Source organism: Spodoptera frugiperda, chromosome 14, assembly GCF_023101765.2.
Source record: "Spodoptera frugiperda isolate SF20-4 chromosome 14, AGI-APGP_CSIRO_Sfru_2.0, whole genome shotgun sequence".
NCBI lineage: Eukaryota > Metazoa > Arthropoda > Insecta > Lepidoptera > Noctuidae > Spodoptera > Spodoptera frugiperda.
Window position 1 is genome coordinate 6,490,795 of NC_064225.1, and position 72,089 is coordinate 6,562,883.

General features: G+C 36.9%; 5 protein-coding genes across 7 annotated transcripts; 2 read left to right on the top strand and 3 right to left on the bottom strand.

Moving 5' to 3' along the window:
* The first annotated feature begins 14,380 nt into the window (after positions 1-14,380).
* LOC126911396 (putative nuclease HARBI1) lies at positions 14,381-15,783 on the top strand. The gene has a single exon (XM_050698441.1). It carries the CDS (start codon positions 14,687-14,689, stop codon positions 15,755-15,757), a length of 1,071 nt encoding a protein of 356 aa, XP_050554398.1. The 5' UTR covers positions 14,381-14,686; the 3' UTR covers positions 15,758-15,783.
* A 6-nt stretch (positions 15,784-15,789) lies between these two features.
* Positions 15,790-18,227, bottom strand: LOC118270101 (uncharacterized). The gene is made up of 5 exons (XM_050698232.1): positions 17,609-18,227; positions 17,268-17,514; positions 17,095-17,187; positions 16,889-17,017; positions 15,790-15,927 (listed from the first exon to the last, which is right to left on the bottom strand). Exons 1-5 carry the CDS (start codon positions 17,878-17,880, stop codon positions 15,790-15,792), a joined length of 879 nt encoding a protein of 292 aa, XP_050554189.1. The 5' UTR covers positions 17,881-18,227.
* A 9,135-nt stretch (positions 18,228-27,362) lies between these two features.
* Positions 27,363-33,092, bottom strand: LOC118279294 (protein lifeguard 3). The gene is made up of 7 exons (XM_035598946.2): positions 32,756-33,092; positions 31,995-32,136; positions 30,984-31,037; positions 30,040-30,127; positions 29,499-29,621; positions 28,494-28,649; positions 27,363-27,639 (listed from the first exon to the last, which is right to left on the bottom strand). Exons 1-7 carry the CDS (start codon positions 33,090-33,092, stop codon positions 27,490-27,492), a joined length of 1,050 nt encoding a protein of 349 aa, XP_035454839.2. The 3' UTR covers positions 27,363-27,489.
* Positions 33,093-33,269: 177 nt separating this feature from the next.
* LOC118279293 (uncharacterized) lies at positions 33,270-41,948 on the bottom strand. Of its 2 annotated transcripts, none has more exons than XM_035598944.2 (7): positions 40,916-41,948; positions 40,246-40,447; positions 39,666-39,722; positions 36,636-36,723; positions 36,135-36,257; positions 35,309-35,464; positions 33,270-33,432 (listed from the first exon to the last, which is right to left on the bottom strand). In XM_035598944.2, the coding sequence occupies exons 1-7, from the start codon at positions 41,343-41,345 to the stop codon at positions 33,283-33,285; spliced, it is 1,206 nt and encodes a 401-aa protein (XP_035454837.2). In that variant the 5' UTR covers positions 41,346-41,948; the 3' UTR covers positions 33,270-33,282. The 2 variants fall into 2 exon arrangements, with proteins under 2 accessions (XP_035454837.2, XP_035454838.2); XM_035598945.2 differs by lacking the exon at positions 33,270-33,432 and adding an exon at positions 34,774-34,943 and having other exon boundaries at positions 40,916-41,947.
* Positions 41,949-54,786: 12,838 nt separating this feature from the next.
* LOC126911393 (RING finger protein 17-like) lies at positions 54,787-69,279 on the top strand. 2 transcript variants are annotated; one of them, XR_007705944.1, is made up of 4 exons: positions 54,787-55,121; positions 57,004-57,086; positions 57,293-58,607; positions 69,066-69,279. XR_007705944.1 is itself a non-coding variant. In XM_050698412.1 (3 exons), exons 1-3 carry the CDS (start codon positions 55,035-55,037, stop codon positions 58,515-58,517), a joined length of 1,395 nt encoding a protein of 464 aa, XP_050554369.1. In that variant the 5' UTR covers positions 54,787-55,034; the 3' UTR covers positions 58,518-59,998. The 2 variants fall into 2 exon arrangements, 1 of the variants encoding a protein (XP_050554369.1); XM_050698412.1 differs by lacking the exon at positions 69,066-69,279 and having other exon boundaries at positions 57,293-59,998.
* The last annotated feature ends 2,810 nt before the right edge of the window (positions 69,280-72,089 follow it).

Genomic DNA, 72,089 nt, shown 5'->3' on the forward strand with positions numbered 1-72,089 from the left:
ATAACATAAAAAACGATGAGAAGATATTATATTTATATGGGTATAATTTTTGTAACTCGATCGTTCCTTATTTGATTTATTCAATGTTTGTTACGTATTGTTTTTTATGTTTACACTTGTTTTTATTTATATTTCATTATTGAATTAATGCGTATACCGTCACGAAAATGATATTTAGTATAAGTGTATGCGTGATGAAACTGTGTGCGTAATAGACGTTTGGCTATTACGTTTGTTTTTATGCACATTACTATAAAATTACCCACACATGTAAAGGTATTGCATAGCTATAGTTATGTTGGCTGTATACCGATTAATGTTGCTCGGTGTACTTGGCTCAAAGAAAAAGCAGTGTTTTTTTATTAGTTTTTGTTGAATTGTTATTAGTTTTTTTTAAATTAAAATTAATATATTCCGGCGCATCATGAATAACCAAACCTCCTTCAATGAGAAACCTCTTTTCATATGAGACGTGAGAATATCATCGCAATGTCTGTCAATTTTGACGTTTTGTTAAATACGATACTATGCATGGTAGTGTGTGTAATGTTTTATTTATTGATTTAATGTACTTTATAAGCATTATTTTTGAAAAATATTAGCATTCTGCACTTCTCCTACACGTAAACTATAAGTGTACCAAAGTTTATGCTCCTACGCCCGCGCAATTTTCGTAAAAAGCGATACAAAGTTTTTGCATCACGTATTAATATATAGATAAATAAATAAAATAAAATAAAATAAAATAAATGTAATCTCATATTCTTACAGAATTCAGAGTATAATTACAAAACATATCCTCGTTCCCAGCCAACAACAGGTTTCATCTTAAAAATACATACCCAGTATCACAAAAACTTCTTCAGATATTACAACAAAAGTGCAAATATCATTTGTATGTATTTATTTCCATTATGGTGAAGCAGTTCCATTGTCAGCGGAATGACAAAAACCTTGTCCCTTCACAATAGGAAATGAATTAAGCGAGGACGCTCAGAGGGCGAGGAAAACGCTTGGAAGTAATCTTAATATAATATGATTTAGTAAAATTAATTTTGTATTTATACTTATACTCACTGCTTCATTTGAAAAGGAATCTTAATCTGATATAATTAGAAATGCTTTTAGTATGCGTAGGTACTTATGCTAAGTTATTTAAGAAGTCAGTATACAGTAATTAATACAGATGTATTAAAAAAAATCACCCTCAATTGAAAAGCATTCGTGAAGAGATTGATAAAAATTTAAATGAAGCTAAAGAGGTATGCCAGAATCGTGTCCTTTGACTTTCTATTGTCTCTAATGGCTTATTCACTGCGTTGTGGGCAAGTGGTCAAAATTGCAACCTTTGACAGATACGCTGCAGATAGACTATGGGCTTTATTTACACTCGACTTGTCATAATTTCAAGGCCTGTTTTTTAAAGGGGGAAAATCATCCAATGACTTCTCTCGTCTTGAGCAAAGCAAGAGCAATTATCAGACTCCTACTGACTAAAATGCACCCCGTTCGTACTCCAGCTTTTCGAATCGGAGCCGTAGGTAACTCGTTAGGCAGTCCGCAGCTCCGAGTGTAATCTCTAGACTTGAGCTTTGGAAATCACACATTCAATGGCTCAGGCTTATCAAAGAGTATTGCTGTCTGGTCTGTGTAAAATGTATAATCCTTCACTCAGCTCTTAGGACACCCGCAGGAAGACTAGGGGTACTGACAAAATATATTTTGTCGTCCCAACACGACTTACATAAAGCACAAAACGGGTTCTTTGTATTCATCACACGAGGATTTCGTCCCACACTGAAGAGTTTTCAAGCTTAATGATTTGCTGGAAGGCAGGGCAGCCTACGCAACGCCTACGTCTGAATTGTAACAATTTTTCTGTAAAAGGACCACTACGTGAAATTGGATGTTTGTTTTTGTGTCCAAAAATTAATTCAACAACTGTTTGTACCGAAACTCTGATGGTCTTATTTGACTAAAAGTTTTGAGAAATTTAATATTTAAATTGCATTATATAAAAGGTGGTCTGCCTCGTAATAAATATAGTTGCAGAATTAAATTTATACTGATATTGACGCTTTATGTTCTATTTTCAGGCCAGGAGAAGTATTCACAGAATTTTTTGATGTATTAACACTATTTTTACTGATAATAAATACAGATTCTAACACAAATTTTTGGATTATTTTTTTGTCGAGAATACAATAATAGAGTATCATCTGCAACCTTAGTATAAGTTTGCTTTGCGCTGAACGACAAGTGAAGTCGGCGTTCTGATTGGCCAGCGCAAAAGAACGAACCAATCAGAGCGCCGGACACGCTCCCGTTTCGATAAAACAAAATCGTACGAGGGCCCATATAACGCCGTGTGTGATAAGACCACCCATTGTACTCAATTTACTATTACAATGTTAACCTATTGTATGTACATATATGTGCAACAAAGTATAACATAAAATAAATAACAAGGTTAACATAACATAACATTAAAAAATATACGAATAACATCTTAACAAAATAATGTATTATACTCCATACAAGTGTGCGCTAACCCGGGACGAAACCATTACAGTAATGGGTCTAAGAGACCAGTAACCCTTGCCCGCGATCCGTTTAGACCACTCACAATGATTTCGCCGTATTTGTTTTATTGAATACTAGTTACTCCCACGCGGTTTCATCTGCTGCTCGGCTCCTATTTTAATGAAAAAAATAAAACGTGATGCACGATCTTTTATTTGGTCCCAAATAGTCGACATACCAATTCTTGGCCAAAAATTGTAGAATACCCCATACAACATTTTACCCCTATTTTAGGAAAATGGGGGATTTGAAAGAGAAAAAACACAGATTAGGTCACTCACCATCCTTTCAACTATCTTCACTTAAAAATCACGTCAATCCGTCGCTCTGTTATGCAGTAATAGACGGACAAACAAACAGATACATTTTTGTATTTATAATATATATAGATGTATTACATGTACAGTATTTAATGGGATTGTATGCTATTGGATTGCTTTGTGACGTGACTTAGTGACGAATGTATTTTGTGGTATTTTTAGGAGATCGTGACGAGGCGAAAAAACGTCAACTGTTGTAATAGAAGTATCTTCGTGACGTACGATTATTCGATTAAATGTATTTTAGTTTATACAATGACAGTTTCGTAATTATGAAAGATATTTTAAGTCATGATGAAGTTTATCGAATTAAAATGTAGAGGGAGGAGGATTTTAGATGCCATATCTTATCTCTCTGTTGCAACCTTTACTAAAAGGATCTAGAGTTCGAATTCTGAGCCCACTCCAGGAATTTAAATACTTATTAAATATTCTAAGTTATAATACTAGCCCAAAACTAGGACTGTGCTCAAGATATAGTAAAAGGCTCACCGCCCCATTACTTCATTTCGTAATACAGTTGTATTAGGAAACCAAAGTCAGTAAATTGAAGTCAGTTGACTTCGGACAATATTTAACCAAAGATGAGTCACAAAATAAAGGATCTATTCCTTAATTTAATTTGTTAACACCCTCAGGGAATAAAAGGTGGGATGTACATTATATGTGTACATAGTAATAAAATAAATGAGATAACATTCTTCGGATAAGTAGAAAATATACAACGACCATTACATTAAAACATATAAGCTAAAATATACGAGTATAAGTAAATAGACGTAGCGCTTGTAAATGCATATGTACGCTCGTAAAATATATTTCTTTCTGTCTGGATACATTAGAATGTATTGAAAGAATCGCCAATACTCGTATTTAAACATTAAACTGCAATACGAGGTATGAAAATGCCAGATACAATTCAAACTTTATGTTCGGAGAGTTAAATGAAATGTAATATTAAAAAATATTGTAATAGTATTAGTTTTGTAAAGTCAACTTTATCGTTTATCAAATACAGTTTATAATTAGTTTAGTAATAAGAAACAGAAAGCATTTTCAATCTGGTTTTCAAATAACTCTTTATAGCGGCAGCGTATTGCTACGCCGTAGTCTTTGCACCTACGTCGTAGCATCAGCGTCTACGCGCCGTAGCCTAAACGCTACGCTACGAGTCATTATGGCGTTATCACTTGTCTAATCGAGTGAATAGAACCCCAATGTAACTCTTAGACCTGTACCTCTACCATGAGAGTAATAGTATTTGTCGATAGTCGGTAGGGACGACGTAAATATTTTGTATGTCAAATTTTACTACGCCTCTATCGGTCACCTGTGAAATGATATCGACAAATACTATCGCTTCAAACTCATGGTACAGGTACTGTATATTCTATTCACTCAATTCGACTAGCTTTGTAATACCATTTGTCTAGCAACTACGCTACAAACCAAAAGAGCAAACTACTACCATTTATAGAAACTACTACAAATCTATTTCACGTTACCAACTTGACAAACCCTACTTGCACTATGTTTAGTACGACAAACACCTGCACTGGTCTATTGTAATTCAGCGCACGGCGGTTGTAAACTGAACTGCATTGGGCTATGTTTGACGCTGTGCTCTACGTGGTTCAGTGAAAAGTAAATGACGTTGGACTTTGATTTGAATTCCATGAAAAGTAGATAAAAATGTTTTCTTTAAGAAAAATAGTTTTTTAATAAACATGTTCACAATAATATCAACACTATTTATATAATATGAAATGAAAAGTCAAATGAAAGTCTGTTTGTCCGTCAATCACGCTGAAACTACGGAACGTATTTTGATGTTATTTAGTATACAGACAGGTATGAGTTGACTTAGGTGGTAGGATAATTTTTATCTTATGGAAACGTAGACGAAGCCACTGGCAGAAGCTGGGATTCAAGTAAAACAATTCTTCCATCTTAAAATATTTTTTTATCAACTGACTTCTCAAAATGGAGGAATTTAGTACTTTTTTTTTTTTTTTTGAGGGGAGAAAATCATCCAATGACTTCTCCCGCCTTGGGTGAGGCGGGAGGGAGTGTCAGACTCTTACTGACTAAAAACCACCCCGTTCCTTCTCCTGCTTTGAGCCGGAGCCCCGGTAACCTTTTACGTTGTCCGCAGCTCCGGATCAGGCATCAGCCCAAGTAGGCCCCATCTGTGGTGGTCTGGCTCTTTGAGGCGCGCGCGGAACGCGACGCGCCGTACGCACGGGTCTGGTTGTGGTCGGGCGGCGAGCTACCCTTACTCGCCGTCCGCAGACCCGCACTTACGGTGGCCGGAGATCGTCACGCGATCCCCGACGCCCGGAGTGTCTTCTGCGGCGGCTGGGGCGTGAGGAGGATCGTTCCCTCACGCGCTCCGCCTCCTCCTTAGCTAGCATGACTGCTTCGCAGAAGGAGGAGACGGCGTCCCATTCCCCCTCGCTCCGCACCATGGCCTGAACCAAAGCCGGACGCGAGAGGTCACCGTCGCTAATCACATCCCTGAGGACACGGCGGTGCTCAGCCCATGCAGGGCACACCGCTACTGTATGCTCCACCGTGTCCTCTGGGTGATCCACGCAATGCCGACACCCGGGCGTTTCCTCCCGCCGAATCCGAAACAGGTACCTACCGAAACTTCCGTGTCCGGTAAGCACCTGCGTCAGGCGGTAGGTGAGGACGCCGTGACGCCTCTCTAGCCACTCCTCAAAGAGGGGACTTACCGCTGCTATAACAGCGAGCCCAGGAATTTAGTACTTGGCGCCCCGATTTCTAAACTACCAGAGGCTAGACACATGCAGTACAATGAATTATATTAATTTTTTGGTTTTTAGTTTATGGAAGTCGTTTTTTTTTTAACGTAGTTTTTGTACTTCTACCAACCACCTTTATATTGCATCTTATTCCCTCAAATCTGTATGACAACAAAAAAAGCCATGCAAAGTGAAGTCAACTTTATCGTAACGCAAAAAAAAACATGTATTACTCCAAAAGCAACTTTTCTTTTCTTTTATAAAGAACTTCCTTCACCGCCCAAAATGTTCCAGGTCAGTATACTAAGTAATAATTTCTATGGACCCACAACATCATCAATCAAGTCTGACGTAATTAATCTCAATAAACCTCTATAGCCAACGCTAAACAAAGCGAACTGTGTAATAATGCCTTTAGATGCCGACAGCATTCAGATCACCGTCACCTCCATTCGAAGTCTAATCAAAACAATCATTTTGATCTCAATTTAACTTTCCAATCTCACATATACCACCCCTAACTCAAAGCAATAAAGTCCAAAACCCCATAACATTAATTTGTCAATGGCTTATAATATCTCGCTTTGATGAGCAATTTTGAATGCTATGTTTACAAGGATAAGGTTGTGTTTAATTCAGTAGTTTTGTGTACACATAAATCGATGTTTTCGATGATTCGTTAGTATTCATGTCACGTTATGGAAACAGAAAGTTGTTAAAGTGTAGGTATAGATTGCGACAAATCTAACTAGCCTATCTGGTATAACTTGAGCTCTATGTTACGTACTATGTCTTTGCAATCAGGGATCAGGTTATGATGGTAATAGTTAGTACTATTAATATGTTTAACATAGGATGAATTAGTTTGATATCTTTTGATTAATGTATCAATATAGATATTGGATTAGAAACGTGACCATTAAGATAATAGCTACGTCAGGCCATTAATTTTTGCAGAACATAACAGGATTTATCGTTTCTGTTTGTCTGTAATGTTAATCTTTCATTATCTATAGCACTGATCGAGTTCGGATGAATTTAAGACAAAGGTTTTTGAAGAATCCCAGATAGTCCAATGTAGGGAATAGGCCTAAGTTATAGGGTTTGCTATAACCTCCATAAACTTTTTTCAAGAGAAGAAAATCATCTAATGACTTATGCTGCCTTTGGCGAAGCAAGGGAGAGTGTCTGATTCTTACTGACTAAAAACTACCCGCTGGGTAGTTCGCGGTCCCATACCACGAAAAGTTGCCATCTGTCCATATTTTATTGTGCCATTTTCTGGGCGCTTATCACCTATCTACACCTTTTTACCCGACTGCGCCAGAAGGAGGGTTATGTTTTTCGAGTGTATGTATGTATGTATGTATGTATGTATGTATGTATGTATGTATGTATGTATAATTGTTTGGTTGTATAATTGTTCACGCTCTGCAGCCTAAACGGCTTGATGGATTTTGACTTGAGAGGTGTCGTTAGATTCGTATTTACTGTGAGAGTGACACTGGATATATCAAAACTAATAAAAAAACAAAATGGCGGATTTAGCGCCAAATTCGAATATTTCTCACTCTCTAGCCTAAACGGCTTGACGGATTTTGACTTGAGAGGTGTCGTTAGATTCGTATTTACTTTGAGAGTGACACTGGATGTATAAAAATAATAAAAAAACAAAATGGCGGATTTTTGGCGCCAAATTCGAATATTGCTCACTCTCTAGCCTGAACGACTCGATGGATTTCCGCTTTATAGGGGTCGTTTGATTCGTATTTACTGTCAGAGTGACACTAGATATATCAAAATGAAAAAAAAATAAAACTAAAAATAAATAAATAAAAAAAGTAATTTAAAAAACTAAAAAACCCGACTGCGTTTCTTTATAATATTAAAATGAAAAAACCCTAAAACAAGAAAGTAATCGTAAAATTTAAGCAGTCGGGACCCATTCTAAATATAAAGACTTTGTGAGGGCACATACGGCTAGCTTTCTAGAATGGGTCCCGACTGCTTAAATTTTACGATTACTTTCTTGTTTTAGGGTTTTTTCATTTTAATATTATAAAGAAACGCAGTCGGGTTTTTTAGTTTTTTATTTCTTATAATATTGGGCAATGCCGATTTTTTTGTGTCACAACGCACAAGCACATTATGGCATCTCCTCTCTATCCTTGCTTCATGATAACGCCGTACATACCCACATGATGAATAGGAATGGTGACTCGTGTACCCTACTCTTCCGTAATCACTCATTTAAACCACTAGTTTAAAATTACATAATAACCTTTTTTTAATCACACACACACTCAAAATAGGAGAACAAAATTACAAGGTAACGGTCGCGGCTCAAAAGACAACAGGAGCTTGAACCGGGGCGGTAAATTATCCGTTCTCGCCGTGTTATCCGGCGGACTCCCCGGTTATCCGGGCCGTGTCCGTTCCGAGGCCGGTTGACTGATGTTTTCCGGACCGTTTCTACTTAATTGTGGCCTGTGAAATTTGTCCGTTCGAATTGTTGTGGTTCTTAACATTTTTTTTTTTTTTGAAAAAAGGTTGTGTAAAATTTTAATTTCATTTTCTGTTTGTGGTTTCATAATAATAAATTAAAGTTGGAAATTATTTTCGTCACGAGTGTACTTTTGTGTGTAATGTGAATTTACTATTTTGTGGGTTATTGTATATGTATTGTGTGTTGTAGTGTGGGACTAATGGGTTGAGTAAAATGTATTATTATTGCTATTGGAGTCATTAGTTAGGTTGTTACATGCGTGAATGTCCATTACGATTTTGTGATCCATTTTATGGATGAGACAAATAATTCATTAGCCAATTTTGCATTGGGTGACCACCCAACAACACCGCGCAAAATGTGTATGTATGTGTGAGCTCATAATGACCAAAGAACTTTCTTAATATAAGTAACATAGATCATTCAAAAAATTCTATATTCCGAAAAAATCCAATAACACTTTACCTGATCCGCAAACCAAACTCGAGGCTTCTTTGATAGTCATATTGCTAGAGTACATGTTTGCACTCGACCGAAAAAACTCTCATACTGTATAAGGCCTTATAAAATTATTATTGTTAACACTGTACTATACGGTATAATTACATCAGAACACTAGTTAACAGCTTTACAACAATCAATGAGGAAACGCGTCACATTTTGCACCCACGTATGCAATAAACGGCATCGAACTGACAGCAATTATTATATCATTAAAACAATGCACGAACAGCACATCAACCTACCCCAATCCAACAAAATGCAACACATTTTCGACTTTACTACAAAACGAATATAGTTGAAAATCAATTTCACAGTTTATCTCCCGCCATCTATGTACAATAAACGCTTCAAGTAATGACGTAAATAGTACAACACTAGGGAGTCCACGATTCCGTTCATTACGCACGAACAGTCCGAAAATACGAATCTGGCGGACAACCAAATGATGGTCACAGTATAGTGACCGCAAAACGAACCGATTTCAAACACTAATATCGAATGAGAGTAGTGTCCGACGATTGTCTGATTAATCGATCGAGTGTTCGATTGTTTTCCGATACGTTTTCGTAGCGGGTTTGAATGCATTTTTAATTTCTTGCGAGTAATTTTGTATTACTATACAAAATTCCTCATTACTTATGACTAAATACTTTTTACCTGATGAGCCATATTATACACTCACAGGCACATTTAACCGCCCACCTTAGAAATACGTCACCGCGTTAGTTTGCGATAAGGAATGTTTATCCCGATGGCTGTTATGTTTCAAGTGGCTACTTTGGCAATAAATTAAACACTTGACCCTTGTTTTTTTTAGAAGTTCCTGCATTCAGATGCATTTTTGTAACTTAGTCGAAATTTTACATTCTCAGCGATCGGGTTAGTGTGAGTTTTAACCTGGTTATCCTGCTCTTTTTGGTGTGATTACATTTTGCTTAACTTACTACACCCCCTTGATTATTGTAATCGAATAAAAGTGCCACTGGATGCAACTGGAGCTGCAAGAGCCGTAGCTTTTGCCGATGCTGGGTACAGCCAACGTCACAATGCTCGGATGCTTGGTGTACCTCGAATCACTGTGCGGGATGCTATCACACGCTTTTGGGAGACGGGTTCCTACACGCGGAGACCGGGACAAGACCGTCATTGATGCACATCGGCTCGGGACGATCGTTTCATTGTGAACAATGTATTGAGAAATCGCTTTACCACAGCTCCTGAGGTTAGAACTCGCCTATTTGAAGTGAGATATGTCAGCGTAAGTGAGCAGACGGTGAGCAGAGAGGAACCTAACTGCGTTTCGTCCAGCACGTGCCCCAGAATTGCTCCCACAGAACCGTAGAGCGCGACTTTAATTTGCGCGAGAATACGCAAACTGGTCCACAGACCAATGGAATGACGTTCTGTTTTCAGACGAAAGCTGAATAGCCCTATGAGGTCCAGATGGGCGTCAGCGAGTGTACAGATGACTAAATGAGAGTTTGCCTCGTGTACGATATTGGAAACTGTGGTTATCAGGGAGGTTCAATAATGATTTGAGGCGGCATCAATTACGACGCTCGTACCGATCTTGTAGGGTTTGATAGGGGTAGTGTTATTGCACACAGGGATCAGGAAGAGGGTCTTCAAGACCATGTCGTGACATTTGCACCATTTATTCGTGAAAATTTTCAATTAATGCACGTTAATGCACGAAGTTATGGCGCTAGAACAGTGACCCAGTACCTGGACGAGGTCGGTATACGAATATTACCGTGGCCAGCACGCAGTCCTGGGCTCAATCCAATTGAACACATCTGGGACAACCTTAAAAGATGAGTTCGAGCAAAGGTTGCCGCACCAACGACGATTGGGGAGCTCAAGATTGCTGCAGTTGAGGAGTGGCACAACATCCCTCAATCAGACATCCAAGATGTCATTGATGGCGTTGCAAACCGACTGCAAGAAGTCATTAGAGCCAGAAGAGGTAACACCCAGTACTAAAAACCAATAAATGAGCCCAGAAACTGAAAAATAACAAATATTGTAAAACAAGAGTTTTCTACAGAAATCTCTAAAAATGCTTTTTTTAAATTAAAGTGATGAATAAATGCGGATTTTAACATTACTTCGCAGTATTTAATTAACATAATATGTCTAGTTTTTAAAAAAATATCAAACTTACCCAGATTTAAGTAGTGTATGAGAAAATCAAGAAAATCAAGGTGGGCGGTTAAATGTGCCTGTGAGTGTATAGTATAGGTACTACTTTACCACTACACACAAAATTATATAGCTACTTTATCACCTACATTAGCCTGCCATTTTCCAAAATTCATCGAAAAACGACAAAACTTTATTAGAATCAAAGAACTTAATATAAACATAAAGAAATATTCAATTTTAGGGGTTTTATAGTAAAATGTTTTATAGTAAAATATTAAAACACAGAAAGGTACTGTTTCTAGCAGTGAACTTAAATGGGTTATTGATAACAAAAACATAAAACAAAGCAACCATTAGCCGTACCAAAACAACATTACTTAAAAACTAAACCAACTAAATCCAACTCGATTCTTCAATCATTCGAATGCTGCCCTGTAACTACGTAACTACTTTAATGTATTCGAATAGTCGATTCGATTGCAGCCATTTCTAATCAACGCTTTGACGTGTACCGATTCGGCTAATTAATATACGCTGTTGCGTCGTTTGGTCACCCTAGTACATTGTACGATGGAAGCCTAGTATCCGACAAATGTTACATTATTTTGGTTACTCTACAGCTTTACGATCAGCGGTGTAGGCGCTGCACAAACGTAGATACTTTTTGTTTTCAGTTATCGATACTGCACGCTTTTTGATCGATATTGACTGTGTGTTAAGTTGAAGCAACTAGACACAATTATGCAAATATGCACAGACAGGTTGATGATTTTATTTTTGAATGTTTTATTTTAGGAGCTTTTATTCTTAGAATATGCCAACCCCGTTGGGTCATGAGTTGATGACTTCACTGGTTATAAAGAAACGATTTTTAAAAGAGTGATGATGGAGTTTCTTGCTCGCTGTTCTCCATTCAAATCTTTAATTATTTATTTTATTTTTCTTTTCAACGTCAAATCGTTTATTCCGATTTTAATTATAAATAGGAATTATTGAAATGTCAACAAATAAAGATATAAATAATAGTCTGTTAGTTTGTCGGTCATTAAACCCAGTTGCTCGTTCCAAAGTGTAACTTCAAATGGAGAAGAACAAGTAAGAAACTCCATTCGTTATTCTTATAAAAAAGTGCATGTTTACAATTTCTCTGATACGTTTTTTCAATACTTTAGAACGAGCAACTAGTTTCACTGACGGACAGACTGTCAGACTATTCTAGACTAGGTTAAGTTGAAATAAATGCTTTAGCTTTTTTTAAATCAACATTATTCATTGCAAGTTTGTGTCTGACTCCCCATTTAAAAGTGTCCACGTTTACGCCTCGCCTTAGCTAAGCTTTGCACTGTCATTTGTTTTATTTATTTGTGAATTCAACTAGTGTGGGTTTAAGTGAAGTGTTTGTGGGTTAACATTACATTACGTTAAGTTTATTTTGATGAGTTTGGCTGTATTTTGCTCTAGTATTTCAGACTAGCTTGCTGTTTGGACTGGTATTATCTAGAATTACGACTAATTTTGGTATTTGCCCGATTTATAACTCAAATCCCTCTGGACTGCCTCGTTGGTCGAGTGGTTGCAAGTGCGACTGCCGGACAAAGGGTCTCGGATTCAATTCCCGGGTCGTACAAAGTACTGCTGTCCTTTTTTCAGATTTTCGAAAAAAATCTCAGTAGTTGCACGTAGTATGGAATTGTACCCAGTATATGGCAATAGGCTTACCCCTATGTGTCCCTGTGTGTGTGGACACAAGGGACTTTTAAAACGAATGGTAAAAATTGGGTGTACATTGTATAGCAGCATTACGTGTCGTAATGTGCACCTCTGCCTACCCCTTCGGGGATAAAAAGCGTGACGTTGTTGTTGTTGACCAAATTACGACTAATTTTATTATTTGCCCGATTTATAACTCAAATCCCTCTGTACACACTTTGAATTTTCATCCTTATGCCTTCAGCATTAAGATTGGTAGTTGCCAAATTGAGGTAAACCATAACTGCATTACAATAAAAATAAAATATGTTTTACGCTAAATAAAATTATACTATGAGCATTAAATTACTATGGGTAATAGATTAAATGGCATTTCGTCAGCAAAAAGCTGTGAGCCACATTGTGGTTGGACGAATTCATAATGGTATTGAATGAAATGGTTATGGGATGGTAAAATGGATCGTCAGACTAACCATGCATTTTATTTGATAATGTAAGATTACGCCTTATATTTGGGGTAGATAGAAATGCATGTGTAAAAACACAAAACACATTTTAATCCTCAAAGAAGAAGACAGTGGTGGTGTATATTGTCTTTTTTTTCTTGATGGCCGGTGTATATTGTCAATGTAAAACCAAATCGTCTGTAACTATGATCTTAAGCTTGTTAAGTAACAAGCACCGGCTCCGACTTGCAATTGTGGCTACCGCTAGCTACCAGCGTGCTTACGGCGCGCCGACAGTCGCTGAAAACGCGCGGTGGGCGATGCATCACTTGCGCCTGGCAGGCGGCTTGCCACCGCCCGCCTCGCTGTCGGTGAGCAGTAAGCTCGTGGCCCGCTCAAGTTCAAGCCAAGAAGCTGGTGATAACTAAGACACAAGAAGACAGCGCGCTGGCGACCCCTCGTCGACTTTTTTGTATTAACGATGTGAAATAAATTTTACGACATACTATTTAAAGTTCAAAAAATTACAAATTAGTTGCTGGTTGGAGCGGTGCTTGTTTAGGTGAATTTGATAAGGTTCTATTTTTATCAAAAGAGTGCATAAGTAGTGTGTGTCAAAATGTGTAGTCGGTTCTGAGTATCTGAGTCCTTGTGTTGGCTCTTGCAACACCCGCGAAAATAATAAGAGTGGTGACAAAATATGTATTTTATTATACTTTCCTTCACCACATGGCATTCTCATAATAACGTTTAGAATATTATATTCATCTAACTTCAAGACAAAAGGAAGAAAAGCTTTAATATCTTAACATCATTATACGGCACAGACTATATAAAAGTCCTAACAAGACAAATTAAAACGGTACACAAAATAAGGCTTAGATGACACAGTCTGATCTTTCAGAATAACTCTCTAAATGTCAGTCGCTCTGTGATATAAGTTGTAAGATACTTTGTTTGTCTGTACTCGGCTTAAGGAGCCCGTGTTAGAAGATTTTAATTAAATGTATGTTGTCTGCAATGGCATTGTCCTGAGTTTTACATTATTTTTCTTGGCTTCGTGTTAGAAATTACCAAAAGTAATAAAATACGCAGTTTTTTTTTTAAATGTGTTACATGTTTTACATATTTGAGACATTCCGAAAATCTAAACTTCGCCAATCAAGTGAAATTTTGCATCACATAATTTTATTGCTAAAGCAAAGGAATGCCTGAATCTATTCTAGAATCAGGCATTACTTTGCTAAAAATCCGGGATACACTTACAACCGAACCAAACTAAAATTATGTGACTAACAAAGTAACAACTGGGTAAATATTTAGTTTTTATTCCGCTGTAGCACTTACTCAGATTTATTCCGCTTTAGGAATTATTCCGCATTCCTACAGTATAATAAAACGGCCTTACTTATAATCACTAAAGTTAAGACACAGTTAAACTACGTATTAAAAAATATTTTAACTCATAAACGATGATTAACGCTAATTAATGTCTTAGCGACTGCTTAAATAGCTGTCAACTTAATCAGTGACGAACCCTTGTTTAAAGACCTTAATTACCAAAATGGCGTCCGAAATTCGTATAAGTCACAGCTGTGGTATATTTCAACAATAACACCACATGCAAACTTCGCATTGAATTGTGTTCTGTTTGCTGGGCTTTGTTCCGCTACTTAGGAAAGTGAAGTGGATAAATATTAAAAAATGGATATATTTGACGACGATAATGAATTACGCACATACCGTGACGAGATAGAAGAAATAAGAAATTTCAGGAATATTGGTTCAAGAAGGAGAGTAAAAATATATAATTCAAGATCGAACCCAATGGAGGAATTGAGTGAAAGCGACTTCAAGCATCGCTACAGATTCAGTAAAGAAAATATGGTAAAAATTATAAATATCTTAAGAAACGACTTGTCCATGGATAGCCGGGGCGGCAGTATACCTGTGGAGTTGCAAGTAATGGCAGCTATAAGATACTGGGGCCGCCATGAGATTCAAGAAGACTGTGCGGAAATTCATGGCATGAGCCAACAGACTTTATCAAGAACTGCTAAAAGAGTTGCTATTGCATTGGCTTCTAAAAGTTCCATTTATATTAAAATGCCTTCAAATTTAAGAGAAGAGACTGAAACTATTCGGAAATTTGAAACAATTTGTGGGTTTCCCCATATTACCGGTGCAATAGATTGCACCCATATTAAAATAAGAAAAGTTGGAGGAGATGTTGGTCAGTACTATATAAACCGTAAAGGACACTATTCTATTAATACTCAAATGGTGTGTAATGCAGATTTGAAGATCTGTGATATAGTTTGCCACTGGAGGGGTAGTACTCATGATGCAAGAATATGGCGTGAGAGTTCCATTAAAAGGAGATTTGAAGAACGAGAATTTAAAGGAAAACTTATAGGCGATGGTGGATACCCTTGTACCCCATATTTACTGACTCCAGTACTGAGACCCCGCAACGAAGCAGAACGGCGGTACAACTATAGCCACTTTCGCACCAGGAACGTAATTGAGAGATGTTTTGGTGTACTTAAGGCAAGGTTTCGGATACTTTTGGAAATAATGAGAGGGTCTTTTAATACGATTAAAACGACAATTGTTGCATGTGCAGTATTGCACAATTTAGCAATTGAATTTGACGACACTTTAAGTTATGAAACCCCTTACACAGACAGTGATGAAGACACTGAGGCCATTGAACAGGACTCTAATAATTTGACACACATAACCAGAAACATTTTTATTGAGAATTTCTTTTAAAATACAAATATATAGTTTTATTTAAACATTTTTTAATTTTTTTCCCAATATTTTTGTTCTAGGTCCAAAATTGCCATTCTCTTCTTATGCAATTCATCCTCCCGTTTTTCTTTATTTTCTTTGCACTTTTTTGTGAGTAGGAACAATTGTTCCTCATAATTATCAGCAATCTGAAAAAGAAACAATAAGATGTATACAGGGTGTCCCTGAAGTCGACGTCCAACGGGCACCAGATGATCAGCAAGGTTCCAACTGTTATCAGAAATATATAAAAAAAAATCTAAGTCCTACAGTTTTTAAATTACAGTGACTTATGTGTTATGCACGAAAAAGTACACCTGTGCCAGTCTTTTGACTCTTGTTGCTATAAATCTTAATTTTTTCGGCTGCAGTCTTCCTTACATTAACCTGAATAGTGCTCCAGTAATATGGAATCATAAATTCTTAGCCAACTGCTTTAGATTGGAAAACATTGTTAGTTTTAGAGGAACCAAAGACTCTGAATAAAATTTTCACCTTACTTTAAGTGACTGTACTGAATAAATTATGTATGGCGCTAGTAATGGCAAATTTCACCAAAGTTGGCGCATTTAATAAGGATTATAAAATGGTATAGCACTTTGCAAATTATTTCTTAAATTCGACACAACAAAACTCCGTTTCGATGAATTTATTTGAACTTACTAATATTTCTTCTAGTGTACTCAAATCATACGTTACAATATATTGCCGACGAAAGCTGTAAGCGAAATCACGGGTAAACAGACAATGTTGTTTGACAAGAGATCCTCGCTAATTTTCAACATGATGATAACAAATAACGTGCAAAGTGCTGTCTAGTGCATACGAGGTTATAACGTATGATTTGAGTACATTAGAAGAATTTTTAGTAAGTTCAAATAAATTCATCGAAATGGAGTTTCGTTGAAAAATCTTTTTTTGTGTCGAATTTAAGAAATATTGTGCAAAGTGCTATACCATTTTATAATCCTTATTAAATGCGGCAACTTTGGTGAAATTTGCCACTACTAGCGTCATACATAATTTATTCAGTACAGTCAGTTTTGTCATTTATGAAAAAAATCATGCAACCATCAGACATAACCATAAGTACTGTGATTAAGATGTTACCTTGTTATTTTGTTTAGGTTTGTGTTTAGGCTTATATAATTCCCTTTTTATTGTGTGTTTCTCTACTTTTGTTGCTGCTAGTGGTGTTGATAAAATTGGATTTTCTTCCACATCAGGAGTATTAGATAACTGAAAAAGGAGAGCATAGTTATTAATGAATATTTTATTATAATGATTTCATTCAGTTGATAGTTGGATTACAGTACCTGAGTTGATTTCTCAGAATCTACAATAATTGCTATTTCTGTGGGAGCTAACCCAGATTCTGACATCATCTTTTCAGTTGCTGTTGACTGTGACTGCAATAGACAATTATTATAATGTATAAATAAATAAATCATACTATGCGACAATATGAAATCAAACTATACATGCATACCTGTTTTATTGTTTCAATAAATATGCTATCACTATCAAAAACATTACTGTCAATCACAAACTCATTAGGCAATGACTGAATTAGTTCGAGATCTTCTTGTGGCGGACATGGTGGTGGAGGTCCTCCACCAGTCATCTGCCTGGCGCGCCGATACTCCGACTCTCTAGTTTTAACTAGGCCTTTTGTATTACGCCACTGGGTGACAATTTGTGTCATATCCCTGGGCGTTTTATTAAGGCTATTAAAACTGAAAAAGGTTAACATTTATAAACATGAGTGCTTTCCACTTTGGTAGTAGAGATAATGAAAGAAATGAAAGAATTAAAATAAAACAATGCTACCTAGACAATATTTCCTGCCAAGCAGCTTTTTTCTTTGCGTTGGTATTTGTAGTAGTGTCTTTTTTTTCTATAATATCAATTTTCTCCATTATAAGTTGTCTTAAGATTCTCTGCAAGAAAATAACAAAGTTCAGAGTTAGTACAATTTGGACAGGTATTTTGGTGCAACAAGATAGATACAGTACAAGTAACAATTTTAATATGACAATAACCTTTTCTTCTTCATCCCAGTTTGAAGATCGGGACCTTTTCTTAGCGGATTTCAATTCCATTATATCACTAACACAACAAAAACACCACACCGCTGTATATTTATACAACACCAAAAAATTTGAAATTACCACTCTTTTGACAATATTTGACACAATTTAGAATTTTGACGTTATGATTTTTTAATTTCTCTTTGGATAACAGGAATTTTACCATCACAATGTAGCTTTACGTTTGGTATTGGCAGCGTATAAAATAAAAACGTTATTTAACCATTGCTTAGTTAAGTGACGTGTAAATAGTGTTTATAAGTAAGAAATAGTTAATTGATAATTAAGGAGTTAATGAGTTATTAGTTAATTAGTTGCTTAGCTGTTGATTAGTGGATTTTTATAAGTAAGGCCGTTAACATTTACCCAGTTGTTAGTGACATAATTTTAGTTTGTACGACTAGGTTTGTACGAATAAGCGTCCAAAAAATAGTTCCAACAATGAGCCGTTTGGCTGTCCAAACGGCTCATCGCTCATCAACCTAGTTTCATCACCTAGTTTGGACGGAGGATCTTGATTATTCCACACGTCAATATAATTTGCGCAAAGTCTAAAGCAAAGGTACATTAGCTGTACAAGATGACTTCCGGATTACCTAGCGGATTGCCAGGGCTTCGGTTCGAAAAACAGGAGAAGATACGGGGTGATGTTTAGTCAATAAGAGTCTGGCACTCCCTCTCGCTTAACCCAGGGCGGGAGAAGTCATTGGATGATTTTTGATGATGATTCCACTCAAAAAAGAGCCGTATAAGATCTTAACTTGACACAAAATCCCTTACAAACACAGGTGAATCCAGGCTAGCTATACATATCCTATTAAATACAGCAACAGTAACAAGAGTACAGTAATTGTATAACAAAGTTTCTCATTCGATTCGACTCTACAGAGAGAAAGTAATTCGATTTCGCCGTGACTTTTACTCGTATTTATACAATTAATAAATTGTTATTTTGACTCTGATTTCATGTAATAGTATCAAAGGGTTACATAATAATCATTTTAAGTGTGGGAGATCCATGCTTAAGCGCGAATGAGCCGGCTTGACCGGAGTGATACCATGGCCTCACGGAAAACCGTCGTGAAACAACGCTTACGTTGTGTTTTGCTGTGTGAGTGAGGTTACAGGAGGTCCAATTACTTCCCTGCCCAATCTTTTCCATCCCTGATTCCCCAACAATCCTTAAATTCCTAACCCCCAAAAGGCCGGCAACGCACTTTTAACACCCCTGGTGTTTTGAGCGTCCTAGGGTGTCGGTAATTGCTTACCATCAGGTGATCCATCTGTTCACCAACACAATGTATGTGGAAATTTTAACAAACTTTCTTGTTTAATAGAGGCCCAAAAACAAAGTTCATTGCACGGCACAATTTGAAAGTAACAAAATTAAGTTATAATTTTCAAAAAACGTTCAACGTTTCCTTGTAGGCTAGTTATCAGGATGCGAATAAAAACTACAAAAGGGAAATACAAATAAATTGTTGAACGAAGTCCACACAAAAGATGGCAGTACTCATCCGTAAAATATGGCGCCCTGAGCCAATAAGGCGGGATTGCCAAAAACTCACAAATGACCAAGAGACGTGACCCAAAGCCTTCAAATAAAAAACTCGTCAAAACGATTTCCGATTGAAATGAAGTTATTCGAGCGATCGAATGACAAATGACTCGCGATATGAAAATCTCGATTTTTTTGATCGATTACCTAACGATTTTATAACGACCCTATTGATTTGGTAATCGAGTAGGATTCAGGAAGGTTCGGGATAATTTCGAAATGTCAGCTTTTAGTAATTTGTTTTTCATTGACGGCCTTTTGAAGGAATATGATTTGAATAGGTCGTTTGTATTGGGTCGGGAATAAGTATTTATGATTTTGAATCGAATATAAGATAATAATAAAGATGAAATCCGTATACGTGCCTTTTACTTCCGCGAGAGTATATACCTATTTGAACACCAATACGTAACAACAACTTTTGACAGGAGAATCTTAAATATTATGAGGTGTTGCGAAAGGACCAAAAATAAGGAGGTACAGGTACACACAAGCGCCATAATTAAGTCTTTGACTGCCAATAGAAAACCATTGGAGGTAAATCCTCCGCTAACGTCGGTCACCGGTGACCACCACGGCGTTCAATATGTTAAGAAGAAGTATAGAATTTCGTTACCTATACTGAAAATCACGCGATACTCATTACCAATCTTCCCACACGCGCCCATAAGTCCAATGAAACACTTTTTTTAGAGAACTTTAAAAAAAAATCTGGGACAAGGAAACGAAATCCTCTTCGTTCAAAGTAGGCTGTATCAGACCCTCATCTCAGAGGGACAAGACGACACGAGACGGGATTAAAGTCAGCTGATTGTAACTATGACGGGACCTACTTCGAAACTTAAACCAAATGTCGGATAGAAGGTGGTCGCTAATAAACTGAACGATGGCTTTGTAAAAACAGAGATCTGACTTGAAAAAATTAAATTAAAAATTTAAAAAACCCCCGACATAAAAACTTTATTTCCCTTTAAAAAGTAAAAAATAATAAAAGAAACTTAATCTTAAAGTACCTAAGAATGTACTAATAATTTAAAAAAAAATACGTCGCGTTGGGGGACCGCTCCTAATTATTTCTTACTTACTGTTTAAGTACTTAACTATAACGCAGAAAATAGAAACATAGCGGCGCGGGCGGCGGTGTGCAGTCCGTATTCATGCGGTCCCCCAACGAGACGTATTTTTTTTTTAGAATTATTAGTACATTCTTAGGTACTTTAAGATTAAGTTTCTTTTATTATTTTTTACTTTTTAAAGGGAAATTAAGATTTTATGTCGGGGGTTTTTTAAATTTTTAATTTAATTTTTTATTTTATACTTTTTATAGGTAGGTTAGGTTAAGTTAGGCTTAGTATATTACATATACTTACTATAATTTCGATTCTTACATCTAAGGTCTAGCTCATTCGCTTTTATTTTTTTTTTGACTTATAAATTACTAGTTCTTGTTTCTATAATAAGTAGGCTAAAGATTACATTGGTGCAAGATTTTTTGTTTATAATAAAACGTTAAATTAAAAATTTTATATTTTTGTTATTAAATTTTTAATTTATTTATTTTTTTAATTATTTATTTATTTTTGTTAATATGTACGAAAAAATAATATCTTTCAATATCTTCTTTCAGTGCGGTTTAATTTGAGACCCCATCCCAGTATATTTGCAGACCTTCGGCTAATCTCCCCACTTTCACCGCCCATAACTTTAAAACGGCTCAACCGATTTTCATCAAACATGTCTAAGAACACTCGCACATAAGTCCCCTTTCATACGAAAAAAACTAAATTTAAATCACTGCATCCGTTCGGGAGTTATGATGCCACAGACAGACAGACACGTCAAACTTATAACACCCCTCTTTTTGCGTCGGGGGTTAAAAAATAATAGAGACATAATAAGACAAAATGTGTCTTGAAATAATAGGGTAGATGACTAATTTTTATTTTAATGTCCGTCTTGTAGATTATTTTAAAATATTAGACACGTATTTTTTATTTTCTTACGGAAACAAATACTTTCAAAGATATATCGATTTGAAATATCGCGTGACGTCACTTTAGAGTACGTTTTATACTCTATAGTGACGTAGTTAGCTCCCACTCTTAAACTTTGATTCGTTTTATCTTATTATCTTAATCTTATATGACAAAATAAAAAAATGCGTGTCTAATATTTTCATTACCTAACAGACGGACAACATAGATTTTTAATTTTCATGCCCCGTCATCATCCCTATTACCATAAAACTTAAAGTAATGAAGCATTTAAAAGTTACAACCAAACATTAAAAACGGCTTTGGAACTATCTTATTACCTTAGGCCTATGCCTAGGTATCCGAAGCTGTGAACTGCCTAACGTGTTACCGTGGCTCCGGCTTGAAGGTGGTGTAGGAACGAGGTGGTTTTTAGTCAGTTGTCTGACACTCTCTCTCGCCTCACCCAAGGCGGGAGAAGCCATTAGATGATTTTGACCCTTAAAAAAAACTATGCATAGATATAAAACAATGTTATCACCCACTTTTCACCTGTGGAGGATGGAACCTGTATGGAAACCGTAGATACCTACGGTTTGACTTTATAATTAACTAAGAACCTTTAAGTCAGTGACCACATCGTCACCTACCACAAGATAAACAAACGTGAAACCTAACAAAAAAAAAAAACAAACAAAAAAGGCGGTTTATAAATAACACCCAGTTCAGTTCAGTACAGCTTTCCCGGTGCATATTTGAAGTGGGGTGCAGCACTCATTTAGTGTAGCCCATACAAAATGCAGGCACCGGCAGCAATTGTGTTGTTTTGTGCACTAGTACACTCACATGCATTTTTCACTCACGTTCCAATATACAGCTGACTGTCACACTCAACAGTAGTAAACACGTTGAAGTTATGGGCGGCCTCACAGAAAACCGACGTGAAATAACGCTTGTGTTGTATTTCGTCATGTGAGTGAGGTTACCTGAGGCCCAATTATCTTCCTCTTCGATCTCCCTAATCCCCAATTATCCTCAAATTCTTAACCCACACAAGGCTGGCAACACACTTGTAATATCAGGTGATCTGTCTGCTCGCTTATCCCGTAAAAAAGCCAAGGAAACAGTATGCCTTGAATTGCGTGAAATATTTTGACTTCGTTGCATTGGTCAACGGTACAAAACGGTTAAGTTAGTACAAAAGGATCAATAAGATTACTTCAGATGGCTAATATTATACAAGCACACAAAGTATACGTACGTCTTTGAGGGGGCTTTTTTGTATTGGACTACGCTCTACCGATTATAAGTGTGGGAGAGACAAACTTCGGCATGATGGGCCGACTCGACTGGATTGATACCACGGCCTTTCAGAAAACCGACGTGAAACAACGTTGTGTATCGTTGTGTGAGTGAGGTTACGAGGGCCAATCACCCCACTTCTCAATCTTACGAATCCCAACCCTTAAAATCCTAACCCCAAAAGACCGGCAACGCCCTTGTGACGCCTCTAGTGTTTCGGGTGTCCATAGGCAACGTCGATTGCTTACCATCAAGTAATCTCTCAGCTCGTTTACCGGCTTATACCATAAAAAAAAATACTACAGTACCTACCTTAAAAAAGAACATCGTTACATCCCCCTCTTCCCACCCACCCATACAGTTCGGTCTGACAACATCCACAGTTTTCAATCGTCAACGAAATAGATTCGACGACTCGCGTCGCTCCGGTACATTTCTCTCTTTATTTATTTAAACTACAAAAGCTCTATGCAATCGTTTGTGACTAACGACAGCACTATTGACTAGAACTTGGATAAAAGCTCGCTCCTCGAGAGCTTTAAGTGATGAAGCTCAAGCTTAACAGTATTTATTGTATAGATTCGTTGAGACAAAAAAATACAGGATTGCTACGAAGATTAGGAAGCTGTTTTTCTTGAGTAAGACAAAACGAAGGTACTTTGAATTCTCGCTTCTATTGATGGTATTGATTTCCTGCATTGACTTGAGTTGCATGGAAAGATAGAAAGAGAAAAGACCTTTGTTTTGAGAATCAATTTAAAGTAGTTTAAAGTAGTAACTTAATACTTAGGTATCACTCTTAGGCAACTCATCAAACGATAATTCGTTTAGTCATCGCTAAGGCTCTGAGAAAATGGTCATTCCATATTGATCATCACACTACTGCAAAACATCAACAGCCTATAAGTGGCCACTACTGATCAAAGCCCTCTTCTTACAAGGTTTCAGCATTAATCACCACGCTTGCACAATTTGAAACTATAATAATAAACCCAGGTTTCCTTACAATGTTTTCCTTAAAGTACATGTATAAGTCGGCAAAAGTCACATTGGTACTTTACCGTTGGTAAATTTCGAACCCGCACTCTCTTGCAAGCGTCTAAACCCTCTGGGCCACCACGACATTGATGATATATCTTTTTCTAAATATTTTACAGACATATTATTGGACTCAGAAAGTAACAATAGTATTCCATATTAGGAGTATGCGAATAGGAAGTCTTTTGTGAGAACTAGTCCATTTATAAACATTTCTGAATTAATTCGAGTCATAAAAGTAATTACTTATGAATCCATTTACTAGTAGATGGGTCGACGTAAACTCGATCGGTCCACAAGCACTGAGATTCAATCAAAAGGAACTGCTGAGCACACATTTGTGTTATAAGCGATAAGCGATATTGAGGCAATGTGTTTATAATAAGAACCATATTAACCTTTGGTTAATAGTCATCACTAAAACCTTTGCATGATACACCATACTAACCAAAGGTTAATATGGTGTATCATGCGTGATATCTGACTACTATGTCACAGCTAGAAACTAAAATGGTCATCCATTAACTATAGTGTTAGTCCACGACGATTTACCATAATCTTCTCGCTGGTGGGTGATTGCAGTTTAAAAGGTTTAGGCTTCTCGGAGAAAGCCCCAAGAGAAAAGACTCTACTAGGAAAATACTATGAGAAAAGAGTATAAATGTATAGTCCTTTAGTCGGCTCTGAAGACACCCACAGAAAGAGTTGGGGTGGTGATAAAATGCATCTCACGTCTGCATAAGTAGCACAGTCTAAGTTTTTTTTAAAGACGTTGCCTCACTCTTCCTCATCTTCTCCTGTGTCGTAGCACCTAACACCTAGACCCGAAATAACTATTTATAAATCGAACAAAGGGTTGCTCTGTGTAGGGATCGAACCCGCTACACATTCCGCAACAACCGTGCAGTCAAATGTTCAATCTACCGTCAACACACTGCTTGAAATATTATGAAAATTGTATCACGCTATTTATTTTAACTCTAGAACGAACCTGGATAGTGGATACGCTCTTCGCTTTTAACTCAGGCACCTAGTTAATTCTGTCGATGAAGATGGAATCTAATATTGCGACCATAACTTGATAAACAGGCCTCTAGGGACGCTGGCCGCTCGGACACTGGACCTCTAAGAGAGGGTAAGAGGTGTTTATTGATAAATTATCATCATCAATCGAAATACGTTCTTTACTGAATATAGAGTTTTTTTCTTAAGAGCTTTGCCATAACAACCGCAAAAATATTAGGGATTGTAGTTAGGGACTACCTCGTTGGTCGAGTTACAAGTGCGACTGCCTCGGCGACGGTCTTGGGTTCAAATCCTAGACCGGACAAAGCACCCTTTTTTGGCTTTTCGAAAATTTCTCATTAGCAGCACGAAGTCTGTAATAGTGCTCCTACTGGGCACCCATATAGTAATAGGCTTACCCCCTATTACTTGAGACTTATAACACAAATGGTAATAAGTGTACTTTGTATAGTGGCATTACGTGCCGTAATGTGAACCTCTTCGTACCTCTGGGATAAAAGGCGTGACGATACGACAAATGATTTCTAACTACTCTGCTCTCCCCAACGGCTTAAAATGCCCTAATACGGTCATATTTTAAAATAATGCGATAATTTATATCACATTTTGACGCTGAATATATAGCATGCAGTATAAGATTGATTAGCTCCATTTTCGAGTTAAGAAACGATATTTCAACTCCATCCATCATTACTCGCGAACGATCGGAGTGTGAGCAATTGATTTTTTTTTGGTGAAATATATTATATGTTTTGACATATAGAGTTACATTTTCTGAATATACATGTTTATATTTTTAAAAAAAAGGTTGCCCCACACTAGGATTTTCTCCTGTATCGTATGTGCGTTTACAAACATACAAGTTCACATACAAATGACACCCAGACCCAAAACTACAATTTGTGGATCTCACAAAGAGTTGGTCCGTGCGGGAATCGAACCCGCTACACGTTGCGCGGCAGCCGATTACCCAGCCACCGCGCCAACCGTGCAGTCAAATTTTTACTATGGTTTAATGACTATAACCGCGACTGTAAGGCAAGTATTCCCGGGTCGGGTAAAGTATTAAGTAACAATACTAGGAAGAAGAAATCCATTTGTTCAAAAGAGAAAAGTAACTTGTAAACAGAAATTAATTACTTATCGCAATCCAAAATCTGCAGATTAAGATCTATTTTTGAATGTTACTCCATACAGTTAATTTCAAAAATTTATCCTTATCCACAGATATCATTCACAGAATAATCATTATATACCATTGTATATCGGCATTTGTGTCTTTATGTGTACCTACCCCTTCAAAGATAAAAGGCGTGACGTTTTTGTTGATAATCATTCTCCAGCCTTACCCTCTCCGGAGCTGCGGACTACCTAGCTCCGGGTTTACCGGGGCTCCATCTCGAAAAGCAGGAGTAGAATCGGGGTGGTTCTTACTTAGTAGGAAACTGACATTCCTTCTCGCCTCGCCAAAAGTGAGAGAAGTCAGTGGACTCCCCCTTAAAATAAATCTGACTGTCTCCAGATACAAAACTCACCACCATTAAACATTAAATTTTCATAGTAGTGGTAGCTGGTATAGCTACACGCAACCTAAGCCCAACTCTACAAAGAAAAGAACCAGCTTTACACAGTACTTACTCTTACACGCGCCCTCTGAAGTCGTTCGCAAGAAAAACAAAACAATATAAGTTCATAAATCTACAAAGTAGAAGTTTTACGAGAGCGAACGAAATCTCAGTGTTCTCGTGAAATATGAGGACTGAAATTGAATCGCGGGGCAAAAGTCATGCCCTATGTTTTATCAAAATTCATATTTGATCGAATTATTCGTACGTTTTTGCTGTTTCAAACTTTTATTAGTTTCCGAAATGAAAAATTGCTATGTGATAGTTTCTGTCTGGTTTTTGCTGTTTCTTTCCAGTGTGGTAATGTGAATTGCATTTTTCATGTTTTATCATCTTCGCTGTTTCAATAGAATAAACATTAGGACCTAGACCCTTCACGTTAGAGGTAACCTTGCCATATAGACACCGCTATCCTGGATCGAAGCAGGAGTAGGAACGAGGTGATATTTAATTTTCATCAATAACAGTCTCAGATGCAAGACTCAGGGCATTACGAGTCATTTAATGATTTTCCTCCCACATTAAATGTGCTCATTTCTCTTAAAGTGCCAAGCAGCAAAATAATTAAATAGAATCATCTCCATTTTAGGTAATTCAATGATAAATATTTGAAGGTAGTTTTAAATTCGATCTTAAAGATGAAAAAAAAGTTATTTTCATTCGTTTTATACATGCTAAATCAAATGTAAGAAAACAAAACGTATAATTGAAAAAACAATATATTTAAAATTATAATTAACACACGCATACAAATAAACAAACTGTTGCAAAACGTAAAGAAAACATAGCAATAAGATAAAAGATTAGGCAAATGATTAACAAAAAAAGTATACAAACAGAAAACCTATCAATCATGGTTCCGAATACATAAATCGCTTTAAATGAATATATAAGTTTTTAAACTGACATGGTCACTAAAACTAGTATTAGAACTCGAAACGGGATATTTTCTATTTCTATGAGTTTCCGATATTTTGGCACTGTTGCAAGCGCCATGATCACGGATGAACTGGAAACTCATAGAAATAGAAAAACATGGTAAATATCCCGTTTCGAGTTCTAATACTAGTATTTATGAATGTCTTGTCAAGCTTGAACGCTATTCGTCTAGAAAACCAAGTAACTGCAAAATGTTTAGAAAGAGGTTTACTATCGACGTGTATAACATGAAGGCGCCGTATGCATAATCATCTTCAGACAATTGTACTGTTTTACCACCGATGATCATCTGCAGTTCCATTATGAGAAACTGCAAAGAAAGCACCTTTATTAGAAGAGGTAAAGATCAATTAGTTTAATCTATATTTCTTTAATCTATACTAATGTTTAAAGCTGAAGAGTTTGTGTTTTTTTAATTTATTTGTTTGTTTGGACATGCTAATCTTCGGAGCTACTGGTCCGATTTAAATAATGCTTATTGTGTTGGGTGGTGCATTTATTAAGGAAGGCTATAGGCTATAAAACTTTACGCTATGACCAATAGTAGCCAAGCAGAGCGGGTGAAACCGCGCGGAAGTAGCTAGTCTAAATATAAAATGACGGAAAAGTAAGCAATATGATCGATGATGATTTTTATCGATTTAAAAAAGACGATGCTACGTTCGATTTTTTTACCGCATAGTTAATGAGTAACATATTCATGAGCCAATTACTCCCCTTCCCAATCTCCGATTCCCCAACAACCCTTAAATTCCCAACTCCAAAAAGACCGAGAACACAATTGTAAAGCTTATCATCAGGTGATCCGTCTGCTCGTTTACTGGTTTATACCATAAAAAAATTAACACCCACAACAGCAGAGGAGTTCCATGTGGGTTGGAGGAGGCGTTGTAACCTCAAGTAAGCAGTTTTTTGCTGTTTTCATGAGGCTGAAGAGATGAAAGACCATTTCGGTCATTTATGTCTAAGCATAGCTCTTCCACGTAACAAAATATTGAATAAACTAGAATAAAATTGGTTGGTTGGACATAGCACACATGTATGTGAATGTAACAATAAAGTATACAACAATTGGATCTAGGAACCCCTAATACTAACAACAGCTAGAATGCTAAAATTGACAGACATAAAAATAATCGTCATATAAATAGTCAAACAACTCACAATGACTTGGATTATAGTTCCGACTATAAGAATAACTACATGAAGAGGTTTAAATGAGATGCCCATTGCCATTTGAGCGATCATCGTCATCATCACCACAGCCATGAAAGCAACTGATACAGCCACAAGATATAGCATAAATTGTGTGAAGTCAAACTGGAAAAAACAAAATCAATGTTAGATATCACCATAACTTTTTTATTTATTTATTTTTTATTTAAAAAAAAACGTTGCCCCACATTAGGATTTTCTCATGTATCGTGGGTGCGTTTACAAACATGCAAGTTCACATACACATGACACCCAGACCCGAAACAACAATTTGTGGATCACACAAAGAGTTGCTCCGTGCGGGAATCGAACCCGCTACCCGTTGCGCGGCAGCCAGTTGCCCAGCCACCGCACCAACCGTGCAATCAAAAATAACTAGCTTTCTACTGAGTACCAAACCGCGTGGTTTGTGCGGTGGCTGGGCAACTTTCTGCCGCGTAACGTGTAGTGCGTTGCAATCCCGCATGCAGTAACTCTTTTTATAATCCACAAATTCCAGGTCTGAGTGTCATGTGTTCATATACATATGCCACCCAAATCCTTGTACTTACCTTGTATATTTATAAACGCACTCACGACACAGGACACATGAGAAAATCTTAGCGTGGGGCTAGGTTATATAAGAAAGCACAAAAAGGATCCTTCATCCGCGGCTTTGTCTGCGTGATTTTACTATGAAAGAGGTAAAACACTTGCTCATTCACCTTGATACACTTACATAGCCAGTTAGTTGTACGAAGAAGATAAGCTAGCCATACACGCACAGTTATGCCCGGCAGATTTGCCTGAAAGAAGAATGGCACGGGTGTGTCTGCCTGTCACGCCTGAAATGTGGAATATGGTACTGATTCACACAGATCTGCCGGGCATATACGTACGTAGCTAGCCATATGACTAGCTATAGCCTAATTCACGTGGACAAATTGGTGAGTCAATGAGGAAAAATATACTCACAGAACTGCAAGCCAATAACAAACAAACTAGCACAGTTATAGATGTAGCCATTAACGCAACAAACACTAATGGAGTTCTGTAACGTGCTGTTATCCATGCTACAATAAGACTCATGAAACACACCTGAAAATAACATTATAGTCACTAAAACAAACATCGTCATTAGTAACATCATTATCGTCATTATCAATATCAATATCGCAATTATCAACAACAAGATCGTGATGATCAACAAAAATATCGTCATTATCAACAAAAATATCGCAATTATCAACAAAAATATCGTCATTATCAACAAAAATATCGCAATTATCAATAACAATATTGTCATTATCAACTAAAATATCGTCATTATCAACAACAATATCGTCATTATCAACAAAAATATCGTCATAATCAACAACAATATCGTCATTATCAACACCAATATCGTCATTGTTAACATCAATATCGCCATTGTTAACATCAATATCGTTATAATCAAAATCAGTATCATCATTATCAACATCAAAATTGTCATTATCAATCATAAATAACTTACCGCCAACATCAAACATATAAAATTGCAAGGAGGGACTCTTGTGCAAGCAGAACACGCCATTGCATAACTTACACACAATATTCCAACCCTGTGAAATATTAATTATTCGTAATCTTCTCTTACTATCTGTTCGCCGTGTCGTAACAATTTCGCTATGATCTAACTATAAATCAAGTACAAAGAGGATAATGTGATTGTAACACAAAACAAAGGCTCTGCCCAATAATTATTTTTTTTTATAACGTCACGCCTTTAATCCCCGAATAGGCAGAGGTGCACATTATGGCACATAATGCCAATGTACACCCACATTTCACAATTTATGTTGTAAGTCCCATGTAATAGGTGGTGAGCCTATTGTCATATACCGGGCACATTTCCAGACTCCGTGCTACCACTGAGATTTTTTTCGAAAATCCGAAAAAAGCCCAGTAATACTTCGCCCGACCCGGGAATCGAACCCGAGACCCCTTGCCCGGCAGTCGCACTTGTAACCACTCGGCCAACGAGGCAGTCACGCTTCTGGTGCTTCGGATCTGCATAGGCGCAGCAATAGCTTACCATCAGGTGATCCGTCTGCTCGTTTACTGGTATATACCATAAAAAATTGAGCTCCCACAACAACAGAGGAGTTCCAAGCGTGTTAGAGGAGGCGGATACGACCTTTAAACCTTCAAGAAAAGAGCGTACTCCTTTTTTAAAGGCCGGCAACGCACCTGTTACTCCTCTGGTGTTATGGTTGTACATGGTCGGGGCTGATCGCTTACCATCAGGTGACCCATCTGCTCGTTTGTTCCATATTCCAGAAAAAAAAATCTGCTTTGTAACAAAGCTATAATTGCTCAGTAGCCGACCAATGACCATCTCTGACTGAATTATCGTTTATTTTCTTACCTGCAGACTTAACATAGCTGATTGCATATAATTTCGGACAATTTACTTACATTCCAATAATACCGAAAAGAAACCCAGCTTGCAAAAAAGTGTCCTTCAAATCACTGAAAAAAATATAAAATATATTAGGATTTTCTCCTGTGTCGTAGGTGCGTTTACAAACATACAAGTTCACATGCATATGACACCCAGACCCGAAACAACAATTTGTGGATCACACAAAGAGTTGCTCCGTGCGGGAATCGAACCCGCTACCCGTTGCGCGGCAGCCAGTTGCCCAGCCACCGCACCAACAGTGCAGTCAAAACTATCTGGTTTACCGGGGCTACCTATCTGGTTTACCGGGGCTCCGGCTCAAAAAGCAGGAGTAGGAAGTTTCTTAGTAAGTAAGCGTCTGAAACTCCCTTTCGCTTCACCCAAGGCAGGAGAAGTCAATGAATGATTTTCCCACCCTAAAAAAGGGACGTTACGTTCGTAAGGGACGTTGACGTTACATTACCTCCAGTTTAGAAAATGTTTGCTCTAGAAGTGACCTATGAAGGCTGACGCTAAATAAATAGCTGCCAAGTCACTGCTATACTACATTAGTCGATTTAAGGTCTGTTCCACAATGTCTAGATATTTAATATGTACCAGATTGAACGCAATTTATATGAACAGGAGACACATACCCATAAAATTATCGGGTATCGCGTCCACAGGCCCGCATCGTATTCATCGCACGCAACGGATTTTAGTTTGTCTTGTATAGAAACTCATACAACTGCGTCCACTGATCCGCATCGTACGGACCGCATCATCAGCAATGCCTACATGCGATGGATACTAATGACGTCATACAGAATGCGTACGATGCAGGTCTGTGGACGCTTGCCTTTAATGGCCAAATTCACAAAACGTCAATATAAAATCTGCCATTTAACTTAACACGTTTTCGTCGGACACTGGTAACCGACACTTAGCGGAGCCTTCAACAATTTTCTTTCGGCAAATAATGCTTTAACGGATACCTAATGAATAATGGTGGTAATGGCTATCAGTCTTATAGATGTAATACTTACGTATTATACACATAATAAACGAAACTGGCTGTAAAAATCAGCATGATAAGCACTAGGAAAAACACTAATTGGATGAAACTGTTTCTGTCAGGTGCGTAAGTGAATGGTGTTGCACCAGGCGGCAGCTGGGATTGAGCATGCACTAGAATCAAAAAATAACATCAGACTACAAAAACAAAAAGATAATATGACTACCTCGATGGTCGAGAGGTCGCAAGTCGGACAAATTATTACTGGGAATTTTTCAGTTTTTCGAAAATTTCTCAGTAGTAGCACGGAGTTTGAAATTGTGCCCAATATATATCAATAGATTCACCCCTATTACATGGAACTTATAACGCATATGGTGAAAAGCGGGTATACATTTTACAGTGGCATTGTGTGCCGTAATGTGCTGTCCCGCTGTCTATCCCATTGAGGACAAAAATGCATGATAATATGATACGATACATCAGACTACACTACGCAAAGGATGCTACAACTGTGTCATAGCATACTGGGGTGAATTTTAGCCAGTAGGAGTCTGATAGCCCTATTTTTCATCTCCAGACCATAGGCCAAGGGCTTCGTGAAGAATTTCTTCGACGTCATTTTATTGGAAAATTATTACTAAAGCACTTTGAAATTTAGGTCTATATGCACAGATATAAACCCACTTTGTATTGAACATGGAAAGGGCGTCGCATTAGATATAATATGGACCTGTTCAATCACTTCTAAACATCTGATTCAATTCCCAATTTTATAATTATTATACTTACTATTAGCCTGCACCCAATATTCTCGGATCCAGCTAATTTGTCTTCCTTCACTACGATCTACGTGCTTATTAAATGTATGCTTGTCATGCTTCGGTACATTACTATTTAATTCTGCTAGATCAGTTATATCTAAAATTTCACTAAGTTTTTCTGTATCATTTACTTTACTACTATCTACAGCATCAACAGTTGTTACATTTCCTTTATCCATTTCATTAATTTTAAGTATCTCATGAATAGTAACAACGGTAGTATTTCTTTTATTAGGTATTTTGGTTTTCGTGGTTTTAATTTCATTTTCTACTTCGACACGTGTCTCGTCTGGTATAGATGTCATTATGTTTTATTTAGATTTGTGATTTGATAGACATTAAACAATAATAAAATAATTCTGGTGTATCAAAACTCTATCTTGATTAAACTGACATTCACTGTCATTTTGACATCAGATAGTTTTAATAACTAGACAGAAGAGATTTGCAACAAGAAGATTGTATTCAACACGAAAGTATGTTCACAATCATAATTTAGTTTTGACAAAATCCTATGATCTGTACGAGTTTGAGAAATATATCTAATATAGATGTGTATATTAGGAATGCTGCTATAGCGTAATCGGTTTCACTCAATTCTAATGTTTTTCCACCCAGTACCATTTGAAGTTGCAATATTAACATCTGTAAAGAGAAAACATGTTTTAGTCCACATCTACTTGTTTTAAAAATTAGGGTGTTGGTCGATTTTTGGACAAGCATAGTGAAATTATTATAATGTTCATATGTTGTTGTAGTCATAGCTTATGCTGTACCCTTAGTACGAGTTTGTTTTACGTTTAACGAGATCGAAACGAAGGCGTGTTTGGTGTTCTGATTGTTTGATTAATTTATTCGAGCCGGCCCTCAGGAAACTAGTAAGTCGTGTTGCTGTCAGGTCGTAATCTTTGGTGATCCGAATTAACCCTGATCTATTCAGGGTCAACCAGACTACTTCATAATTTCCTAGCTCCATTCAAATAAATTAACTAAACAATGGAATGTTGACTAACGGACCCTGTTCGAATTTGATAGATACTTTTATTCCTAAACTAACAAGATAAATCCTGATTTCAGGTTTTACTATTACATCAAATATATTTTTATAGGTACCATTACCTATAATTATGGGCTTTGGCCAACATCTCGTAAATTCATTGCGATAATTGATGTATAGCTTTCGAAATAGTAGGAGTAATGAGGTTTATAGTTTACTTAGATTCTATAAGGTTGGTCTGTGCAGCATGCAGAAATGTTAAATTAATAAGGGGCTTTCACGAAGTACCCAGTATAGGCCACAAACAAAAAATCAACTATGATTTTCACCAGCCCATGGATACACCAAATGAGTTAAACTTTATAACAACCAACGTTAATTGAAAATGTTATAATGAAACAGAACAAATTAATTTCAGTTGTAATTATATTAAATCAAACTTTAACTTTGTATCATTTAAAAACTTAAACATTTCGTCTGAGGTTGAACTTAACTAAGTTATGTGAAAGACGCTAAAGTCGAATCGTACTAAATGTACTTTAACCATTTTGGTAAGGTTATCATGTTTTTGGAGCTTAGATGTTTAAAGTTAATTTTGAGTACAAACAGAGTATTATATTTATGCTTTCTTTATGTGCAAACGAACAAAGGTGGGCTTAATGACGAATGGCATTCTCTACCAGCCAACCGCAGGGAGGTGCAGCTTTTGACTACCTAGCGGCTTTACCGGGGCTCCGGCTCAAAAAGCAGGAGAGGGAACGGGGTGGTTTTTAGTCAATAAGAATTTGACACTCCCTCTCGCCTTGCTCAAGGCGGGAGATTGGATGATTGCAGAGAAGTGTTACGGTAGATTAAAAAGTTGTAAAAAGGGCATTAAGGGAAGTAAGCACGCAGGCTGTTTAGATGAACAAGGACAATAAAACTTATACTCAGTTGAATACTGATTCCTCTTTTATTTTATCGATCAATCGAAAAAAAAACATCAAAGATCTTATAAGAAAAAATATTTATTAAAATATTAATTTGAAAACTAAACAAACATTTTCTTGATAATTTTGTTCCGTCGCGGTTCCAAACGTCTTCATTCATCACGAGTAACATCGTGATAATTTTGAATAATTTCGTACAAACCAGCTCGATTGCGGTTTTTGTAATCCACCTGAATATAAGATGATAAAAAAAATATTTGTTTTAGTAAATCGACTAAAAATCCGGTCAATATACCAAACATAACTTGAAAGGGATTCATTAAGGACATTTCCTATCTGATTATACCTATTTACTCTAAAAACGAAGTAGAACAACCGATACAGACAATGTCACAGTAAGTTCAATTTAAATAAAGTGGGAGAATAGTGTAGTATTAAGAACATAAACACACAACGACTACACACCAAGCTATACAAAACCAATATAAACTGACCGTCGAATATGGGAAAAGATCATACAAAGCGAGACCATGATAAACTGGTTTCGTATAGGTCGATGTGTAATCGTCTGTTCAAATAAGTATGATGAACTTACCACAATTTGTATTAAAGTTCCTATAGCAAGTAATACTATAATCACTGGCTTCATCAATGTCCCAGTTGCCACAAAAGCAATTGAAACAATACAGACGACCATAGCAAATCCAAGAGATAGACCGATAATGTACAATACGTAGCTTGTGAAATCGAACTGAAAAGTAAGAAAGAAATTGGTTAAAAAATCATTAGAAAAGTCACACGAAACAAGATGAAAGACCATAAAAGACTAGATGATCAAACGACTGCATGCTCAGAGCACATTGATCATTCAGGTCGATCAAAATCTACAGATGGGGCTGATGCCTGATTGGAGTTGCGGACAACGTAACAGGTCACCGGGTCTTCGGCTCAAAGTAGGAGAAGGAAAGGGTTGGTTTTTAGCCAGTAAGAGTCTAACACTCCCTCTTGCCACACCCAAAGTGGGGGAAATCATTGGATACTATTATAGATATTTTTCAGATTTAGAAAATTCTCAGCAGTAGCACGGAGTCCGGATTTGTATCAGGTGTAATGCAATAGACTCACGAACACACTCTCTATTAAGATGAGGAGGGTGATATTGATTTATTTGAAAATAAGACTATATTGATTTATTTGTTTTATTTTTAGCCGTTGTCGTGCCACTACAAGGCAAAGGCCTCCCTACCCTTCTAACGTAGGTATCAAGACGTCTGTTGACGTTGAGTGGTCTCTACTTGACCAGCCCAGTTCCATTTTAAGCTTGCGGCTCTCTGACCAACGTCAGCAAAATGATTGCGATGGATAGATGATAAAAAATCTTTACCCAAAGCCATAGAATAGTTTCTCAAAAACCAACTTACATTAGAATAAGCTAGAACAACACAAAGAAACGTCACCGCCGATGTAGCAATAAACGCGTATAGTATGACATCGGTCTTGAAATGAGATGTTATTTTTGCAGCGATTATGCTCATTGCCATTGTCTGAAATATAAAATATTAAGTTAAGATCCCAAAGGAATGTTTTAATAATATAGTTATTATGGAAGATGTAAAGCATAAATATGTAGTTGAAATAGAAAAGTACAAATCTGGTAAAAATTTACACGAAAACTGCACATGGGTAGGTTTAATAACAAAAACATTATGTCCCAAAACTTAAGACCTAAGACCAAACTAGTTCTGTCCCTATCAATCATTTATAAAACGACAGAGATAGCACGATATTTAAGTAGAACTTTAAATTGAGTAGCATTTCATATTCGGGCGTTAGAATTAAAGTATGAGAACGAATTAAAAAAGGCAACGCCTGAATTAAACGTTGTGCAATTGAGAAAATCAAATAGCTATAGAACTACTAACCGCAAACATAAGACAAATAATATTGAACGGTGGGCGCCTGGCGCACGGAGTGCATACCATAGCACAATTAACTGTAATTAGGAGCATTCTGCAAATCAATATAATCATACAACATTATACATAACTAAAAATCCCAGTTCGCTCACGTATATTAATGGAGAAAAGCTATACTAGTTTCTAAGGCACAGAGGATTCAGTAGGCCGCGCGACGTTTGGGCTCGCTGTCATTGCAGCGGTGAGTCCCTCTTTGAGGAGTGGCTAGAGAGGCGCCATGGCGTCCTCACCTACCGCCTGACGCAGGTGCTTACCGGACACGGGAGTTTCGGTAGGTTCCTGTTTTTTGATTGGGCGGGAGGCAACGCCCGGGTGTCATCACTGCGAAGACCGCCCAGAGGACACGGTGAAACACACGATTGCGGTCTGCCCTGCGTGGGCCGAACACCGCCGTGCCCTCAGGGAAATGATCGGCGACGGCGACCTCTCGCGTCCGGCTTTGGTTCAGGCCATGGTGCGGAGCGAGGGGGACTGGGATGCCGTCTCCTCCTTCTGCGAAGCAGTCATGCTAGCTAAGGAGGAGGCGGGACGCGTGAGGGAACGAACCTCCTCACGCCCCAGCCGACGCGAAGGACACTCCGGGCGTCGGGGATCGCGTGACGATCTCCGGCCACCGTAAGTGCGGGTCTGCGGACGGCGAGCAAGGGTAGCTCGCCGCCCGACCAGAACCAGACCCGTGCGTGCGGCGCGTTGCGTTCCGCGCGCGCCTCAAAGAGCCATCAGACCACCACAGATGGGGCCCAATAGGGCTGATGCTTAATCCGGAGCTGCGGACTACCTAGCGGGTTTACCGGGGCTCCGGCTCGACAAGCAGGAGAAGGAACGAGGTGGTTTTTAGTCAGTAAGAGTCTGACACTCCCTCTCGCCTCGCCCAGGGCGGGAGAAGTCATTGGATGATTTTACGCACTGAAAAAAAAAATGGCCGCGCGACGTTGCTGTTCATTTTGAAGAGTTCCTCTGTGACTCGAAACTAGTAGAGCTGAGGTGCGGCTGACAGATTCAGTAACGTTTCGTATCACTCTTGAAAGTTGCTGCGATTTAAAAATTATGCCTTAATATTTTAGCTGTATCACATTCGTATTATGTTAAATCATTCGGAAGCAAAGTTAAAAAAATAAATAAATTAAAAAAATTAAAAAACCCGACTGCATAAAAAACACTTTAAATAAAAACTGAAAAGTAAAAAACAAGCTTAGTCTAAAAGTGTAGATAGCAATGCTATTACACATATTGAATGATTTTAGTCTAGTTTATTTAATGGGTCCCGACTGTTGCACTCAATTATGTTTCGCATAAGATTATTATTTTTTGTGTATTGATTATGAAATTATTTAATTTTGTGGTAATAGCATTGCTATCTACACTTTTAGACTAAGCTTGTTTTTTACTTTTAAGTTTTTATTTAAAGTGTTTTTTATGCAGTCGGGTTTTTTAATTTTTTTAATTTATTTATTTTTATTTAACACTTTTAGTTAGTTATAATACGGCTATGTGTTTCTCAAGATATCACCCGCGACACGAGAGAACTACTTCCAATACCAAGATAATAAAAAAGTAACACACGTCGATCCAGTTATTTTAGATTGATTGCGTAACACAAAGAGAGTAAAGGAATTAGAATAATTTAGTTTAGACGTACTTTTATTATCACTTTTCACTTTTAAGTTCAGAAACCGCTAGTCAATCGCGTCGCGTAGTACCTATACGAGTATTTAGTTTGGATAATAAAGAACATAATTGCACATAGTATTTTTTTTCTATATGTCAGTGATATGCCATTTTGGAATCCTCATGATGAGCTCTTTAATTTTTTACCCATATTGTAGCAAATAATGTTTTTTTTGTTTTTTTTTACTTCTATCTAGGGCGCCTCACGGCCGCCATGTTGGTTTTTGTTTTACGTCACATATCTAAGAACATGAGGTAATAAAGAATATTATGCTCATACATACAAGATACGCGCGAAAAACATAACCCTTCCTTGGCAGTCGGGTAATTAAATTAAAACCAACCGGAATGTTCTAGTATTTAATTAAAATCTAATGAAATGAAAAATAAAGTAAAGTGTTATGCGTATAACGTAAAGCCATAGTCGTGTTTAGTGATGGGATGTACGGCTACGATGGATAGGTAGTCGATGTTTTTTTAGAATAAAAAACGAAAATCGTGCGTCGTTCAATTATCATTCTTAAAAAACCTTTAATTATGTGGGTAAATCTATTGTAGACGTGGCTCTCTCTGCCCAAACCACAGTGACATTATCTGAGCAGAAATATGTAGTAGGCATTTTTCTAGACATTTTCGGCGCCATTGATAATGCGTGGTGGTACTTAATCTAACATATACAAACTAATATACCCTTGTTTTCTTCACGGTTCTGTAAAACTGAAACTCTGAAACACCTCAGGGCTCAGACACGTAGTTAGACTGCACAACTAAATAACACACACATTTAATAAAAAAAATAAGAGAATTAAATGTATGCTGCGAGTATCGATAGCGATAAAAAAAGATTTTTCTAATGTCCATCCCTAAAGAGAGACGTCAACGTCATACAGGCATCTGTCAGCCGCACCTTGTTACAACGCATAAGGTATAGGTAAACCGTGATGTTTAGTTAATTTAGTATGTCTCACGATAGTTATTATAAAAGCATTATACATTATTATCAAAAAGCCTTTTTTGCTTCTCCCATCGGAATTGTGAGAGATGGCTACGGGAGTAGTCCCATAATGTGTAAATATTTGGCAGAAATTAGACAGCAGCGCTCTATAATAATCCTGAACCTTGTGAATTTCAATCTACATTTCAAGCGTGAAGCGTTTGACATTATGTCTCGCCCTATAGTGTAGACTGTACTCTATAAAGAAAGTCCGATGTCGGCTATACCGAACTGTTGCTACAATCTCATAACTGTTTCTCTTGAATGTTTGAAATAATTATTTAAATTTTAGGTAAAATATAAACCCTACTTACCCAGCTAGAAACATTAAAAGCCACCCAGACGTTCGAAAAAACTCTTTCACTTCAGGCCTGCAAAGATGAGATACCGTATCAATATCCATTATGATTGGCATCTTGATGATGATACAGAAACAGTAATTTCAAAGTGATAAACCTAAAAAACACAAACTTATCAAAAACAGTTCAGTAATTTACGTATACCGAACACATAGATACTAAAGGAAGTCGAAGTCGCTAAAATCGACGTCCAAATGGCACCAGGTGACAGACAAAGTTCCAACTGTTATCAGAAAAATATAAAAATATCTTATGTCCAAATACTCGAACGCTACTCAATTTTAAGACGCTCTCAAAACTAGTTCTGTCCCTATCAATTCTTTATAAAATGACAGAGATAGCACGATATTTAAGTCCAACTTAAAATTGAGTAACATTTCAGTATTCGGGCGTTAGTCCTACAGTTTTTAAATTACAGTGACTTAAGTACATTCGATGCCGCTCACCTGGTGCCATTTGGATATCGACTTCAAGGAACACCCTGAATATATGGAAGTCACTAAATAAAATAAAACCTTAAAAAGTAAATACTTACACTGTAAGAACGATAATCAAAACACCAGAAGTAGCAAGCAACATCACAAGTACTATGAACATGACGAGTCTCACAAAGGAGTTTCTTGCAAGAGGATCGTATAGAAGGGGCCCTCTGCCATCATAGCCGTATGCTCCCTGATAAGCACCATCTCCATAGCCAGGGTACGGTGGAGCCTGACCTGGGTTTGGAGGGTAAGGCCCTGGAAACATGAGACTATTATTAAACTTATTTCCCTTCACTCCAAAAAGGAAATATATGTAAAACCTAGGCCAAATTATTATACTAAGTAATTTTACTTATAAATAAAGATTCGATAATATTTATTAAAATCTTGACGTAAGCTCTGTCATTATTTGTCGAAATCAATGTCAATCTCATAGATTTTTTTATTTATTTCATTAAAATATGAACTATTTTTATTTTATCTTTGACATTGGCTCATAGCAAGGTACTGTAGTATATTTAATACACTACAATACTACGTTTACCGACGATTTATGTTCAGTAAGCCTTTGAGGAAGACGATTACTTTATCTATTTGAGGGTGCCCTACACTAAGATGTGGTTTAAACTTTAAGAAACCTGGATTTTCTACTCGTATTTTTGGATCCCAAGATAGTCAAAACAACAAAGTGCACTAAAAGAATGTCATAATTCAAATACTAACCGTACTGAGTCCATACCGTTTGCTGTGGTTGAGGAGGTATAGCTTCCTGACGCCATAACTGCCTTGATAGCCTCGACTGATTTTGATCAGGTGTTCTCGCTCCAAAAACATAATTATACATGCCCATCACTGTATATTTCCTTTTCCAAGATCTTTGACTTACTAAATTCAGTTTAAGTGCGGTTACAACGTTCAATTTTCCAGATTCTCCGTCTTCATTTTTTTCTGTAGGAGGCTCTATACTATTTTCTATATCGATACAAACTAGATCTTTGCTCTCTGCTATGGTAATCGGTCTCGGCTTAACTGCTTCTTCTTGTTTGACCAAATCCATATTAGTGGTAGTACCCAGGTCCGTTTGTGCATCGTGATTACTGCTCGCATCCACATCTTCAGTATTTGTGCTTTTGTCCAGGTGTAAAACAGTCATAAAGCAATAAAATAATAAAAATAAAATTGTTCGTACAAAATAGTACCAAAATTGTCAAAATACATTTTCTGAAATTACTTGACATTTTCCTTTATGTCCATAAACAATTGTTCGTTACAATGATAAGATTTTTAATAAAGGAGTACTTATTTGATTAAAAAGATATCCATTCACGTCGTTCTCGAGAATCAATTTGGTAATAGCTATAAAATAATTGTTACAAGTATTTTTTATATATCGAAACTAACTTTAGAGGGATCCATCAGCGAACAACAGAAAATGGTCACAAAAGTAACTTGCTACTTTCTACATAATTGGATTCATGTCTATTACCCCAACCATTAGTAGGGCACGCCAATCCATTTACTGGGCCCACTCAACTAACAGTTCTTTTGTCACTGTCCCAAGTGTGGCGGTTTCATTTTTCATATCTTTTCACATTGGCCCATCATTGTTCCGAACCAGAGTGGTTCGATGTTGGAAAGTAATTTATTAACTACTCTTTGTACAAGTTTCCTGATTTTGTTTGAAGGGATTTGTTTTTAAGTTTTTACTAAACATTTCATTAATTACAACTTCAAAATCCACACCAGATGCGACGGGATTATTCTACAGAACAAAAATCAGACCAAATTTTCTTTCGTTGTGAGCCGGTGCGCAGTGTTACACCATCATCTATTCATTTCTTTCTCACATATATTGCTATAATTATAGCTTTTTTGTAAAAATACCAATGTATTTCATTTATGATTGCCAAAGGCTCAAGTTGAAATTCCTGTTTCTGGTTACTTCTGTCTATATTCTTAAATTATCTTCATGACCTGTTTAAGCAATAAATTAGTAATCCATGAACAACAAAAATGATAACATTATAATAGCTTCCGGTTAATCCTTCGCGTAATACTAAGCTTTCAATTTAGTGTACTCAAAATCAAAAAAAAAAACATTGGTACTTAAAAAAGAATGTCCATATAATAAACATACGCGTACCTGATTCCTTGCAAGAAGATTATTTCCTTTGAAAAGTTTCGATCTCTAGGGGAATTTGGCGAATCTGAGCGCAATTCAAGAGTGATATTTCTATACAGATAACTATATATGTAGACTATACTTTGTTAGGGCTGCGGTCGAGAAAATTGGAGTTACATACTACTTTGACCCATATTCTTCAGTTTAGTTTAGCCGAAATGTAGAAAAAAAATGTCAACCAATGATGTACGAGTATGCTACGCTGTGTTTTCTAAATGTTTTAGATTTCGTCTATGGCTTATATCACAAAATTGCACTGCATGGTTGGTGTGATGGCTGGATAGCCAGCTGCCGTTTTGGCCGGCGTTGACTACCTGATCAAGGCTCCAATTTTAATCTTTACATTATTCTTAGCTCTAGATAGTTAATACCAACTATCAACAAATAAAATTTGTACCAACTACGGTTGTTTTTAGAAAAAAATTGAAACCACAAATCACATTATAGTTAAGTTAATACGAAAAACTGAAGACCTCAGTCACATCCTAATAGACCTTATGTATAGCAATGTAAAAAATATTATGATGATGATAGAGAAGAGGACATTAGTTCAATAAAAATTCCACACACAGCCACATTTACTCCCAAAAAATATTATTTCTTGCTAATGGTCACCCATCTAGAGAAAGACTGTAGAAAGCTCAGTGTCAAGGCCTTAATAAGGTCACAAAGTCACAAACCTAGAAAATCCAATTACATTGGAATAAATAGGTAATTCGGATAACAAGGAATTGTAAATAGTATTACAAAAGGAATTGGAAGGGACGGTTGTTAGCAGTATCTTCGGCTATCGTTAAGAACAATTACAGCTATTCAAGCAAACTGCTTTTGATCTAAAACTTAATGTCCACGAAAAACAATTATTTTATATAGTTTGACATTTTCTTGGGTTTATTGATATGAATATTATTGTGATATGTTTAATTATATACTATCACACTTCAGATATTCTAAATCAGTGGTTCACAACTGGTGGTTCTCGAAGGCAAAAAATAGTCCGCGAAATAAGAAAAAAATACCACGGTAAATACGTACCACATGAATTTATGTCACAACTGAGAAGATCAACTGATTTCAATAATCAAAATTTCACTATTTTTATGAAAACATATCTTACGACTCTGGAGAAAATCTTATCTGAAAACCACATAAAAAATGTATTAGTGATAGTGATCCCTGGCCTAACAAAAATTTAAAAAATGGTCCTTGATCAATAAAGGGTTTGGAGCCTCTGCTCTTAACGTTGAAGAAGTAAGCAGAGCTGAACATATTTAATGTAATTCTTCCTATTAGGAGTTTCATATAATAATGGCCATACAGTGGGCATAATTCCAAAATCTGAATAATAATAATTATTTTGAAAAACCGAAAAGTCCCCAATAATGTTATGCCCATCCGAACATTAAATCTGAGACCCTTTCTCGACAATCGCACTTATGTCAAATCATCCATTACATACATAACAACGTACTACTTTTAAAAGAAAAACTCTGGAAAGAAACAGAAACATTCACAATAATTATAATAACAACAATAAAAACTGTAGTAAGCAGTTGTTTGTGTCACCAGTTTAATTTTAAAACAGCATATTTTATCACTTTGTTTCACTCTAAGTGAAGGAGCGGGTTTTAAGTGGTTTTCTAAATAAGTATAAATGTGACATTGAAACACAATGTTTGCGGCAACTGGTAGACCACGGGTAGGTCTATATTAAGCCTTGAATACACTGACGGACAAAAAAAAATGTAGTTTGTATTAAAAAAATATAACCAGTTCAGCTAAGAATTGCTGTAATATTATCTCTCGCTACATAGTATTTAGTTAATTATGTAATGTTGTAAGGATTGATAACTTAGCTGTTTTATGAGATAAGCCAGAAAACAAGCAGACGAATCACCAACCAATCACGGTAAGCAATGACCGCCGTCTAAAAACAACCGAAGCACTAGAGATGTTACAAGTGCGTTGCCGGCCTTTGGGGGGCCAAATCCCCAAATTCCTCCATTAGGGGATTTGGTATATTAGGGAAGGAGGTAATTGGGCCTCCGGTAACCTCACCCCCACAATGAAACACAACGCTTGCGTTGTTTCACGTCGGTTTTCGGTGAGGCCGTGGTATTGTTAGTGCCTGAAGTATTATAGAAGTAACTTGGAACCCTTAAACAATGGGCATAATAATATCAATACTACGTAAGCAATGCGCTTTTCAATGTTCTGTCACCAATTTGTAACTCCGCTGCTAACCATGGGTGGTCATTTACTCAACAGCCCCCAATCCCATAAAATATAAACCAGAAAAGGCAACTAATCAAAAGTCACTATGCATTTTGTGCACAACGGGACAAAGAAGTACTGTCCTTTTCTTTGCGTACTTACCCCACTTTATTATCAACCACGGCGACGAGACACCGCACAAATTAGCAATGATATTCTTTTAAAAAGTATTTTTACACAAAACTTTTCTTATTTCAAGTTCACTGCTAAAATTTTAACGACGCAAATAAATTGTTCATTTAAGGTTGTTACTGTGGACTTTGTTGTGATATTCTAGATTTTTATTTTTAGAACCAGGGTATCTACCATTTGTAGACTAAAACAAATCAGAATGCACGCGAATATGCCCCACCAATGTCAATGCGACATTGGCGTTGTGTCGTGAACGAGTGCGAGTGTGATCATGTACATAGGGCATTTTGGATATCCTCTACATAAGATTTTCCAATCTCCGCAATACATATATAAACGTGAAGCAGTTCACAACGTTCAGGCTTATTAGATAGCGCTTACATAGGGCTCTGTCAAATTTCTATGTCCTTTGTCAACTCCTACAACACCATAAGAGCCGGGGTGATAATAATTCTACTCTGCTGTCAGCACACGGCTTGCTCTGAAAATCATTCAATGATTTCTCCCACCTTGGGTTACAAGGCTTGCTCTGCCTTGGATACTCGTATACATTATATATCCTACAAGTGCTGTACACGCCTGAATGCGACATATTCATATTGGTATAAAATGTTATGTGTCAAATCTAGTAAATAAGTCATTGTTGTATCATTAAATAAATAAATAACTATATCTATTTCCCCTTCCTACAATCAAATAGCTTCTCCCATCGCATAATTCAGTTCTCCATATTAATAACAGTAGGAAACTCAGATAATACTTTACACTACATACATTACGATCTACTTAAGGCGTACAGTTAGAACTAGGGGTATAAATCAAACGTAGTTGACTGAGCACTTGGCCCTTTATTAGTTCGTTGTCCGTACTATGGCCTCGATTCCCCAGATCGCGCGGCACAGAGTAAATTAGTTGGCTTTGGGCAGTACGACAATTGTAGAGTTTCTAAATCAGATTATTCCTCAAGAGCGCAAGTGTAGATTTAAGGGTTGGGAAAACCATGTTTCGGCACTGATGGGCCGGCTCGACTAGAGTGGTACCACGGTCTCACAGAAAACCGATGTGAAACAACGCTTGCGTTGACGACGCACCTGTGACCCCTCTGGTATTTCGGGTGTCCATGGGCGGCGCCAATTCCTGACCTGGTAATCCGTCTGCTCGTTTACCGGCTTATACCTTAGAAAAGTATATTGGTGATGCACTTTGTGTAAAATACTGTCTTTCAGCCAAATCTCATTGAGACTGAGTTCTAGCCCTACACTTACCCACTTGGTTGGGTAAAAGGCAGGGTCAAGAAGTCTTTTCAACAGTTATGCTATTAGCTTCTTAAGAAAACAGGACACTTTTTGCCATTCACATTGCATAGTCCCGCCGCCCTTGCTATTTTAAAGAGAGTTTAAAAATCAGACAACCACCACAAATGTTTCTGGCCAAAGAAAAATGCAATAATTTAAACCGACTATTATTTTGTTTAGACTAAACTAAAAACTGATTACGATATTGAAATAGGTCTACTGATTAACCTACCCTGTAACCTGACCACGAGTTTGTAACATTTAATGAATTTGCGCCTTATGCAATCGCAGGGGGCGTGCCAACCGCACGATACTAATGTGAGCTCTTCGTAAAGATAGCGCCATTGAATTATAGGCTCTCTACGTACTCATTAAGAAGTAAATTTCCGTGAAAACGTTTCAGGAAATTATGCTTGAAGGTCATTGCTTCGATTCCTCACAAAAAGTAGCCACTGAAAGCAAAAAAAAGAAAAAGAATTTCTACATTAAAAGGACATTTCTAGCCCTTGGTCTAAGCTAGATCTACTGACAAGTTACAGGAACGAGATTTAATGCTAATTAGGCTACGTAAGTGACAATGAAATCTGGAACTATGTCCAATGCCAATTACGTGCTATGCGAAAAGTAGATTGACTGCACGGCTGCCTCGTTGTGTGATCATCTAATTGTTTCGGGTTTGGGTGGCATTTGTATGTTTCTACACGCACACACGGGAAAATACTAGTGAGAGAATCGTTTTAAAAAAAAAAACGACTTGTGCTACTTTTGCAAAAGTCTAATGCATTTTATCAATATCCCAAATCTTTCTGCTGCTGTTTACAAACATACACATTACACATACACATGACACCCAGACAACAATTTGGGAGAGGCTCCGTTTCTATTTCTTCTGTTTCCAAATATATCTTACCCACAAGAAACAAGATTGTAAAAAGTGTAAGACATGAATGTGACATCAACGAATCCTCTACGGAGATCAAACTTGATGGATGACGACGAACTTTCTTTCTACAGATGAACCTAACACCTACTAATGTTAAAATTGTAGAAGTTATACTGAAAGACATATAAAATAATCATGTATTTGTTGGATGACTGAGTTGGTTTTGCATAATTAAGTAGTGGTTTTAGGACCTTTTTCTTTTTTGTTTTTGGTTGAGGGTGAAAAATCATCCAATGACTTATCCAGCCTAAGGTAAGGCGAGAGGGAGTGTCAGATTCTAAGTAAGTTCCTACTCCTGCTCCGAACCGGAGCCCTGGTGAGACGCTAGGTCGTCTGCAGCTTAGGATCGGGCATCAGTCCTACTGGACAATGACAGTATAAAGATTGATATCAATTCACGATTTTACTAGCTAAGAAGTTTGTGAATGAAGAGGTATGAGTGGGTTGTTCACTGTGTACTTAAAGCGACTTCTGAGAATTTCGCAATGGAAGTGACCCATTTAGTAATCAGAACGAGGGCCCATTCAACTAACGAAGCAACTTGTATCTTAAAACCATTAAATAGAATTAAATTGTAGAATCACAGAAAGAATTAAAAATGGCACTCTGAATACCATTTAATGTAGGTTGACTTCTGTTTGCTTAAAGAACAAAGAATCAATCTAGACCAATCAATAAAATTGGATTATCTGTTGGTAATATTGAAAAAAACGCTTTTTACTGCATGCACATAACTACATACATACGATACATACACCAAAATCACATTTTTACCATTTTTATCTGTCCGTCTATTTGTTCTAGCTAATCTCTCAAATAGCTGGACCGATTCTGACTGGACTTTCATTTGCAGATAGCTGATGAACGAAAAAGTAACTTAGGCTACTTTTATTTTATTTTACACAAAAATCAAAACTCCATATTTTGTCAGAAGTTACTATTCTACGCGAACGAAGTTGCGAGCAATAGCAATTACAAAATAAAATCGAACTAAACATTTTAACGTCACATTTTCTATAGATGAAAGCTCAACTTTAGTCGACTTTAAGTGGGTTTCAATAAATCTAGCTGAGGCTGGCGTTAGTAAAAATACAGTAAGGCTTGCTACAAACGACGAACGGACGGCGGGTCCGCTGGTCACCGACGACAAAACGAAGATTTACTCGTGTGCGGGTTGCATCAAGGACCAAAAGAATAGAGAAAGTGGTGGATGCTTATCTGATTTTTAATGTTTTTTTTTTTGTATGTATTATGACATCAATTTTTAAAAGTGTTTTTACTAAAGTATTCCAGAGTAACGCTTGCCTCGTTGGTCGAATGGTTTTAAATGCGACTGCCGGATAAGAGGTCTCAATTTCGATTACCGGGTCAGGCAAAGTTTAACTGGACCTTTTTCGGTTTTTCGAAAATTTCTCAGTAGTAGTACGGAGTCTGGAATTGTGCCCAGTATATGGCAATAGGCTCACCCTCTATTACATGGGACTTATAACACAAATGGCGAAAAGTGGGTGTACATTGTATAGCGGCATTACATGTCGTAATGTACACCTCTTTCTACCCCTTCTGGGATAAAAGACGTTGCGTCATTCTACAGTTATGATATCGTAAAGAAATGCGTGGGAACACCACTCTTTCACTGTAGGTTGTCACTTCATATTATCTGTATTTGTGATATGACACTTAAACTTTTGAAATACACCCACATTTAAATCAACTTTAAAAGATTGTCTGCAAACAAATGTAAGTTTGTCCAAATAACTCTCAACAAATACTTAATCTCAGAACTGAAACGTACACTTAAAATAATACACACTCAAACATTTTATTGAAATTCTTGGTAGTATTTCTCATTTGTCTTATTCAATATTATTTACGAATTTATGTATTTTTTACAATTTTAACTGATATGAACTGCGAGTGCATAGATAGGGGTCAAACGAGCAGACTGGTCACAGTAACACCAGAAGAGTCACAGGTGCGTTGCCGGCCCTTTTAAAAAGGAGTGCGCTCTTTTCTTGAAGGTTTGAAGGTCGTATCGGTTCGGAAATACCGCCGATGACAGCAAAATGTATACGTGTATAAGTGACAAATTCACAGCAAATTGGTGAAACATGTAATGCATAAAATCTAGTAAATAAGTCATTGGTGTATCTTTAACGTGGTGGTCACCGGTTACCGACACAGTTTTCTATTGGCAGTCAAAGACTTAAATAAAGAAATAAAATCCCTGTAACTCTCCATACCTTTTCCTAATCCACAAATTGATCTCTGTAGCTGCGATTTCTATAGATAGGTGCGAGGCCCGCCCCCGCACTGTTTTCCACCGAGACAGAATAAACGTTGTGCCTGACTTACAAAGAATTGCACTAACAGGGCACAGAGGAATTACTGTCACATTCTTTGATACTGGTTTGGAAAATTCGACAGTACTAAAAACATATAATTTCAAGGTAACTAAAAGATAACGTAATTATGGTTTTCACTGCGGACAGAAAACTGTTCAAGGTTAAATTGATGATGATGATGATGATAATTGAAGAGATAGGGTTATGTTACCCCCAAAAAATTAGACCGCAGGCCCAATTATCCTCCGGAGCTGCGGACATAGTAACAGATTGCCCGGGCTTCGGCTCCAAGCTGTCCATGCTAAAAAGAAGGCCCAATTGCCCCCTTCTCAATCTTTCCAATCACCGATTCACTTGTAACGCCTCTGGTGGTACGACTGTCCATGAACGGCAGCGATTGCTTACCATCAGGTAAACCATCAGCCATTACCATCAGGCGTCCTGGTGAAATGTTTTCACCAGGACGCCATAGCGGCGCAACCATTCAGGCCATCATCCACTAGAATCGCCAAAATGGACCTTGAAGAAATAGCACTGGCAGTTTTACTGGCAGCTGAGTGAATGACAAGCCATACAGCGCTGATACTTCTCTATCAAACTCGAAACAACCACATTATACTCTCAAGTCTCCATCACCAAAAAAATCTTTCTTTGTTTCATTTTATTTTCCATGACACATGAACGAATGTCGCCGTAATAAAGGAAAACATAAGCACCTCTTCCACACCGGCCGCTCTGTAACTGGCATCGTTAAGTAAACGGTAACTCGACAAGCAATAACCTAAAATAGATTGCTACTCCATTCCTTTTTCCATTTGCAATTGTCGGCTATTTCGAATAATCAGCCCGGTTCGGTAAGGTAGGGGACAAGGTGAATCAATAAGATATTGTTTTTATGTTAGCATTGTCTGTTTGAATAGAATTCTTAGCTACATGTTGGTTTTCTTGTAGTGGTTGGTTTTTAATCAATGGTATTTTTCCAAGAAGTTTTCGTAAGAATTTTAATCTATGTCTATACTTACTTAATATATATTATAGACTTAAAGAGTTTGTTTGAACGTGCTAATCTTCGGAACTACTGGTCCAATTTGTAAAAATATTTTTGTGTTGGATAGTCCATTTATCGCGGGAGGTTATGGGTTATAAAACACCATGCTACCATTAAAAGGAGCTAAACAGAGGTTTAGAGAGACTCTGTTTGGTCTGCAAGTGTTAGGACATATTTTGTCCTAAAATTATATCATTCGCTGAACATATTTTTATTTAGAAGTCTAGTTATTGAGCTAACCTCTTCACGCCCCAGCCGTGCCTCCGGGCGTCGGGGATCGCGCGACGATCTCCGGCCACCTTGCGGGTCTGCGGACGACGAGCAAGGGTAGGAGAACCCGTGCGTGCGGCGCGTCGCGTTTTATTTAACAGTTATTTATTGAGCTGGGATATAGACTACTTTTTTCAAAGATCTATATAGAAATTTACTTTTTTCCTTTCACCAGGTAAGCAAATCCTGCAGCAATAGTAAACAATAATAGTACTTCATATATTACTCTTTCTACAGAACGAGTTAGTACTTTAAAGTCCACGCTCACGCTTAAAATGAAGACCAAAAACAGGACTGCATACCACATTTTCCTAATACCTATTTCAAAAGCGTATGACAGACTCACATCACATTAACAGCCTATAAGTGGCCATTGCTGACCAAAGGCCTCATCTCACACGGAGAAGGTTTGAGCATTAATCACCACGCTTACTCAATGCGGGCTCAAAAGCGTGTCATTTTTCTAATATTATAGATGCAAAAGTTTGTGAGTTTATGTGTATGTTTGTTACTTAATCACGTCAAAACGGCTGAAGGGATCGGGATGAAGTTTGAAACAGGGGTAGATTAAAGTGTGGAAAAACATATAGGTTACTTTTGTACCCCAGGAACGCGCATGAGGCCGCCAACTGAAACTAGTAGCATTATACAATCCCTGAGGCATTTCTCTATAAACATAAAACTTTGTATCATTAAGAGAACATTGTTTCAAACTACAATATTCAACCTAATTATCTATTCATTAAGTATTAGTCTTAATTAGCGCATACCACGCTGTTTGGTACAAAACATTGGCTAATGTGAGCGCTTTGTTATAGAAATACAAACACTATCATAGTTACGTGATGCGTCTACAAATATTGTTGAATTTAACGATGTTGGTAGCTTAATCTGGTTTAGAATACATATATAAATAATTAGCCCTTTTAAAAACTTATGTATGTAGTTTAACCGAAACATGTTATACCAATATTATGTAATGTCTCATATTAAAAGATTAAAAAAGTACCATACAAAAAAAATGTATTGTAAAGTTTACTTTTACAGAACTAACATACAATACTTTATAGATAACTAGCTATTGCACTCCTATTATTAATTTCATTATTACAAACAGACATTCCAATTTTATTTATTAATCTAAACTAGATTCCAACTCGAGAATATACGAAATTACTCGAGAAATATCCAAATTCCATGCGGCTGAAATCGTAAGTAAAAAGTTAGTGAACAATTTAATCGCTCAGCTCATCGCTCCGCCTATCACGAAATACAGCTCTTATCGACTGAATGCCTCCCGAGCAATGTCAAAACTGGTAACGCTTACGTGTTCGCTTTTAGGATTTGTTTTAAGGACGGAGCGTTTGGTACACATGGCTACCCAAAACCAATGTAAACTGACCGTTGAATATGAGAAAAGATGATGCAAAGAGAGATCTGATAAACTGGTTTTGTATAGTTTAATGTGTCGTCGTGTGTTCTATTCTATAGACAATGTGACAAACATGAATCGGCTTCTGTTTTTCAACATATCACTACATCGTATAACAACAAATCGCTTTCTCTGAGCATGTCCCTTTGTATGCTTAAATCTTTAAAACTACGCAACGGATTTTGATGCATTCTTTGTGAATAAGAGATCTGCTCATGAAGTTTAACGTATCTGTGTCCCATTTCTTTCCTACGGGATGTATCCGATTTAACTTGCAGGTATGTGATTGCGGTGGAATGTGGCGGAGCGGAACAATATTTCTCATATTTTTCAAGAGACATGGCTCTACAAAGCCGTAGTCTATGTAATGCATGACACATGTCGCACTTCCTTGATCTACTTCAACCACTCGCCCTCTATAGGGCCCTTCATCAGCGTGTAGTACTACGCATGGTTGTCCTGCCTTCCATTCTGTAAACATTGCTTTTGGGTCAGGGCCTTCAAAACCTGCATTCAATATTGCAGTTATTGATTTTTGTATATAGTCCCGTACGTTTTTTAGATCAATGTCATATACGAAAACTATACCCTCGTCGTCTATATGTCTATAATAAGAAAAAATCTATATATATAAAAGAAAGTCGTGTTAGTTACACCACTTATAACTCAAGAACGGCAGAACAAATTTGGCTGAAAATTGGTAGGGAGGTAGCTTAGAGCCAGGAGATGGACATAGGATACTTTTTATCCCGTTCGACAGCGTTCCCGTGTGACTTGACATGAAACGTCAGTCACTATAAAACGTGGTATAACAAAAAAGAATCAGACTTGACGTAAAATGACAGCTATGTAATGACGTATGGATGACAATTTGATATTTGTAAGAAATCAATATTAAAACTATTTCTATTAAATAAATAATTAACAAGTGTACTAAAATACAGAAATAATAATGAATGATTAATGTAGTTATTATTTTTTTTTTTTGTATTTTTTCCAAAAAAAAACACAATCTGCTTATTTATTGTCATTAAGGCGGAACAAAGTTGTTACCGGGGCTCCGGCTCAAAGCAGGAGAAGGAACGGGGTGGTTTTTAGTCAGTAAGAGTCGGACACTACCCTCCCGCGTCACCCAAGTCGGGAGAAGTCATTGGATGATTAAAAAAAAGCGGAATAAAGTTCGCCGGGTCAGCTAGTATAAAATAAAGATAAAGATCACCTTATGATTGATGGCGGAGCGGAACAATATTTCTCATATTTTTCAAAAGACATGTTTCAAAACCGTAGTCTATGTAATGCATGACACATGTCGCACTTCCTTGGTCTACTACAACCATTCGTCCTCGTCCTTCAATCCGATATGCACATGTTGACTAATTTATACCTAATGTGTACTTCGCGAGGCTGTGGCGGGAATATATTGGTTAAATTAGCACTTACTGTACTATTCAAGAAAATATCGTGTTTACAAGTGCTGCAGGTACCCAATCTCCACTTGAATATCTTACATCTACCAACGGCACTGTACCTTCGTAACCCAAAATGTTAACTTTGAAAATTGCTTTACGCTTCAACAGTTCAATGCAATGTTGTGCTACAACATTTATATATTTATCGCGGTTCAAATGTATGCCAAACAATTTGGCAGAGAAATTGGCAGGAGGATGCTTGAGCCACTTTGTACTAAGTTCTCGAATGTCAGCTACAGGGATTACATCAGTGTCACCATGATCTACATACCTAATTCTAACGAGTCCTTTTGTTTTGTTATATTGCAGAATCGATGCGCGGTACCAATTATAGTTTTCTGGGCAACGACAACTACAACGGCAATGTATTAATACTACTAAGATTATCTAAAAGGCACATACATTCATTACCATAATATGTCTAAATTGTTCTTAAACTATATTTTTCTAAAATAAATGACTATGATTAAATTATTTACAACTTAAAAATACTAAAAAAGAAATAAAAAGTAACTTAAAACTAAAATAAAAATATAAAGGTAAAAAATATATAAAAATAAGGCACATAAATTAATTACCATAATATTTTGGGTACGTAGGAAACTTGCCAGTAGTTGTAGAGTTTTCAATATTTCAACCGTTTTTATATTCATCCCTTACTACTAATAACTAGGACTAATTTATTATTTACAACTTAAAATTACCTACAAAAGAAATAAAAAGTAACTTAAAGCTAAAATAAAATAAAAAAAACAATAAGTGCCTTTAACTTCTTTTGAACATCTACTAAGTAATCATTTACCCACAAAGACTCGTACCTCAGTTCTATTGGTAGAACACCGTTCACTTCATCACCTAGCACTCTGACATAGCATTCTTTGTGAATAATAGATTTGTGGATAAAGTTTAACCTTTTTTTGCTAAGTTTTTGCTAATCTTAGGAACACAATTGACCCACCCATAAACCCAACGTCTTATGAGCAGTAAAAATATCGCGAAACAATTAAAAATATACCACGCTTTGTACACAAACTAGTGGGTCAATTGTGTTTCAAAGGATTACCCGAAGTTACTAAAATACTTTTGAATACTCTAAGTAGAACCCTTTGTTAGATAAAATAAAAGACAAAGTAGAACTCTTCATAATTAGAACAAAACTATTATTTTTTTTTGAACAAAAGTATCGAAGTCATATTCTATACCTCCCATAAAATATTGTGCCCTGTTAATAAGTCCCGTTTGTGTATTGTATTTACACATTTCCAAAACGTGGTATTTTTCTTTGTTCGCCTATATAAGAGTCGTTACAAGCTGAGCAAAGTCAGTCTGTGAGACAATCGCGACCGAGGTACACGTAGCCGAAGCTCTGTCGGAGACACTGCACCGTAACACTGACGTGATTACTCCAGTACTAACTTACACGCACGCATCCAGAACAACTAATTGAAAGAAATGGCAGACCAACAAAGGAACGATGAAGATCTACTCGCCAACTACTTGGGGCTGCTGGATCTCACCGAGCTTGAGGAAGCTCAAATCGTAAGTAACAAATATAATTTTACTATTTCGTCAAAACTTAGCGTTTCACAATTCAAGATTTTTTTACTGTGTAGTCAAAACACTTAATGTACTAAAACATATTTAATTATATTATAACTATCTGTTGCCCGCGGCTCCGCCCGCATTTTGGGTCGCTTTTCGCATAACCATATATATCAAACTTAAAATTATAACAAACAGAACAGACTAGGTATTAAGCCACTCCTAAATTGATACTGAGCGTGTGAGGTGAACAAAATCTCAATAAATAGTGATGAGTTACCGCATTGCTACGTCTTTTTAGTTTTAAACTAAAGCCAAAACAATCAATCAATCAATTTCAATTGTTTACAACACAACCAACGACCGACAAGCAAACCAACAAATAGAACCGAATCAATTGATCAATTTATTCAGAATCTTGATATCGCGATCTAGGTTGATGACGTATTTGAACAACGCCATCTATCGAGCTCAGTGTTCAACACTTCAACCGCGTCCGCGCACAGTGTTAGTTGTTATTTTGTTACCTCTTTATAAATTTTAATATTGAGATATATACATATATTTTTGTGACTAATAAGATAATAGATATAATAATATAATAGACATAAAGTTGTAGTGTGTAGAAGTTTTGAAGCAGTGCTTGAAGTAAATTTTCAATTGGCCATAACTTCTTTTTCCCTTAACCGATTTTGACGAAACAAAATTTGACAATGCTCCTATGTGAAATAAATCCAACTGTAATTTCGAAGTTGTAACGTACCAGACAGACAGAGAGACAGACAAATATTCCAAAATATGTTTTTTTTGGTTCCATGACTCTTCTTTAGTTGCCTCCTATCAGTTTTTTGGAAAAATATTATTTTAATGTACAGACATTCGATTTTTACTGTCTTATTATATGTATTGATTCATTGCACGCCGCGATCACACGATCTCTAGACATAGTCCAGTCTAAGTTCGATAGATGGCGCTGTTATAATATTTTACTTTGGAAAGACATACATACATATCGTCACGCCTTTAATCCCCGAAGGGGTAGGCAGAGGTGCACATTATGACACGTAATGCCACTGTGTACACCCACTTTTCACAATTTATGTTGTAAGTCCCATGTAATAGGTGGTGAGCCTATTGCCATATACCGGGCACATTTCCAGACTCCGTGCTACTACTGAGAAACTTTCGAAAAACCGAAAAAAGCCCAGCAATACTTCGCCCGACCCGGGAATCGAACCCGAGACCCCTTGACCGGCAGTCGTACTTGCGACCACTCGGCCAACGAGGCAGGCTTATTTTTATTCATTTACCTAATATTTTTTATAAGGAATTAACTGATTACGATGAAACGAAAAAACTTAACGTTACTTCAATTTACACACATATTGTTGTGTATAAAAGTTACGTGAATTTGTGAGACCGAGCTCAAATAACTATCATAAACATTTTGCTTCTGATACACTTTAAATTCAAATATCTTTTGATAGACTGATCGGATTGCAATGAAACAAAAACTAAATGTTACTTGAAGTTACGTTCAATCATTGTATATAAAAGTTCTCATCTTCATTGCTTTCGTACATTTTACGTGATGCCCGAACAAATAAACAGACAAACAAACACAAATTCTAAAGATGCTGTTTATGGGTTCTGTTGGTTGTCGTTTAACACCCTGGCTATTATTTTTTTTATATCGATGTACAAAAGCGACTTTTCTACAGTTTCCTTTATTATATGTATAGATCAAATTGCACGTTATATAAGCTCCCTGTATTAACCCCAAAAATATATATGTATAATGCAATTCTGAGGGCTTCGTTTCAGTTGATATTACTTGACATAAAGATGAAATTAATAAATAAATGTATTTTGTGTCCAGGTTCCAACTGATAATAATCCTTCCTTCGCCATGGATTGGCTGCCTCCAAAACTAGTTTCCAAGCAATTTACAGCACATGTAGCGTAAGTATAGAATATGTCGAGGCCAAACATACCACTTGCTTTTTGAACAAGATTAATCATTCGTTTGCAATTTTACACATCAAGCATGTATTACTAAAAATGAAAGGTTGTAAATAGTCATGGCTTTGTTTATTTAAACCTTGGTCATAGCTAATTGATAGTCATAAAGTGTATGTACTTAATCTTTATATTTTTTCTCATTACAGACATATAGACGACGAGGGTATAGTTTCCTTATATGACATTGATCTAAAAAACGTACGGGAACATATACGAAAATCAATAACCGCAATATTGAATGCAGGTTTTGAAGGCCCTGACCCAAAAGCAATGTTTACAGAATGGAAGGCAGGACAACCATGCGTAGTACTACACGTTGATGAAGGGCCCTATAGAGGGCGAGTGGTTGAAGTAGATCAAGGAAGTGCGACATGTCTCATGCATTACATAGACTACGGCTATGTAGAGCCATGTCTCTTGAAAAATATGAGAAATATTGTTCCGCTCCGCCACGTTCCACCGCAATCATATACCTGCAAGTTAAATCGGATACGTCCCGTAGGAAAGAAATGGGACACAGATACGTTAGACTTCATGCGCAGATCTCTTATTCACAAAGAATGCTATGTCAGAGTGCCAGGTGATGAAGTGAACGGCGTTCTACCAATAGAACTGAGGTACGAGTCTTTGTGGGTAAATGATTACTTAGTAGATGTTCAAAGGGCTGAATATGAAGATAGTTGGAAGATTGACAACTCTACAACTACTGGCAACTTTCCTACGTACCCCAAATTTTATGGTAATGAATTTATGTGCTTTATAGATTATCTTAGTAGTATTAACACATTGCCACTGAAGATTCTATTTAAAGATGAAGCTGTCGCAGAGCTTTATAATGATATGTCCTTTGATATCCAGTATGAAGTTGTGAATATGTCACCGCTGGATGGAATATTTGAGAATAAAGCGTGTGTTGCACTATGCCCAGAGAACTATAATTGGTACCGGGCATCGATTCTGCAATATAACAAAACGAAAGGACTCGTTAGAATTAGGTATGTAGATCATGGTGACACTGATGTAATCCCTGTAGCTGACATTCGAGAACTTAGTACAAAGTGGCTCAAGCATCCTCCTACCAATTTCTCTGCCAAATTGTTTGGCATACATTTGAACCGCGATAAATATATAAATGTTGTAGCACAACAGTGCATTGAACATTTGCAGTGTAGAGTACTTTTAATAGTTAATATTTTGGGTTACGAAGGTACAGTGCCGTTGGTAGATGTAAGATATTCAAGTGGAGATTGGGTACCTGCAGCACTTGTAAAACAAGATATTTTCTTGAATCGCACAGTAAGTGTCGTGAGGCATACGTCATTACTCAAGAATAACTTTGCTCTCACTCGTGTTGTAAAAGGATTATTTTAATTTAACCAATATTTTCCCGCCACAGCCTCGCGAAGTACCCATTAGGTATAACTTAGTCAACATATTATACAAATTGTGACGGTCCATCAGGTACCCCTAAAAATATAAACAAAAATATCTCAATATTTGTAACTGTCAACCTTCCAATGAGCTACATGTTAGGCCATTCATCTTATATTTTATCAGAAACAGACTTATAGGATAACTAATGGGCAATTGAGTTGTAACTTGTTAAATTACCTTAAGGGTGAAGACCATTGGGCGCACAACAAAATACAAAACGCCACATCTGGTTGCAATCATGCTGACCTACGAAAGGTTCCTAGACACATTTAGGATATTGCACAAAAAGCGAGGAGATGTTACAAATGTTATGGAACCGATAGGGCACTTACTCTTGGACTACGGAGACGGACGGTTGTCTAGGATAGACTAAAATTTCCGGAGCTGCGGACAACGTAACAGGTTACCGGGGCTCCGGCTCGAAGCGGGAGAAGGAACGGGGTGGTTTTTAGTCAGTAAGAGTCTGACACTCCTTCCCGCCTCACCCAAGGCGGGAGAAGTCATTGGATGATTTTCCCCCCTCAAAAAAATAAAATAGACTAGAATTGGTTCCTTAGAACCCAGTTGTCCTAAGTAAATTCAGTGTGTAGTGTGGAAGTTTGGTGAGTAGCAGTGTGAAAGCAGCGAACGGGTATGTGAATGGGGTTTTATTATAGGCTAAGGTTTTATCCCATCTCTGCCTCTATTCCTTTTAACTGGAGTCGGAACAATACTTTCTACTGTACTAACTTTTTGTACGTGCACTTCTGGGATTTGCTTTAAATGCTTATGCGAGTGCGAGAAGGACTGTAGGATGGATATACATGTCTCGTCTTAACCAATCATCGCTATTGCGGCATGTACCTATCTAAACTCTTCGACGACATATACTATGGTGGGCGAGGCACACGTTTTAGATATGGGGTTCGCGTTGAGGAGGTACATACGCAAGACCAACAGTTGTTTGTATTATTCCTTTGCATGTCCGGAGTGTGCTCCTGCGAGTGCACTGCCTTCATCCTTTCTGTGTCCCATTTCATCCTTTGTATTTGCTTTTGGTAGAACACATAAATAACATAACGAACAAGTTATTATGTTATTTATTAGGAATTCATTAAATATCCCGTGAACAGAATTGAGCGCATGGAGGGACATTAAACAGGATCACAACTGCCCGTGGAGTAGGCCTACTGGGGAAACCACGTTAAAAAAAACGCGCTAAGTACACTACCTCATAGGTGGCGTGGAAACGTGTGCATATTATGTCGACAACAACTTTTATAACTATTTGAATCGTTATATGTCAGAAACGGTGGCTCGTAAGGAAAAAAGTATTGATACATTTTTTATAGATAATTTTATGATCTACAATTTTTGTCGGAGGTACTTTTATGATAAAACTTACCGTTTTGCTGAAAATCGCGAAAAACTTATTTCTTTTTCTACCTTTGACCTTGAATTAATTTTTTCCTTAGAGTGGAATGATGGGGAACTTAAAACCAAACGTCGACCCATTAAATGTAAAAAAAAAAAACTTCTAGACATTGTTTATAATTATGTTTCGAACAACTTCACAGAAATTCAGCTTGTTGGGACTTTATGTAACTTCGAATGTCTAAATTGACCAGACTATCAGTTGTTGATTGAAGTTATTTTCTATAATAAATACTATTTAAAAACCTTCATATTGTACTTTTTATTATATGTACGAAGTGGCTCAAGCATCCTCCTACCAATTTATCTGCCAAATTGTTTGGCATGCATTTGAACCGCGAAAAATATATAAATGTTGTAGCACAACATTGCATTAAACTGTTTAAGTATTTAGTATAACTTAGTCAACATGTGCATATCGGATTGATGGACGAGGACGAGTGGTTGAAGTAGATCAAGGAAGTGCGACATGTGTCATGCATTACATAGACTACGGCTATGTAGAGCCATGTCTCTTGAAAAACATGAGAAATATTGTTCCGCTCCGCCACATTCCACCGCAATCATATACCTGCAAGTTAAATCGGATACGTCCCGTAGGAAAGAAATGGGACACAGATACGTTAGACTTCATGCGCAGATCTCTTATTCACAAAGAATGCTATGTCAGAGTGCCAGGTGATGAAGTGAACGGCGTTCTACCAATAGAACTGAGGTACGAGTCTTTGTGGGTAAATGATTACTTAGTAGATGTTCAAAGGGCTGAATATAAAAATAGTTGGAAGATTGAAAACTCTACAACTTCTGGCAACTTTTCTACGTACCCAAAATATTATGGTAATGAATTTACGTGCTTTATAGATTATCTTAGTGATATTAACACATTGCCACTGCAGATTGTATTTAAAGACTAGCTTTTGCCCGCGACTTCGTTCGCGTGGAATAGTGACTTCCGGCAAATTTTTGGTTTTAACCACATAGTTCCCGATCTCGCGGGATCTCTTTAAAAATGAGATGTGGAAGATATTCCAGGGAACTCTTCAAAAATCAACATAATGAGCTCTGCGTTTGAATTTAATAGATGTATACTCACTTAGGGCATTGAAAAAATAGTTTAAAAACGGACTTAAACTAACTTAAAACTAAAGAAAGCTACGAATTACGAATTAGAAAAAAGGTATGCCTTTTTACTATTTATTTACTTTTTTCGATGAATTAAAACAATAACATGAACCGAAGTCGTGTAACGATCGACATAGAATTATCTATACTCCGTTAGAGCATTTTCTTTGTACTAAATGTTTTATTATATTGATATTATTTTTTTCATACCTTTTTACTATTTATTTACTTTTTTTCGATAAATTAAAACAATAACATGAACCGAAGTCGTGTAACGATCGACATAGAATTATTTATAAATAATTTATTTCTTATTTTTATTTTTTGATTTTTGAAATAAAAATATGTATATCTATGTCCTTTCTAAGGTTCTAAACTATATCTGTACCAAATTTCAACCAAATCCGTCAAATAGTTGCGGAGATTAATGGTATAAGCATAGAATGTTCGATGTGATTCTTTAATTTGACATAACTTTTTTATTTATGAACCGATTGACATGAAACAAACACTAAATGTAAATTTAAGCATCCCACAATATATTCGTGAAAACCGCATCCAACTCGGATCAGCCGTTTCTGAGATTAGCGCGCACAGACGAACAGACAAACAGACAAACAGACAAACAGACAAACAGACAAAAAAAAAGTTAATTACATTTTTGGGTTCGACATCGACATAACAATAACCCCTGCTATTTTTTTTATTTTTATTTTCAACTAGCTTTTGCCCGCGACTTCGTTCGCGTGGAATAGTGACTTCCGGCAAATTTTTGGTTTTAACCACATAGTTCCCGATCTCGCGGGATCTCTTCAAAAATGAGATGTGGAAGATATTCCAGGGAACTCTTCAAAAATCAACATAATGAGCTCTGCGTTTGAATTTAATAGATGTATACTCACTTAGGGCATTGAAAAAATAGTTTAAAAACGGACTTAAACTAACTTAAAACTAAAGAAAGCTACGAATTACGAATTTATAACAATTAAAAAAGAAACTATATTACAACCTATCCTCTATGCTATAATAACCAAGCTTAAACTAAATAATTTAAAAGAAACGACTTAAATCTAATCTAATTAATTTATAAATTAGACTTACAATTTTATTAAAAAAACTAACTACAGTAACTACTAATAATCGATATCAAACTAAACCTACGTTAAATAGTTTAACCAAAAAACCAGGAAAACCCAACAAATAAACTTATTAATTGACAAATACAACGAAACCAATTTAGAATATACGAAACAGCAGGACCACTACAGACAAATAATCATACGACTGATAATACACTTTTTCTACGATAGTACCGAAGCGCTCGGCCGATACCCAAACAAATGAATGTAACGAAACCATAGCGCGATCTATTTCGATCCCAACGCCATCTATCGAGGATAAAGACAACTTGGATTATTTATTTATACTCCGTTCGGGCATTTTCTTTGTACTAAAAGTTTAATTATATTGATATTATTTTTTTCATACCTTTTTACTATTTATTTACTTTTTTTCGATGAATTAAAACAATAACATGAACCGAAGTCGTGTAACGATCGACATAGAATTATCTATACTCCGTTAGAGCATTTTCTTTGTACTAAATGTTTTATTATATTGATATTATTTTTTTCATACCTTTTTACTATTTATTTACTTTTTTTCGATAAATTAAAACAATAACATGAACCGAAGTCGTGTAACGATCGACATAGAATTATTTATAAATAATTTATTTCTTATTTTTATTTTTTGATTTTTGAAATAAAAAATATATCTATGTCCTTTCTAAGGTTCTAAACTATATCTGTACCAAATTTCAACCAAATCCGTCAAATAGTTGCGGAGATTAATGGTATAAGCATAGAATGTTCGACGTGATTCTTTAATTTGACATAACTTTTTTATTTATGAACCGATTGACATGAAACAAACACTAAATGTAAATTTAAGCATCCCACAATATATTCGTGAAAACCGCATCCAACTCGGATCAGCCGTTTCTGAGATTAGCGCGCACAGACGAACAGACAAACAGACAAACAGACAAACAGACAAACAGACAAACAGACAAAAAAAAGTTAATTACATTTTTGGGTTCGACATCGACATAACAATAACCCCTGCTATTTTTTTTATTTTTATTTTCAATGTACAGACAGCACTTTTCTACGATTTTATTATATGTATAGATGAAGCTGTCTCAGAGCTTTATATGGCTGCGCAACCCGAATGCCGCGTTGGATGGCGAGTTAGTCTGCTTGACGGCTCTGCTTAGACTAGCTAGCTTTACCTTGTATAATCTCGCCGCGCTTTTATATATGTAATTCTGTGCTTTCTTTAACTATCGTTTTTATCTATTTGTTCTCGCCGTTATAAATCTTTCACTCCTTCTAAGAACTATACTTGTGTTGTGTCGAACTCTTATGACTTCTGTGTAAGACATAAAACTTTATATTACTTCTACCGTGTGGGACTTTTACGGTCTATCTACCCCGGTAACCCGCAAGTCATTCTCCACAACCTACACTTTGATCTCCAATATGAAGTTGTGGATATGTCACCGCTGGATGAAATATTTGTAAATAAAGCGTGTGTTGCACTATGCCCAGAGAACTATAGTTGGTACCGGGCATCGATTCTGCAATATAACAAAACAAAAGGACTCGTTAGAATTAAGTATGTTGATCATGGTGACACTGATGTAATCCCTGTAGCTGACATTCGAGAACTTAGTACAAAGTGGCTCAAGCATCCTCCTGCCAATTTCTCTGCCAAATTGTTTGGCATGCATTTGAACCGCGATAAATATATAAATGTTGTAGCACAACATTGCATTGAACTGTTGAGGCGTAATAGCAATTTTCAAAGTTAATATTTTGGGTTACGAAGACCAACAGTTGCCGTTGGTAGATATAAGATTTGCAAGTGGAGATTGGGTACCTGCAGAAATTGTAAAACACGATATTTTCTTGAATCGCACAGTAAGTGTCGTGAGACATACTTCGTTACTCAAGAATAACTTTGCTCTCACTCGTGTTGTAAAAGGAAATTTCTAATTCATAATTTAACCAATATCTTCCCGCCACAGCCTCGCGAAGTACCCATTAGGTATAACTTAGTCATCATGTGCATATCGGATTGATGGACGAGGACGAGTGGTTGAAGTAAATCAAGAAAGTGCGACATGTGTCATGCATTACATAGACTACGGCTTTGTAGAGCCATGTCTCTTGAAAAATATGAGAAATATTGTTCCGCTCCGCCACATTCCACCGCAATCATATACCTGCAAGTTAAATCAAATATTTGAAAATAAAGCGTGTGTTGCCCAGACAACTATAATTGGTACCGCGCATCGATTCTGCAATTTAACAAAACGAAAGGACTCGTTAGAATTAGGTATGTAGATCATGGTGACACTGATGTAATCCCTGTAGCTGACATTCGAGAACTTAGTACAAAGTGGCTCAAGCATCCTCCTGCCAAATTGATTGCCATGCATTTGAACCGCGAAAAATATATAAATGTTGTAGCACAACATTGCATTGAACTGTTGAAGCGTAAAGCAATTTTCAAAGTTAACAATTTGGGTTACGAAGGTACAGTACCTGTAAGTTAAATCGGATACGTCCCGTACGAAAGAAATGGGACACAGATACGTTAAACTTCATGAGCAGATCTCTTATTCACAAAGAATGCTATGTCAGAGTGCTAGGTGATGAAGTGAACGGCGTTCTACCAATAGAACTGAGGTACGAGTCTTTGTGGGTAAATGATTACTTAGTAGATATTCAAAGGGCTGAATATAAAAACAGTTGGATGATTGAAAAGAACAAAGATGTAATAATCCAAGAAGATATTATAAGGTCAAAGAAAGATGAAAACTCTACAACTATTGGCAAGTTTCCTACGCACCAAAAATATTATGGCAATGAATTTATGTGCTTTATAGATTATCTTAGTGATATTAACACATTGCCACTGAAGATTATATTTAAAGATGAAGCTGTCGCAGAGCTTTATAATAATATGGCTGCGCAACCCGCATGCCGCGTTGGATGGCGAGTCAGTCTGCTTGACGCTTGTGCTTAGACTAGCTAGCTTTGCCTTGTATAATCTCGCCGCGCTTCAATATATGTAATTCTGTGCTTTCTGTAACTATCGCTTTTATCTATTTGTTCTCGCCGTTATAAATCTTTCACTCCTTCTAAGAACTATACTTGTGTTGTGTCGAACTCTTATGACTTCTGTGTAAGACATTAAACTTTATATTATTTCTACCGTGTGGGACTTTTACTGTCTATCTACCCCGGTAACCTGCAAGTCATTCTCCACAACCTACACTTTGATCTCCAATATGAAGTTGAGGATATGTCACCGCTGGATGGAATATTTGAGAATAAAGCGTGTGTTGCACTATGCCCAAAGAACTATAATTGGTACCGCGCATCGATTCTGCAATACAACAAAACAAAAGGACTCGTTAGAATTAGGTATGTTGATCATGGTGACACTGATGTAATCCCTGTAGCTGACATTCGAGAACTTAGTACAAAGTGGCTCAAGCATCCTCCTGCCAATTTCTCTGCCAAATTGTTTGGCATGCATTTGAACCGCGAAAAATATATAAATGTTGTAGCACAACATTGCATTGAACTGTTGAAGCGTAAAGCAATTTTCAAAGTTAATATTTTGGGTTACGAAGGTACAGTGCCGTTGGTAGATGTAAGATATTCAAGTGGAGATTGGGTACCTGCAGCACTTGTAAAACAAGATATTTTCTTGAATCGTACAGTAAGTGTCGTGAGACATACTTCGTTACTCAAGAATAACTTTGCTCTCACTCGTGTTGTAAAAGGATTTTTTTAATTTAACCAATATCTTCCCGCCACAGCCTCGCGAAGTACCCATTAGGTATAACTTAGTCATCTTGTACATATCGGATTGAAAGATGAGGACGAGTGGTTGAAGTAAATCAAGAAAGTGCGACATGTGTCATGCATTACATAGACTACGGCTTTGTAGAGCCATGTCTCTTGAAATACATGAGAAATATTGTTCCGCTCCGCCACGTTCCACCGCAATCATATACCTGCAAGTTAAATCGGATACATCCCGTAGGAAAGAAATGGGACACAGATACGTTAGACTTCATGCGCAGATCTCTTATTCACAAAGAATGCTATGTCAGAGTGCTAGGTGATGAAGTGAACGGCGTTCTACCAATAGAACTGAGGTACGAGTCTTTGTGGGTAAATGATTACTTAGTAGATGTTCAAAGGGCTGAATATAAAAATAGTTGGAAGATTGAAAACTCTACAACTTCTGGCAACTTTCCTACGTACCCAAAATATTATGGTAATGAATTTATGTGCTTTATAGATTATCTTAGTGATAACACATTGCCACTGCAGATTATATTTAAAGATCAAGCTGTCTCAGAGCTTTATAATGATACTAGCGGACCCGACAGACGTTGTCCTGTCTACACGTCTTTAATTTAAAAATTTTAAACTTTTTTAATAAGCTAAAACATTCTGGGCCTTTTTGATGAAAATTATTATTCAAATGTTATGACAATATCTAACGTCATTAATATTTGACACTGCGATGGTAGCGCCGTCTGTCGGATTCAATGTAAAACATTCCAAAATCAACAACTACTAATAAATTAAAAACTAATTAAAAAAACATTGTCCAGCGGACAAAATTGTGAATCTAAACCATTCTCAGATCCCCTTGAACACACACAAAAAAGTTCATCAAAATCGGTCCACTCGTTTAAGAGAAGTTCAGTGACATACACACGTACAGAAGAATTATATATATAAAGATGTCCTTTGATCTCCAGTATGAAGTTGAGGATGCGTCATCGATTCTGCAATATAACAAAACAAAAGGACTCGTTAGAATTAGGTATGTTGATCATGGTGACACTGATGTAATCCCTGTAGCTGACATTCGAGAACTTAGTACAAAGTGGCTCAAGCGTCCTCCTGCCAAATTGTTTAGCATGCATTTGAACCGCGAAAAATATATAAATGTTGTAGCAAAACATTGCATTAAACTGTTGAAGCGTAAAGCAATTTTCAAAGTTAATATTTTGGGTTACGAAGGTACAGTGCCGTTGGTAGATATGAGATTTGCAAGTGGAGATTGGGTACCTGCAGCACTTGTAAAACACGATATTTTCTTGAATCGTACAGTAAGTGTCGTGGGACATACTTCGTTACTCCAGAATAACTATGCACTCAGTCGTATTGTAAAAGGATTTTTTTAATTTAACCAATATTTTCCCGTCACAGCCTCGCGAAGTACCCATTAAGGGTCCATTCACACAGACCGGCTCGGAGAGCATCGGCGCGCATTTTTCTTTTCACACAGACCGGATCGTATACGCTTGGAGTCGGTCGCTTAGAGTCGCCAACTATGTCACATACACCGACTGGAAGCGGATGTGCTCGGAGCCGATCGGATGCGCGAGCAACAAAGACCACACAATCGGAGCCGATCGGCTGCTCGAACGCACAAACCGGATCGTATACGCTTGGAGTCGGTCGCAGCGGAGTCGCCAACTATTTCACATACACCGGCTGGAAGCGGATGCGCTCGGAGCCGATAGGCTGCACGAGCGAGAAAGAGCACGCGATCGGAGCCGATCAGCTCCGTTTATTATTTCACACCAAGCGCCGTCAAGCATTTTTAAACAAAAAATCAGTGCACATTAAAAAATAAACCTTAATACAAATATTTGAATCTCTATTTTCAACGTGATAAAATTTTACTTTCCTCTCCGAGCCGGTCTGTGTGAACGGGCCCTAAGTATAACTTAGTCATCACGTGCATATAGCATTGATGGACGAGGACGAGTGACTGAAGTAAATCTAGAAAGTGCGACATGTGTCATGCATTACATAGACTACTGCTTTGTAGAGCCATGTCTCATGAAAATGTTAAGAAACATAGTTCCGCTCCGCCACATTTCAAAAAAATGTGACACTTAAAACGTTAAACTTTCTACACCAATCTATTTATTATTCACAAAGAATGCTATGTCAGAGTGCCAGGTGATGAAGTGAACGGCGTTCTACCAATAGAACTGAGGTACGAGTCTTTGTGGGTAAATGATTACTTAGTAGATGTTCAAAGGGCTGAATATGAAGATAGTTGGAAGATTGACAACTCTACAACTACTGGCAACTTTCCTACGTACCCCAAATTTTATGGTAATGAATTTATGTGCATTATAGATTATCTTAGTAGTATTAACACATTGCCACTGAAGATTGTATTTAAAGATGAAGCTGTCGCAGAGCTTTATAATGATATGTCCTTTGATCTCCAGTATGAAGTTGAGGATATGTCACCGCTGGATGGAATATTTGAAAATAAAGCGTGTGTTGCACTACACCCAGAGGACTATAATTGGTACCGGGCATCGATTCTGCAATACAACAAAACGAAAGGACTCGTTAGAATTAGTTATGTAGATCATGGTGACACTGATGTAATCCCTGTAGCTGACATTCGAGAACTTAGTACAAAGTGGCTCAAGCATCCTCCTACCAATTTCTATGCCAAATTGTTTGGCATACATTTGAACCGCGATAAATATATAAATGTTGTAGCACAACATTGCATTGAACATTTGCAGTGTAGAGTACTTTTAATAGTTAACATTTTGGGTTACGAAGGTACAGTGCCGTTGGTAGATGTAAGATATTCAAGTGGAGATTGGGTACCTGCAGCACTTGTAAAACAAGATATTTTCTTGAATCGCACAGTAAGTGTCGTGAGGCATACGTCATTACTCAAGAATAACTTTGCTCTCACTCGTATTGTAAAAGGATTATTTTAATTTAGCCAATATTTTCCCGCACAGCCTCGCGAAGTATCCATTAACTATAACTTAGTCAACACAAACTACAAATTGTGACGGTCCATCAGGTACCCCTAAAAATATAAACAAAAGCATCTCAATATTTGTAACTGTCAACCTTCCAATGAGCTACATGTTAGGCCATTCATCTTATATTTTATCAGAAACAGACTTGGGATAACTAATGGGCAATTGAGTTGTAACTTGTTAAATTACCTTAAGGGTGAAGACCATTGGGCGCACAACAAAATACAAAACGCCACATCTGGTTGCAATCATGCTGACCTAAGGACATGACTTTACCGATCCCCATTAAGACAGTCGTCGGTGCAATAACAAGTCACGTTTTGCAAGCATAGCATTAATATTCTAGTAACTAAGTAATCTGATTTTGAACCGCTCTGTATTGATATAATGATTCATTAATAAATCGGACGTGAGAATAAACGTTTGTTTCCTTCTGCCACCTATCCTCATGGATACACTTCATGGCGACCCTGCTATATAAAAATAATAGCAGAAATGACAACCGAAAATTAAGACAAACGCAAGGAAGAAAAATTCTAAATTGAAGAAAGAAACAATTTAAATTCAAGAAAGAAGCACCAAAACAGAAGAAACAATCTTAATTCAAGAAAGAAGCATCAAGACAGAAGAAACAATCTTAATTCAAGAAAGAAGCATCAAGACAGAAGAAACAATCTTAATTCAAGAAAGAAGCACAAAAGAAAACATCAAGAGAGAAGATGGGAAAAACTTATTCAAAAGAAGAAACGGTAATAGCTCAAAATGCAAACGGTGAAGCCAATGCCAGCACCAGTCAAGAGATTGGACCACTGATCAGTATTGAGAAAACACTTTTGATTATAATACTGATCGTTTTACTTCTCGGAGCACTTTATTTTATCGCCAAAAAGTGCCAAAAGAGCGCAGTAAAAGTCTTAAGAAGAGAACTCAACGCCAGTACATTTAGTGTTGTTTCACAACCCCAAGCAACATCGGCAGTCTAGAACGAGGTGTCCAGGGATTTGCCCGGCACACGGAGTCCAGGGTATAGCCCGGCCCAGTACCAGCGGAGTCCAGGGATTAACCCGGCCCACGGAGTCCAGGGTATAGCCCGGCCCAAAACAGCACCATATCCAGCGAGACTGTCAACTGAAGCCATCAGTGGGAAAAGAATTCCAGTTCGAGCACTCGTCGCCAGCGAGTCGCTACATCGAATCAGGTTTTATTATTTTTAGTAAAATATGGATAGTTAAGTAACAAGTTACCTATAAATAGGTAAATTCACTAAATAATAATGAGATACCGATTGTAATGCCTTTAAAAGAGTTGTTATCTATATCAAGCAAGTTGAAAGAAATTAAGGATTATCTTATAAAAATCGGTCCTGTACGGAGACAGACATCCGATACAGCAGAACAAAAAGTTTTATTAGCTCAAACGGAATATTGTAAATTGGAGTCTATTTTGCTTGACGTACAAAGAAAAATTGAAAATTCTGAGTTAAGTCCTGATAGTTTAAAGACAATTAATTCTATCATAAATAATATACATATTTGTTATAATAAGATCATAAGCTTATGTAATATAACTTCAAAGTCATCAGAAACATTATCAAAGATGGCTGCAGAATCATTTAATTTAAAAACAGCCATTGCACTTTTACCCATAATGACTGATAAGGAACAAGACACTAAGCGTTTGATAGATAGTATTCAATTATACAGTTCAATGATCAACGATAACACCAAAAACCTACTAATAGAGTTTGTTTTAAAGACTCGATTGTCTGAAGGTGCGAAACTCCGACTAAAAGCTTCTTATGCAACTATAGACAGTTTGGTTACCGATATGCGTACATATTTAATACAAAAGAAATCAGCAGCAGCTATTCAATCGCAAATTTTAAATAGTAAGGAGGAGCGTCGATCTATTGAGCAGTTTGGCAATGAATTGGAAAAACTATTCGTTGACTTAACTATAGCACAGGCTGATGGCGATGACTCTAAGTTTAACATATTACGTCCAATTAATGAAAAGTTAGCAATTAAACGTTTTTCAGACGGTTTGAGTAATACGAGGCTAAGTACCATAATAGCTTCTCGCCAGTTTACGTCATTGCCAGAAGCTATTCGTACTGCAATAGATGAACATACGTTATTGCCAAACGAAGATCACATCATGAACTTCAGAAATCCTCCCATTCAAAACCGGCCTTACAATAGACGAGGCAATACGTATATAAATAGGGGTTATAAAAATTATAAATACAATAACCTATCGAATAATCAAAATATTTCACAATCTAATTACAACAATAGGTACATGCGCGGAAGCAACCGTGGGACACCGCGGGGCCGAGGTTTCGGATTTCCTCGCACACCTGCAGGCGTGCAATATTTTCCGCGAAACAGTGAACATTCACGTGTTCAAGTTATTTCGCAAGAGTCGCAAGAACCAATAATAAATGAACCAAGTATGAGCAATGAGTTTTTTCGTTCCTCTAATGAATGATAATAATGTTTTTAACTACAGTAAAAGTAATGTAGTTTCATTTAATATAATTTCGGGTAATTGTGCGACATTTTTAGTAGATAGCGGTGCTACTATATGTACTTTAAAATATGAATGGTTAAATGAGTATTTAATAAGTAAACTTTGTTACGATAAGATAGTTATAAAAGGCATAAGTGGACAGTTAGTGTCAGAGGGCTACGTATATTTAGATTTAGTTCTTAATGGTATAGTATTTAATCAACGGTTTTACGTTTTTAAGAATTTAAGCTGTCCTACTGATGGTATATTAGGTCATGATTTTTTGAAGCGGTATGGAGCCGTCGTTGATTACAATAAGATGACTATGAGCTTATCAAATTATAATGAGACAATCTGTATTAGTTTTGAGCGTGATAACAGGTTTCGTCAAGTTATCCCACCCCGTTGTGAAGTGATAAGACATATCCCTTGTGAATTTTGTGAAGATGTTGTAGTTTTAGCGAAGGAAATTGACTCGGGAGTTTTTATAGCGGGGCTAATTGCAAAACCAATTAATAATTATATACCTGTGAGAATTTTAAACACAAAAGAAG

What these genes read in the sequence shown, in the direction of transcription:
- LOC118279294 (XM_035598946.2), bottom strand. Translation starts at nt 33,092, where the DNA reads ATGACATCTATACCAGACGAGACACGTGTCGAAGTAGAAAATGAAATT. An exon ending in GTTTATTATGTGTATAATAC is followed by an intron (nt 31,038 to 31,994) that starts GTAAGTATTACA and finishes TATTTTTTTCAG; the next exon opens with TGATTTGAAGGACACTTTTT. An exon ending in TTATATGTTTGATGTTGGCG is followed by an intron (nt 29,622 to 30,039) that starts GTAAGTTATTTA and finishes TGTTATTTTCAG; the next exon opens with GTGTGTTTCATGAGTCTTAT.
- LOC126911396 (XM_050698441.1), top strand. Translation starts at nt 14,687, where the DNA reads ATGGATATATTTGACGACGATAATGAATTACGCACATACCGTGACGAG.
- LOC126911393 (XM_050698412.1), top strand. Translation starts at nt 55,035, where the DNA reads ATGGCAGACCAACAAAGGAACGATGAAGATCTACTCGCCAACTACTTG. An exon ending in AGCTTGAGGAAGCTCAAATC is followed by an intron (nt 55,122 to 57,003) that starts GTAAGTAACAAA and finishes TTTTGTGTCCAG; the next exon opens with GTTCCAACTGATAATAATCC. An exon ending in CAATTTACAGCACATGTAGC is followed by an intron (nt 57,087 to 57,292) that starts GTAAGTATAGAA and finishes TTCTCATTACAG; the next exon opens with ACATATAGACGACGAGGGTA.
- LOC118279293 (XM_035598944.2), bottom strand. Translation starts at nt 41,345, where the DNA reads ATGACTGTTTTACACCTGGACAAAAGCACAAATACTGAAGATGTGGAT. An exon ending in CTTTTAATGTTTCTAGCTGG is followed by an intron (nt 36,724 to 39,665) that starts GTAAGTAGGGTT and finishes ATTGATTTGCAG; the next exon opens with AATGCTCCTAATTACAGTTA. An exon ending in TTGTTCTAGCTTATTCTAAT is followed by an intron (nt 35,465 to 36,134) that starts GTAAGTTGGTTT and finishes CTTACTTTTCAG; the next exon opens with TTCGATTTCACAAGCTACGT.
- LOC118270101 (XM_050698232.1), bottom strand. Translation starts at nt 17,880, where the DNA reads ATGGAATTGAAATCCGCTAAGAAAAGGTCCCGATCTTCAAACTGGGAT. An exon ending in ATTCTGAGAAATCAACTCAG is followed by an intron (nt 17,018 to 17,094) that starts GTACTGTAATCC and finishes CTCCTTTTTCAG; the next exon opens with TTATCTAATACTCCTGATGT. An exon ending in AACCTAAACAAAATAACAAG is followed by an intron (nt 15,928 to 16,888) that starts GTAACATCTTAA and finishes TTTCTTTTTCAG; the next exon opens with ATTGCTGATAATTATGAGGA.